This window comes from Prenolepis imparis, unplaced genomic scaffold, assembly GCF_030444845.1.
Source record: "Prenolepis imparis isolate NDT839.2.m4 unplaced genomic scaffold, iyPreImpa1.0 SCAF_9, whole genome shotgun sequence".
Taxonomy (NCBI): domain Eukaryota; kingdom Metazoa; phylum Arthropoda; class Insecta; order Hymenoptera; family Formicidae; genus Prenolepis; species Prenolepis imparis.
In genome coordinates this window covers 16,652,268-16,724,356 of record NW_028141167.1, presented here as the reverse complement: position 1 = coordinate 16,724,356, position 72,089 = coordinate 16,652,268, and the positions used below count along the sequence as shown (strand labels likewise).

The 72,089-nt window shown below is 42.3% G+C and overlaps 2 protein-coding genes and 1 pseudogene across 2 annotated transcripts; 1 reads left to right on the top strand and 2 right to left on the bottom strand.

Moving 5' to 3' along the window:
- Positions 1-31,853: 31,853 nt before the first annotated feature.
- LOC145940201 (uncharacterized) lies at positions 31,854-32,480 on the bottom strand. The gene has a single exon (XM_083045113.1). It carries the CDS (start codon positions 32,478-32,480, stop codon positions 31,854-31,856), a length of 627 nt encoding a protein of 208 aa, XP_082901239.1.
- Positions 32,481-43,199: 10,719 nt separating this feature from the next.
- On the bottom strand, positions 43,200-44,546 carry LOC145940887 (uncharacterized; annotated as a pseudogene).
- Positions 44,547-49,713: 5,167 nt separating this feature from the next.
- Positions 49,714-50,238, top strand: LOC145940200 (uncharacterized). The gene has a single exon (XM_083045112.1). The coding sequence runs from the start codon at positions 49,714-49,716 to the stop codon at positions 50,236-50,238; it is 525 nt and encodes a 174-aa protein (XP_082901238.1).
- The last annotated feature ends 21,851 nt before the right edge of the window (positions 50,239-72,089 follow it).

Sequence of the window (72,089 nt, the reverse complement as noted above, 5' to 3'; positions counted from 1 at the left end):
ATGAGTCGCCTATGGTTAAGTCATTTAATTTTCGGAAGTCTATCACTACTCGAAGCTTAGGTTTTCCGGATGCATCGGCCTTCTTGGGTACCACTAATAAGGGTGCGTTCCATTGGCTCGCACTTGTTCTTATTATCTCTGTTTTTATCATTTCATTTATTTGCCGATTTACTTCAATTTTATGTTTTTCGGGCAAGCGATATGGCCTTACATTTATCGGTGAGATGTCAGCGCGCGTATTTATTTCGTGTTCTACAGTGGCGGTGCACGTCAGCGGTTCTCCTTCTAAGTGAAACGTATCGTAATATTCCTCGCAGATCCTTCGGAGTGCCTGTCGTTCTTCCGTATTTAAATGATCGGTTCGTAAAAATTGTCAAATGCGATCTTTTCGTGGTGCGAAAAATTTTGTTTGTTTGTTATCTTTTATCGCATGTATCCCGGCTCTTGTTCTATTTTTTCGATTGAGACCGTCGGCGCTTGTATCTCGACTTCCTTGTCCGTCGTGTTCATTATGCTGACGGGGCACGTGAAGTCCATTGGCTCTACTAGTCCGTTGCCGATATATATGCCAGGTGCGGTTTCTTCCGCTTGAACTATGCCTATGCGATTTGTGTGGGTCGCGGCTCTAATAATAGTCTTGCAACGCGGTTTCAATGTTATTCTGTCGGGGGGTTGCAAAAATTTTAGTGCGACCTTCTCTATTCGGAGCCGTGCCTTCTTGAAATCGCAAATGGCTGAGTGTTTGTGTAGGAAGTCAAATCCTATGATGCCGTCGTTTTCGATAGGCATGTCATCTCTTACTACGTAGAAGGAGTGTTTGATATTGTGGCCGTCTATTTTAATTGTGGCGTGCGTCTTTCCTATTGTGTGTATCTTGTGTCCGGTTACTCCGGTGAGTGCGATTTTGTCATCGTAAATTAGTGTGTCATCGTCCAATTCCTTTAATTTTATTAATGAAATAGTCGATCCCGAATCGCACATCATATTTATTTTTCCGCTTTTTGCTTCACGTAAGGGTAGAGTTACTATCGGCAATTTCGGCTTATTTTGTGTGTGTGATGTATTTTTTATGTGTGCGACGCGGTAGTCCGATGCTTTTAACGGCGCTCTCTTTCTATCTTTACGCTCTTCTTTGCCACTACTGTTGGCGGAGTCGGTGCTCCGTTTTCGCTGACGGTGCGAATCGTATCGTTCACGTGTGTTCTCGGCGCGTGGTTTTCGGTTGTCTTCCCGATTTTTGTCCTCGCGGTCTTTCGGACGTCCGTTCAATTTCCATCATTCGTTGCGGCTGTGTCCGGATTTTTTGCAATGGTTGCAATATTTATTTATCGTGTTGATTCGCGAAAATGTTTCGGGCTTTGGGAGCGCGTGTCTATTGCTACTGCACTCGCGTCCGTAATGACCGATTTTTCCACATTTATAACATTGCGTGCTCGAGATTCGAGGTTGTCGCTAGTAACTCGACTCGGTTTTTGGTTTGTCTTGAAACCTGTTGGGCTTGATAAGTTTTTCTTCCGCACATGCGCCGGTTATTGCCTCCTGCAGTAAAGTATATCGCTGCGCTCGAATGAGGATCTGGAGGTCGTCGCGTAACCCGATTTGAAAATTAATTAGCGCTTGCTCTTTAATTGTTTGTTGAATCGCGCGTTTAAACGTAGGGGAGTGATCCTTTCCCTCAACCATTGAGTCATACAATTTTATCGCTAATAAGTCGACGCGTTGATCGAACGCGTGTACTGTTTCGCTCGTTTTTTGTGCGAATTGAATTCGATTTGCAGATGCGTTGTGCTCTGTTTCGTTTGATAGCAGTCTTCTAATTGTTGCTTGAGTTCCTCGTATGTTTGGATATTGCGCGTTTCAAAATCTTGCATGGCTTTCCCATCTAACTTTGTATATAATATCGCTTGGATTAAGGATTCTTCGTCCGCGGGATTTATGTTTTGCTTGGCGTATGTGCAAGCGTTTAAAAATTTCTGAAGTTTAGCTCGTGAAGTTCTGTCGAATTCTGGGATCATTGTCCGTGCTTCTTTTAGCGTTAAATAGTGTGAGGTGATGCTACGCCGACTCCTGACAGCATTTTCGGTTCTTCCGTACGTAAACGTCGCGTTGTGATCGTCGTTATATGTTTCGCGGTGATCCGGCTATCGGGTGTTCTCAGGTCTGTATCCGATTCGCGTTCGTCTCACTTCTGTATTCGCGGGGCGATCGTGCATTTGTGCGCATATAGTTTCTATTTCGTCCCTCATTTCCCGAAATCCTTGTACAAGTTCGATGAGTAACTCGTTGTTTGGATCCGACATCGCGTGTCCGGCGTCTGCGTAACACGCGGCGATGGTTATTGTGTATTTGGGCGCGTAAGTGTTTGATTTCCCTGTCGACATTTTCAGGGGGGGCAGTTTGTGTCGTCGGGTTTCGTCTCATCTTGTCTCCACTGTTCGCACTAAGGATGCTACCCTCGACCGATACTTTTATATTTTTAATCACTCACACACACACGGGGAATAATTTCTCCTAACCGAAATTCGGTCGCTGGATGCGCGATTCGCGGTTCGTCTTTCGTCGCTATTATTATGCATGTTTTCCGCGATCGGCTCGACTTCTGGTTCGGGTGTGCTATCGCCCGGGTAAACTCTATCTAAATTTGCGCGTACGTTATCGCGAATATCGCGGGCCGCTTCTTCGGCCATCTGTACGGGCGTTACGGAGCCGAATCTCAACGCGAGTCGTGCTGGTCCGCTCAAAAATCTTTTCTTAAATGTAACGCGTTTCTTTGGTTGCTCCGACATTAAGGCTGGTGCGCTCTTATTTCTAGTCGCCACAAAATAAGTTGGTTCCCCTTTCAATTTTACAAAATTTCTTTTTCGCACTTACAATAGGAGTATCGCTCGCATGTTTTCTCGCTTGGCTGCTGAAGTTGCGGTCCTTGGCTCGACGGTTGATCCGGCGTTTTCTAGACGCTCGGGCCCGTCGGTCGTTGCTCGGCAGTGGTGTGTTGTCCGCGGAGTTGTCCGAGGTCGTTCCTCGGCGGCTCCAATTTCCGCGGCGATGCCCGTCAGCGTATGAATGTAGTTCGGTATAAATATACCCGGTGCCTTGCGTTTATTTTTCTTCTGGCTTCTGATGTGCCTATTTCCTTGCACTTTTGTGTTGATGCAGGTTTTCCAGAGGATGGTCCTCCGGCAATCCCACCGCTGCCACCAATTTTATGTTGTGCCTCTGGTGAGACACAGGGTAGTTGGGATCGTAGCTGGATTAGAACTGAGGAGTTCGGGACTCGTCCAGTGAAATAATACCTTTTACTTTTCACAACACTTTAATATAAATTCACCAGAGATATATCGTGACGACACGTACAATATGGATTTCAGACTGGCCCTCGAGTATTATCGATGGGTCTTTTTTATAATTAATTAATGGGGTCGTCACGCGTGGACAAAGCCCAGATGCAAGCGAAGGAGGTTAATGGAATGCTTTGCTTGCATTTTGGCAATATCGAGTCATAGCGCTTAGTTGCAATAGCCTCGTTTTCGCGGTTCTTTCTGCAACTCCTTATTGCATGTGACGCTGCGTCGGCGTTTCGCGCGGGCCTATGCCCTACTTATAATTGTGTAATAACCTACCTAAAGTATAATATAATCTGATTGTGTATAGCCTATAATTTGGGGCTATAACACTAGTTAGGTGAATGGTTGCGTTCTGGAGGGATAATACTGCATGAGATTATAATTGATTTTTCGTTTGCATTGTTAAATGCTGTTGCACATGCATTTAATAATCGCATCAATATACAATATACAGATTAATATTTGTAGAAAAACGAATGTGTTAAAATACGGTAGTTCTTAATGTTAATGAATATGAAGAATCTTGTTAGAATGTCGAGCAATATCTAACTGCAGAAGGAAATTGACGTGGTTTTAATCTACAGAAAAAACACGAAAAAAAGATTCATTAAATATTAGTGAAAGAAAAAGAGAAAAGTACTTAATAGTTTATTTTGATATAAGTTTTATTTTGAAAGAACTTCTTACTTATTAACGCTTTTTGACAAAAGAGAAAACATTGTTAATTGTGCTTGTAATATCTCTAGTTTAATTAGTAAATTATTAGTTGAAGCACCAAGCTTCAAACAAAGAATCACTTATACCAAATGTCACGAAGAAATTAAAAACATTGCAATAGCAGAGATTGATTGCAAGCCAATTCTTCAGCAAGGTCTACATATTGGATTGCAAAAATCTGTAGATACTTTCCTTTCGCGTAAAGAAATCCAATGTAAAAGTTGCGATGTTAAAGTTATCAGCGAAATAAATTCATATATACATGTATTAATTGACGTCGAATATACATACCACAGTACACTCTTAGATAAGATTGGATTTCCAGAATATACCCAAGAATATATTGTTATCTGAAATACCTATAAACTTGAAAATAAAAACCGAAAATTATCGATTAATAGGAATAATATCTTATGACGGTTATGCTAAACACAAAGTGGGACATTATATTGTTACGTCCGGGGGTGCAGTTGCGGCGTAAATTTTACGAAATTTAAATCGCGACCTACGAACTCGAACTGCGGGGCGGACTACGTCGTATTTCGGAATTACTCCGGGGATACCCACGACGACAGGTATTTCCTTTATGGTCACGGTTGCGTTTTGGGAGAAAGGGAGCGTTTCGTATAGGTTCGATTACTGACGAATCAGTCCATGTATCCGCGGAATCGTTCGAGTGAATCGTTGACGGAGTGGAAAATAGTGATTACTGTATTACCATCCGAGTCGATACGGTAGGGTTCTTCACCACGGCGGTACAGAAGGTAAGCTCGTTGGCAATGATAACAAGGGTGGTCGATGTCACGTGTTTTCGACAGTCGGTAAAAATTGCAGACTGAGCAAACGACTCCGGTCGGTACGTCGCCGATAACGAGGAGATGCTTAGCGCAAGTTAACCACTCAGATTGCACGCCAATAGGTAAACGCATACGGCAATCCGTACAGAGAGCGGCACTTGTTTCCTTATTAATAAAACCGATTATCCGTTGGCAATACGGGAGGTTATTTAGGGTTTCTTCAATAGTTTCTTCCTCGGAATCATCCTCGGGGAGGAGCAAAGTGGTGGGGATGTCCAAGTGTGACGGTATTATTGGACACATAGGAGTTGATTGTTTAAACTAATGTTAGTTAAAATAAATAATTGCCATGAGGTCGATTTGAATGTTCTAACACGTTCACGAAGTTTCTAGATATTCTGGGAAGATTTAGAATTTTCCAAAGGGTTGGCTGTAGGATACCTACTGCAGTTTTATGAGGGCCATAAACTGACCCTTGATAAAAAAAAAAGGTTTCGCACGATTTCTCTTTTTGGGAGATGAGAAAATTTAAGACGCGCAGAGAATATTCTGGAAACCACGTGGTAAGCTAATATTTCTAAAATTGCAAGAGAATTTATCAGTTATTATTGTTAAGTGATTCAAAAATACGTAGACGTAGTTTCCGAAATAGATTTTTGTATTTCGCGGGTTCCTGGGCAGAAGGGAGGCTCGTGTTGTAAAGAAATATCTTGAGCACCTACCTTATTTAATTTCCAAGGAATGGACAACGACTGGATGGCGATGATCCGGGGTACCCGCGTTGTAGATGGTGTACAGGATGCCAGACCTTTCTGCAGATATCTTGTACGGCGTGGATCGTTGTCCGGGATGTCGTTCAATGGCACCTTGGAATTCTTGATTTCGATCGCGTGCAATTGCGTAGGCCACTGCCGTAATTTAACGTCCGCGTGATTATTATTATTATTATTAATGCTAAAAGGCACGGAGTCGCCGAACAATCTATCGTATTCCGCGTCGTTATGATAGTCGATTCCAATGAAATTAGAGAGATCACGTGTTGATTCAGTGCGATGTAGTCGTGCTGTTATACGCCGTAGTTGATTCTTTCTTCCTGCACGGCGTGTTTTAGGCATTATAAAATTTAAACATTCTGAACGTCGTTTCGCTTCTGCAATAACTAACGTGCGGCGGTCCTCACTGTCCGTTGTTGCTTTCGGCGAGAGATTATGAGCGGTTCGTCCTCTCTGAATAATCACTACGAGGTTCAGGAACTATTTCTATGTTATAGAATAGTAATTTGTTAGGAATGGATTATTTGACGCGTGTTTTAGGCATTGTAAAATTTAAACGTTCTGAACGTCGTTTCGCTTCTGCAATAATTAACGTGCGGCGGTCCTCACTGTTTGTTGTTGCTTTCGGCGAGAGATTATGAGCGGTTCGTCCTCTCTGAATAATCACTACGAGGTTCAGAAAATATTTCTATGTTATAGAATAATAATTTGTTAGGAATGGATTATTCGGCGTGTGCAGGCGAGAGAATTCGAGATGCGTTGTAGAAATAATATAGGCTTGGAGATACACGAGGTTGGAACTAATTTAGAATGAATTTAGAATATATATATATATAACACTTTTATTCTAGTATAACACTACGAGTAATACAAAGTATCTAAGTTAAATTTTAGAGTTAGAATCTTAGAGTTAGAGTCTTAGAATTAGAATTAGAATCTTAGAGTTAGAATTTGAATTTTAGAATTCGGAGAGAGTCTTAAAGGTGACTGCTCTGCTTGACGGCGCGATTAGAACTGAGCTCCTCTGGGCTCGCTCTGAGGTCCTTCGGTTTTCGGCAGCTCGGTTGCGGCGGCCGAGAGTGGGGGAACTCTCTAGAGTAGGGAGTTGCCGTGGTAGGGAAGTTCCCAGGTGCTGCGGAGCGCCGCGCTCAGGCACTAGGCGGAGTTAGATGTCATGGCCGGCATTGGCGCGCATTTCGAACGGTGTTATAAGAACTTAGAATTATTTTGCATAAGAGTGAAAAAATTTAAGTAGCCGGACGTGACAAATAATATCGCGAAACGAAAATTGAAATATTTAAATAACATAATGAATCAAATCAACACTATATACAAAAGACCTATAAACAAACGTCGAGGACTAATAGACGGAATAGGCTCAATAGCGAAAACATTATTTGGGACCATGGACGCAAATGACGAAAAACCATAACCAAATCTATTTCTTTAGAGGAAATACGTGACCATTTCAGGGCCATAGATACAATTCTAAGCGAATTAGTAAAGGACGCAGAAAATATAATGGAATATTTAACATATATACGAAAAGGCGAAATGCACCCTAAATTAATGCCAATTAATGACATTGAAATCCATTTAAAAGAAGCGGCAGCGCAGACTGCCTGAAGGATTATATTTTCCTTTTAAAGTCCACACAGACGACTGGTCAGCGATAGAAAAAAACACCGCGATAACAGCGTACTGTGATCCGACAACAATATATACTATTTTGCGTTTCCCTTTAATTGCGCAACCGACCTATGATATTGTAAAAGTAATAAAATTCCCCACACCATCCTATAATAATGTATACAATTATATCAAAATAGATAATCAAATAATTGTTATAGATAAAGAAAAATTAACATATGCGACAATGACGGAAAGCGAATTGCGAAATTGTAATAAAATTAATACACAATATGTATGTAAACGCAATTCACCTATACACCGCGTAGATTTAGACGCACCATGCGAAATTCAAATGTATACGCAGCGACAACATTATCAGAGCAAATGTAATGTAAGACACTATGTCTCAACCCACATGTTATGGATAGCATTACACCAAGAGCACACCTGGTTATACTCGACGGACGCCGAACAAACGATAACCATACAATGTGACGGTCAGCTCGAAAATAAAATAATAAGAAATACCGGCGAAATTACGCTAAACGGAAATTGTAAACTGACAACACCAGACACAATAATAGAAACAGAAGAAAAAACATACGAAACCGTTCTAGAAACCTTTCTACCTAGTATCAATATAACAATTCCAGGAGACGGAAATATAACAAGACATAACGAAGACACGCTAGAAAATATCTCACAACATCGTTTAGAATTAACAAACCTCAAAGCCAAATTAACAGATATAGATAACGACTTACAAAACAACGAACAAAACTTCTACGCAACGAAACAATTTATCTATCCGATGACATCTAGCGGAATAATAATAATATTAATTATAATAATCATTATAGTATTTTGGTTAATAATACGACAAAGAAATAAAAACAAAAGACGACCATCAGTTAGGATAGTCGATGACTTTGGCATACCAAGATCAATATTAAGAAGAAGCCAAAGTACTAGATTTTAGAAATAAGAAACGATTATAAAACTACATTGTAAACGGGAATTATAACTGTACGTAGCATTAGAAATAATCTTAACAAAAATAAGATAAGAAAGCGAAAAACTTCGTACCTTCTTTTTTCTTTTTTTTACGGGGGAGGAATGTTATAGCCCGAACTATAACCAGTAGTTATTAGAAATTAGAATTTACTGAATATCTTTATAGAATACTGTAAAACATTTTTGCTTATAAAAGAGCGCTCTCGACAAACGCTCGTCGCGTGAAAACGCTAACGCAGCGAGACACGCGCGAAGCACCGGAAATCGCGAGCTGCAAGCGAAGGCCAGGGACTTCGACCTGCTTCGCTTGCAATTAGACCAAAAACGCGTGAGTATTGTTAACCAATCAGGGATTTGTTTCCAAGGGCCTCGCCCGAAAGAAATCCAAGAAACAAAGAGGATATAGGACGGAGAGCCCGCCCGCGAAGGCAGTCTCGAATACAATTCCTAAACATCAAGACGTGGTCGCTAATAAGAAACCAGAACATCAGAACGAGACTCACTAACAACGACCTGAATTATTGAGAGGAATACGAATATACGCTCATCGAATGTTACGCGAATATATATTTAAAGAAAGGACGAGAAATAAAGCGAAACCATATTCAATCCGAAATAAAAATATATTTAATCAAAAGAAGAGAGAATAATCTTCCTATCTTCCTACGACGTCCCGGTCGACCCGAGGATCCTCATCCTTAATTCGGCGCAACCCCAGTGCCTTGTTCGAGGCACACAACAATAAAAAAACTAAAAGATTCTGTCATCAAAATCCAAACATTATGTTTACAAATGCTGATAAGGGGAATGCTACAGTAGCTATGAGCAGGGACATGTATATTAAAAAAGTCGAAGAATTATTAAATGATAGAGATAATTATACAAAGGTCAGCAATAATCCTTCAAAGAGGTTAGAGAGAGAACTCAACAATATTTGTAAAAAATGGTTGAAAAACGACATTATCACGAAGCAAGAATATTATTTTTTGCACTCGAGCGACTCTCACCTTCCTAAAGCATACGGTTTGCCAAAAATACATAAAGACAACGTTCCTTTCAGATTAATAGTATCTTCTGTTAATACAGCACTCTATCGTTTGGCATCTCATTTGCATAACATTTTAATAGGCAGTTTACCCAAGGCTATGAGTTATATAAATAATAGTTTTGAATTGTGCAACGCATTGTCAGATTTTTGTTTAAATGATTCTGAGACTATAATATCTTTAGATGTAATGTCGCTGTTCACAAATGTACCTATGGATCTTGTAATTGAGGGTATCAGCAGAAGATGGGAACACATAGAAAAACACACTAACATTAACAAAAATGAGTTTATCTTGACTATCAAATTCATTTTATCCTCAACGTTTTTTACATTTAATAACACAGTTTATAAGCAAATCCATGGTATGCCTATGGGATCTCCGTTATCTCCCATCTTGGCTGATATCGTCATGCAGGATTTGGAGACATCAATACTTAACACACTGAATGTCGGGGTTCCGTTTTATTACCGTTACGTTGATGATATTCTGTTGTGTATTCCGGAAGATTATGTCTCACTCATTTTAGATAGATTCAATTGTTATCACAATAGATTAAAATTTACGCTGGAGCGAGAGGATAACCGATGCATAAGTTTCTTAGATTTATCAATCAAAATAATTAATAACGTGATACATATTGATTGGTTTCAAAAAAAGACGTTTTCGGGGAGACTTCTCTCGTTTCATCCTAACCATCCTAGATGTCATAAGACAGGCATTATTTATAATTTAGTAGACCGAGCTCTGTTATTATCTCATCCGATGTTTCACAAAAAGAATTTAGAATTAGTCATAAATATTTTAATAAACAACGGCTATCCTCTCGATCTAACATTCTCAGAAATCAACCGTAGAATTAAATATATCATTGCTAATGAATCTAATACAATAGCAAAAAACAACACAGCGAGGGGTGACAACGTCTGTAATGATAGAGACCAAAAATTTATTGCTATTCCGTACGTGGAAAGAATTTCTGATCTAATAGCCTCCGAACTTAAAAAATCCAATGTAAAAGTGGGATACAGAATTTTAAAAAAATTAAACGGAATCATTAAGACGCAGAAAGACAAGGATGAAATTCAGAATAATGCTGGCGTTATTTATAAAATAAGTTGCAATAATTGTGATGCAACTTACATAGGACAGACAAAACGACAATTACACACAAGATTAAATGAACATAAGAATAACATAAAATTGGATTCTGCGAGACATTCGGTTGTCTCGGAACACATTGTGAATTTAACACATACATTCGATTGGGGCAATACCAAAATTCTAGACCATGAAAGAAATTATCATAAAAGATTAATTTCAGAAATGTTATACATTAAAGAGCAAAAGAACAGTATTAATTTAAAAAAAGACACCGAACTTCTTGACAGTTCTTATTTTGATGTTTTATCTAAATTGTCTGAGTCTTCATAACATAGAAATATATATAATAACCTTGTAATAACTAAATAAATATTAGTTGGCGTTGTCCCTTAGACTTATCATCATGCTCTATAACAGTTACGTTACACAAGAACAATTATAATGAGGAGAATAATCGCGAGTTTCTCTTGACTTGACACTCTTGTAAGTACTGTCGCTTCATGTTAAAATTAAAAAAAGATATGTCTGTAAATTGTTTTCTAGAGTTACATGTCATATTATTTCTACAGCACATGTTTAACACACTGACGAATATCGGATCATAAAATTAGACGTTGTTCAAAATGTGACATCGAGAAAAACCTGATTGTCGGTTTTATGCGTTTACCAGCGATAAAATTAGATCTATCAGCGTCCGGTTTCAGTTGAATATTTGTTACCTAATATAACCATGTACGTGTCACGTTGCGATATATTCAACATTTATAGTAATTTGTTAATTAATCTAGCAGTTAGATATAGTCTCTTTATAAACAAATTTTAATTTGTCATTTTCAAGGTAATAATATGTCTTAAGTTTTTGTATTGAAAAAGACAGTTGTACTGTCGAAACGTTTACATGTTTTTTTAATAACTTAATTTATTCCTTAATAAAGAATCTGTTTAACATCTTGATTATTCGGCTCGCAAGTTGGCCTATTATTGATTGTTTGATATTTCCTATAATTTCTCCTAATAAATTTCCTAAATAAAATATATATAATCTTATATACAGGATGTCTCATTTTAATCTCCTCAGGCAAATATCTTGAAAAATATGGAAGATACGGAAAAATGTTTCAGACAAAAGTTGTAGGACTTGAAGGGGGACAGATGATGAAAATATGGACTTGACATTGAGTGACCTATTGAAGGTCAAGTCAATGTCATCGATGTTTTCTTAAATGGAACCTCCTATTTTTTATTGCATATTCTTGTAGCCCTTGTCGAGACGTTTTCAAAACACTACATATTGATGTCTCTTACGCAAGCCGTTCCCAAGATACGAAGCTTTAAAATTGACATACCGCCGGCATTTGCATTACCCGATGTACACCGCGGGGAGGTTGTTCAGTCGAATTTGTACATCAAGTGGCCCTAAAAAGTGCAGAATTTGTGTGTATATGTGTGTGTGGGTGTGTTTCTTTAGTAAAATTTTTCTCTAATTATTTTTCTTCTGGTTATTTTAATGTAAGAGAAAGGATAAGAAAATGGTAGAGAAAGAGAGATAAAAGTTTTACTAAAAAAGCACACACACACGCACGCACGCACGCACGCATACACGTTTTGAAAACGTCTCGACAAGGGCTACAAGAATATGCAATAGAAAGTAGGGGGTTCCATTTAAGAAAACATCGATGATCTTGACCTTGCAACCGCAGGTCCGGATGGAGAGGATGGTAACAGCCGGAGCTAGCAAGGAGCCAGCCAAACAGCCGCCAAGCCCGTCTACAGAGGAGAAGACGGCCGAAGGGGTCCCGACAGACCAGATCCGGGACCTGGGAAAGAGGTCAGCCGCTGCGGACTTCTTCTGAGGAGGCGCAGGCGCAAGGAGCTCTCGATCATGCGGAGTGGGGGCTCGGCTATATAGGGAGAGCCGGGAGAGGATACCAGGCTCTTGCTCTCGCGACCACCGACGCGGAAAGACGCATGAGTCAAGTCGTGCAATTATAACCAAAGATATTTTATTTTGTATTGTGCGTGAAGAATATTTTATTTTGTTTTGGATGTGAAGGGAGAGAATTATTTTATATTAATTTTAAATAAATATTTTATATTTATAATATAAAATCGAGTGCTCGTTCATTTATCCATAAACGAAATCCTGTGCGTGGTGACGTTTTCGGTGAATCCTGGACAGGTCCTGACGCATAGACTGGAAGCTGTCACATCCTGGTGGATCCGGAAACAATAATTAATACAATTAATTATTAACAAAATGTGTGACGCGAGTGTTGCGTCATTGCATACAACGAACAAAGGTGACAGTTGGATGACGTCATCTTGTGCCTTTGTCTCTGACAAAGGAAGCTACGCAGTAGCCGCGAGCAGTGAAGCAGTAAAGGTGCTCATCTATAGAAGGGGTTCTCATCCTGGGGATCCAAAGGTCTTGTCTGTAGACAAGGTAAACTAAGTAGCAGTGGTGATCATCTGGAGAAGGGGTTCTCATCCTGGGGATCCAGAGGTCTTGTCTGTGGACCAGGTAGACTACGCAGCAGCGGTACTCATCTGGTGGAGGGGTTCTCATTCTGGGGATCCAGAGATCTTGTCCGTGGTGTAGAGAAACGGACTGGCGACCGTGTTAAAGGTAGGAAAACTACCTAAACAACATAACTTCCGAAATCTCAAGACCCATCGTCCGGTCACAACCTGACCTTCAATAGGTCACTCAAGGTCAAATCCATATTTTCATCTGTCCCTCTTCAAGTCCTACAACTTTGTCTGAAACATTTTTCCGTATCTTCATTATTTTTCGAGATATTTGCCTGAGGAGATTAAAATGGGACACCCTGTATAAGAACCTATCTCAAGAACTATATTTCCGTTGCATATCATTTTATATATATATTTATATATACACATATGTGCGTGTGTGTGTTATTTATTATACACTGTTACGTCCGGGGGTGCAGTTGCGGCGTAAATTTTACGAAATTTAAATCGCGACCTACGAACTCGAACTGCGGGGCGGACTACGTCGTATTTCGGAATTACTCCGGGGATACCCACGACGACAGGTATTTCCTTTATGGTCACGGTTGCGTTTTGGGAGAAAGGGAGCGTTTCGTATAGGTTCGATTACTGACGAATCAGTCCATGTATCCGCGGAATCGTTCGAGTGAATCGTTGACGGAGTGGAAAATAGTGATTACTGTATTACCATCCGAGTCGATACGGTAGGGTTCTTCACCACGGCGGTACAGAAGGTAAGCTCGTTGGCAATGATAACAAGGGTGGTCGATGTCACGTGTTTTCGACAGTCGGTAAAAATTGCAGACTGAGCAAACGACTCCGGTCGGTACGTCGCCGATAACGAGGAGATGCTTAGCGCAAGTTAACCACTCAGATTGCACGCCAGTAGGTAAACGCATACGGCAATCCGTACAGAGAGCGGCACTTGTTTCCTTATTAATAAAACCGATTATCCGTTGGCAATACGGGAGGTTATTTAGGGTTTCTTCAATAGTTTCTTCCTCGGAATCATCCTCGGGGAGGAGCAAAGTGGTGGGGATGTCCAAGTGTGACGGTATTATTGGACACATAGGAGTTGATTGTTTAAACTAATGTTAGTTAAAATAAATAATTGCCATGAGGTTGATTTGAATGTTCTAACACGTTCACGAAGTTTCTAGATATTCTGGAAAGATTTAGAATTTTCTAAAGGGTTGACTGTAGGATACCTACTGCAGTTTTATGAGGGCCATAAACTGACCCTTGATAAAAAAAAAGGTTTCGCACGATTTCTCTTTTTGGGAGATGAGAAAATTTAAGACGCGCAGAGAATATTCTGGAAACCACGTGGTAAGCTAATATTTCTAAAATTGCAAGAGAATTTATTAGTTATTATTGTTAAGTGATTCAAAAATGCGTAGACGTAGCTTCCGAAATAGATTCTTGTATTTCGCGGGTTCCCGGGCAGAAGGGAGGCTCGTGTTGTAAAGAAATATCTTGAGCACCTACCTTATTTAATTTCCAAGGAATGGACAACGACTGGATGGCGATGATCCGGGGTACCCGCGTTGTAGAGGGTGTACAGGATGCCAGACCTTTCTGCAGATACCTTGTACGGCGTGGATCGTTGTCCGGGATGTCATTCAATGGCACCTTGGAATTCTTGATTTCGATCGCGTGCAATTGCGTAGGCCACTCCCGTAATTTAACGTCCGCGTGATTATTATTATTATTATTAATGCTAAAAGGCACGGAGTCGCCGAACAATCTATCGTATTCCGCGTCGTTATGATAGTCGATTCCAATGAAATTAGAGAGACCACGTGTTGATTCAGTGCGATGTAGTCGTGCTGTTATACGCCGTAGTTGATTCTTTCTTCCTGCACGGCGTGTTTTAGGCATTATAAAATTTAAACATTCTGAACGTCGTTTCGCTTCTGCAATAACTAACGTGCGGCGGTCCTCACTGTTCGTTGTTGCTTTCGGCGAGAGATTATGAGCGGTTCGTCCTCTCTGAATAATCACTACGAGGTTCAGGAAATATTTCTATGTTATAGAATAGTAATTTGTTAGGAATGGATTATTTGACGCGTGTTTTAGGCATTGTAAAATTTAAACGTTCTGAACGTCGTTTCGCTTCTGCAATAATTAACGTGCGGCGGTCCTCACTGTTTGTTGTTGCTTTCGGCGAGAGATTATGAGCGGTTCGTCCTCTCTGAATAATCACTACGAGGTTCAGAAAATATTTCTATGTTATAGAATAATAATTTGTTAGGAATGGATTATTCGACGTGTGCAGGCGAGAGAATTCGAGATGCGTTGTAGAAATAATATAGGCTTGGAGATACACGAGGTTGGAACTAATTTAGAATGAATTTAGAATATATATATATATAACACTTTTATTCTAGTATAACACTACGAGTAATACAAAGTATCTAAGTTAAATTTTAGAGTTAGAATCTTAGAGTTAGAGTCTTAGAATTAGAATTAGAATCTTAGAGTTAGAATTTGAATTTTAGAATTCGGAGAGAGTCTTAAAGGTGACTGCTCTGCTTGACGGCGCGATTAGAACTGAGCTCCTCTGGGCTCGCTCTGAGGTCCTTCGGTTTTCGGCAGCTCGGTTGCGGCGGCCGAGAGTGGGGGAACTCTCTAGAGTAGGGAGTTGCCGTGGTAGGGAAGTTCCCAGGTGCTGCGGAGCGCCGCGCTCAGGCACTAGGCGGAGTTAGATGTCATGGCCGGCATTGGCGCGCATTTCAAACGGTGTTATAAGAACTTAGAATTATTTTGCATAGGAGTGAAAAATTTAAGTAGCCGGACGTGACACCTCCCCCCTTAGAAGAAAAAGTTGGACCATGTCTAACTTTTTCCAGTTCTATATCATAGTGGGTATAATTTTATTTATGCTTAATGTTAAGGTTAACACTTTCTTATTTCCTAGTGGTGAACGAGTCTATACCTCTTCGTTGAGGAGGTTGCGCAATTCTTTATAATTTACATGCGCTTCACTTTTCACTTTTTGTATTGGTGGGGAGTCTTCTTCTTGTGAGGGGGGGGCTAGGGGTGTTGATTCTTCCTGTACGGGTAGTGGTCCCAGTGGTGGTTGCTTCCTTTTGTTATTTTGTCCTCCGTCGGCCGGTCTTCCCATGTGTAATAATATGTTCGTGACTGATGTCCATACGGCTCCCAGGAGGTGTAGGCTCCATCCGTAAACGGAGTGAAGCGCGTAGCCATGGATCAGTGTGTCTATTATTAATTTGGCAAGTCGTGCGACGACAAAGATGCCCAGCACTCCGGCGCTGGCGGATCCGAAGCTTATGAAACCTTTCCATAAGCGTGCTCCCGTGTTTTCTGCTAGCTTGTCGAGTGTTTTCTCGTCTAGCAGGTTTAGCATGGATAGACTTCCTGTGGGGACTTCGTGTCCCATTGCTCCCCTGGCGATCGTGTTGAGCATTGAGGGTTTTTCCATCGGGAACATGATGTGGTCGCGCAGACGATCCAGGTCTTCGCTGGTGTAAATGCCGCTGGAGGCGAGCGAGTCAGGGCTTACGTATCTCCATGACGGTTTGGTTAACGGCTGGATTGTCGGAGGTGCGATTGACTCCACTGGTTTCGGTGTCAGTCGGTACCATATGTTGTGCACTTGGTACATCGCTGGTAGGAGTTCGTTGCAGTCCCTGAGTGTTCCAGATTTTGTGAGTATTTTTGATCTGGGTAATAGGAAAAGAGATTTATTCTGGTGGGTGACGGGAAGCTCGTTGTAGCAATTGTCGACGGGTCGTACTCGGCATTCCACAGGTACGCATTTGATGAGGTGGATAACCTCGCCAGCTGTAATGGCGGTGTACCCTGGTGATTTCATAATTCTGTGCGCCATCTCGTCTGGTGCAATGCTTGCAAGGGAGAGAGCGTTGAGCAGGATTTGTCTCTCTAGGGCGCATTTCTGTTCCATTATGTCTCTGTATAGTTGTGATAGCTGTGTTCTGAGGTGTTTTTCTACGTAAATAAACTTGGAGTTTACGTACGAGAAAATATCAAGATTGTCGATTTTGATTTTTGAACGACCTTTGAACACGCGTCCTGGCTGCGTTTCGAGGACGCAGAGCTTGGGGTGCTCAGTTCGCAGGAGTTTATATCCACAGATGTTTGTCTCGGTTGTGCGTGCCAGCGCGAACGTGGTATCTTGTGTCGTTACCGTGTAGACCGTTGGGGAGTCCTTATGCGATGATTTCGGTGATAAGCGATGTGCCAATCCTTCGTATAGGACATCGTATCGGCCGAAATGGCAATTGTCGGCAGGTAACACCGACCAGTATGTGGAGGCTCCGTCTGCGTCGTTGCATTCTCCTGTTGTCACGGGGCAGCGAACACCTGAGGGGAGTATTACCTCGTTAGTGTTGTGTTTAACGGGTAACTCCAGCTTCCGGGTAGTGATCCGTATTGAGGCTTGGACGATTGCGTTATCCCAGGTGCCGTACGGATCGCTGTATTGAGTCCCGCTACATCCTCCGTCGGTTTTTACGGAACCTGCGAATGTTACTGCGCGCAGATTGGTAGCGTTTGGTTTAATGTCGGAGAGATGTCCGTTTAATCCTAAGGAGATGGTTCCCGTTTCGTGCAGTTTTCTACAAGTATCGGCCGATGTTTCGTGAATGTACTCGCGTCTGCCGTTATGTACGGCAGATATGTGTGAGTGCATCCCACAGTAATAGACAGTTCGGTCGACTTCAATTTTGCACTGGATTCCTGATGTGTGCTCGAATTCGCTCAACTGTAGCAATTGTACGTAGACCTCTTCCTTCTTTGGCTCGATGTCGTCGACTTTGCATTCTTCTATGTCCAATAGTGAGAGCGTAGTGATATTTAAACCGCGGCCTCCGCAGTCGTACCCTATTAGTCCATTAGAGGTTAGGGCTAACAGTGCGATTGCAGTTAGTATGCTTGCGTAGGTCTTCATTCTGTCGTGGTTGGCTGGTTACTGGCCCGTCCTCCGTCGGGGTGTCCGAGATATAGTCATCTTCGGAGTGGGGGTATTCCGGGGTAGGGGCTTGATGTGGCGAGGGTTTTAGCTTATCCATATGTACAATTCTAAACCTATTATTACTTATAGCTAACTTAACATTATGGTTTTTTAGGATTTGTATAATTTTATAGGGGCCTGTATATTGGTCGGATAGTTTCCCCTTTTTGGGTTCTTTTAATAGGTATACGTTATCTCCTACCTTAAATTCCTTTACATTTAGTTTCCTGTCGTAATATTTCTTAGATCTAATCTTAGCTTCTATTAAATTTTCGCGCGCGTTATCTTGTACGTCGCGGATTCTAGAGAACAATTCTCGAAGATAATGCGAGTATGTTTCGTTTTCTTCATTCTCTAGTGGCGGATCGTTGGAGGGGACACGCGCTATTTTGCCGAATATAAGTTCGTGCGGAGTGTATCGCGTGCCTTCGTGTACACTAGTGTTATATGAGAACGTAGCTAACTTCAAAAATTGATCCCATTCGCGGTTTTTATTAACATATTGTTTAAGGTATTCCCATAGTACATGGTGGGATCTTTCAATCGAACCATTCGATTGCGGTCTATAAGCTGTAGTTTTATATTGCTTAATTCTAAACTTACGTGCTATATTGCGCAACAGAGAATTAAGGAAATGTGACCCTTGGTCAGTTAACCAAGCTATAGGAGCGCCGTATATACATATGAATTCGTTAGTGAGTGCATCGGCTACGTCGGTTGCGGATGCGTGCTTCAATGGAATGGCTAGTGAATACTTAGTTAAAAGGTCCTGTATGGTAAGAATGTATGTATTTCCTAAAGAAGTTGTAGGAAGAGGTCCCATTATATCCATTGAGATTTTATCAAATGCTGTGCCTGGCGTATCTGTAAGCACCATTGGTTGTTTAGTTTTTACTCTTACTAATTTTTTCAGTTGACAATCTTTACATTTACGAATATATTCACAGACGTCTTCCTTCATCTTTGGCCAGGAGTATCGTTCTTTTAGTCGGTTATACGTTTTGGTTACTCCTTTATGGCCTCCTATCGCTGAGCTGTGGTTATCTTTTATAATTCTTTCTCTATCTGCAGGGAGTGGAATTTCGATCTTGTTTGCGCATACGAATATCTTAAGATTAGTGTCGCTTAATGTACGCTGCAGCAATGAATATATGATATTCCAGGTAATGCTATCTACATTGTCTTGACATATCGAGATTGACTGTAGGTCCAATTCTGTAACTACGTCCTTTAGTGAGCGTAGCGTTTCTTTGATAATTTCTATTTCAGTGGCGGCTGAGACTCTTTCTTTAGCGATAAGTGATATTAAGTGTCTGTTACCGTTGCAATTAACTTTTGCTCTGCCCAACGTGGCGTCTTTAATTACGGGTAGTATGTTATTATCATGCAACATTTGAGCTCCTCGTCCCAGCGGTACGCCTTGTTGCGTAGCAAATATAACAAGATTGTCTTTTCTGGTTATAAAGTTATCTGGAATAGTTATTATTTTGAATCTCGCGTTCGGTTCTCGTAATTCAAAGGGGGTTCTAGGGTTATCGAAGATTTGATTCTCTTCGTCTGAACTGGAGCTATCGTCAGTCTCGATTTCTTTGTCGGATTCATTTTCTTTGGTACTATCAACGTTATTTCTTGTTGATGAATTTACATTTGTTGGTATGGGAGAATCGACATTTGTTGGGGCTTGTGTTTTCTTATGTTGATTAGTCGAAAATAGTGATTCGTCGGAGTCGGATGTGTTTACAAGCGGGAGAATTTGTTCGATAACAGGGTTTCTAGATAACGCGTCGGCGTTAGCATTTATTTTACCTGCTTTGTATTCTACTTTATATTCGTACTCTAGTAATTTTAGACGCCATCGGACTAAACGCGATGATGGGTCCTTTACTGAGTGTAGCCATACTAAAGGCTTATGATCGGTTACTAACTGGAATTGTCGGCCATATAGGTATGGTCTGAAATAATTTACACTATATACTATTGCTAACAGTTCTTTCTCAATGGTAGAGTAGTTTATTTCTGCTTTATTCAATAGTCTCGATGTGTAGGCTATAGGAAGATCCTTCCCTATAGTGCCCTGGCTAAGTATTCCTCCAACCGCATATCCGGATGCGTCGGTAGTTACAATGAACGGTTTAGTGAAGTCTGGGTATTGCAAAATCGGTTCGTTACAAAGCGCATTGCGGAGCTGCGTGAAAGCCGACTCTTGTTCCTCTTTCCAGACGAATGATTCCTCTTTCTTTAGCAGATTCGTGAGAGGTTGTGCTATCTTGGAGAAGTTAGGTATAAACCTTCGATAGTAGCCCGCGAGTCCTAAGAATTGTTTTATGTTTTTCGCGTGTTTGGGTCTAGGGAAATCTTCGACCGCTGTTATTTTCTTGGGATCGGGTTTCACTCCGGCTTCACTTATTACATGGCCCAGGTATGTGACTTCTTTGCGGAGGAATTCGCATTTGTCGGGCTGGAGGCGCAGTCCTGCCCTTCTGAGTCGTTCCGCTAGTTTGTGGAATTTGATTTCGTGTTCTCGCAACGAACTGGAATACAATACTATATCGTCGAGATACACGAAGAGTTCGGCACCTTGAAGTCCCGACAGTACCTGGTCCATGAGCCTTTGGAAGGTCGCGGGGGCATTTTTGAGCCCGAATGGCATTCGTTTAAATTCATAATGCCCATACGGAGTGGAAAACGCGGTTTTATGTGTGTGGGATTCGTTCATCTTTATCTGGTGAAAACCCGATGCCAAGTCAAACACACTAAAGTATTTCGCGCTCCCCAGCTGATCGAGGATCTCTACTATGTTTGGTAAGGGGTAAGCGTCCCCGACTGTTTTTTCGTTCAGTGCTCGGTAATCTATTACCATTCGCCAACGCTTGTTACCTTGTGAGTCCGGTTTTTTGGGCACGATCCACAAGGGGGAGTTATATGGTGACATAGATGGTTGGATTACATCATTCTCAATGAGTTCTTGCACTTGTTTGTTAATCTCCTCCTTGTGCATCGGCGGGTATCTGTATTGTTTTGTGTGTACCGGAAGTTCGTCGGTCGTTGGGATGGTGTGTGTGGTGACGTTAGTAGAGTGTAGTTTGTCGGTAGGAAGGCGAAACAGATCATTGTAAGTGTGTATTAGGTTATGTACGTGTTTCGTTTCTTCCGTGTTTAGATGATCGAGTCGCAGTAGTGTCTTAATCTCGTCGGGACGGGATGTGTTTTGTTTACTTAGTGTTGCGACGTACTGTGTTTTCTTAGCGAAGGTCTCCTCATGCCCTAAGGTTGGGAGAGCGGCTTCGGAGGTTTTATGACTCTTGGTCGAGGGATGAGATTTGGAGAGAGTGCTTTTACGACTCTTAGAAGGGGGCGGTGAGCCCTCATGGTCTCGAGGATAGGATGTGGAGAGTTTTTCTATCTCTTGAAGACTTATTCTAGGTAAGTTGAACTTGAGATCCTTATCGCTTGTATTGACGGCTTTTATGTAGGCTATGCCGTTGCGGTTGGTGACGATGGCGTCTCCTAAGTAGATGTCATCGTTTACGTGGATCCGTGATATATACCCTACGCTAACGTTGGTATCGCTAACACGGAGCGGTAGTGTAGTTCGCGATCTTGCTGGGATCGTGAATGTTTGTTCGGCGTTGAAAGGGATTGAGGCCCCTTGCCAAATGATGCAGCGTTTGACGTAGTCTATTTTAGACGCGTCTTGTAAGAATTCGGAACCTAAGATTCCGTCTTGCGAGATTGGAAAATCGTCGGTGACGACGTGGAGTTTGATTTGGTGACCGAGGTATTTTATGCTAATAGTCCCGAGCGTTTTGATTTTATCGTTCGTGATTCCGCTAAGGAAGATCGTCGAACTTTTATCAATGTCGTTGTTGGGGAGTATTTGTCCTTGTTTAACAAGATTAGGCGCTGCACCTGTGTCTATCATAAAGCATGTCTCGGTCGATAATCCACCTGCGGCTATGGTGACCGCGGGCGCATGTGAAAAATCGTTCGGAGTTAACATTGCGATTCGCGTGTTTCCGAATCGTGTTCCGTGCTTATCGCTCTTATCGGGCGGTTCGTTTGAGAAGAGGCCCCTTGGTGAGGTGTACCCGACCTTCCCGCGGGGCTCGGTGCGTTTCCCGACTCATTTTTTTGCACGTTATTATTATATTCACGTTTTCTGCATTCTTCTATCTCGTGCCCGTTGTTTTTGCAATAGCGGCACCATTTATTGCGACGGTCGTTGTAACGAGTAGGCGCATTAGTGGTTGTGTTAGTATTATTGTAATTTTGGCGTCTATCGCCATATGTTGGGCGTTCGTCGGAGAATCTCACCGGATCGTTACGCGTATTGTTCGGATAGCGTTCCCGAAAATAATTTTCGTTGCGCGGAGGCGTATTAGCGTATCCTCGACGCGTATGTTCGTTTCGCGGTGGTTCGGGTTCGCGGCGGTCACGTGTTTTATATCGATCGCGGTCTATTTCTTCCCGTTTTGCGAGTTCTTTCGCTCTCGCGAACGCCTCAGACGGGACGGAGTATAATCGTCTATCCATCTGCAATCTGTACTGCAGAGGGAGTCCTTCGCAGAAGGATCGTGCCGTGAGTTCGTCGATTCTTAGGGCTGTCTCATTATCTATGCGTCCCATTGCGCGGCGTTCGGCGTCTAAAATCGCGGATCGTAGATCTTTGACGCGGCTGATGTAATCTAACATGTGCTCTTGGGGTTTTAAGTATACGATACTAAGTTCTCCCCTGTATTGATCGATCGTTTTCGCGGGCCCGAATGCGTTATTTAATAGGTCGATCAGTTGTGTGATGCTTTCGCAGGGCTCCCCCTCGACGGCGCTATAGGCACGCCCGCTAAGCTTATTAAGTAAGAGTTTGGTGAGGTTGCGTTCGGATGTCGGGGGAATTATTTCTTTCGCGCGTTGGCATGCCCGTGTAAATTGCCTTAACGGTATATTATAACCGTCGAAAGTAGGCACGGTTTCGGTCGCTTCGCGAAAGGAGACCTTGGGGGACTGGGGTCGTCCGGAAGGTAACTCGGAATGCCCGGCGGAGTCGTCGAGCGATAGTAGAGGTTGGCCCGAGAGTCTGATAGACGGACTGGGCTCTCGCCGCAGCCGATTCACCTCATTGCGTAATATTTCGATTTCCGCGAGGAGATCGTTTTTGAGGGAATTCATATCCTCAGGGATGGTGCCCTGGGGTTGGCTCTTTCCCGGATTCCTTTCCATATTTTCGCGGAGCGTTTCGATTTCGCGTTCTCGTTTATCTGCTCTTTTCCGTTGCTCTTCGAGGAGTGCGGCCTCCTCTCTTAGGCTGATTTCTTTGGTTTTCGCGAGAGCTTCCCTAGTTCTAATACGATTTTGAGCTTCGATAATTTCGACTTCCTTTTGCTTTAATTTTGCTTGTATATCCGCGAGCTGTGCTTCAGTTAATTCCTTTCCCGCGAATTCCTTTTCAACCGATTCTTCCTTATCTCCCTGTCTTCCGCGCGTCCCGACCATAGCTCGGAAATTTCAGTATCCCACCGCTGTCACCAGTTTTGTTACGTCCGGGGGTGCAGTTGCGGCGTAAATTTTACGAAATTTAAATCGCGACCTACGAACTCGAACTGCGGGGCGGACTACGTCGTATTTCGGAATTACTCCGGGGATACCCACGACGACAGGTATTTCCTTTATGGTCACGGTTGCGTTTTGGGAGAAAGGGAGCGTTTCGTATAGGTTCGATTACTGACGAATCAGTCCATGTATCCGCGGAATCGTTCGAGTGAATCGTTGACGGAGTGGAAAATAGTGATTACTGTATTACCATCCGAGTCGATACGGTAGGGTTCTTCACCACGGCGGTACAGAAGGTAAGCTCGTTGGCAATGATAACAAGGGTGGTCGATGTCACGTGTTTTCGACAGTCGGTAAAAATTGCAGACTGAGCAAACGACTCCGGTCGGTACGTCGCCGATAACGAGGAGATGCTTAGCGCAAGTTAACCACTCAGATTGCACGCCAGTAGGTAAACGCATACGGCAATCCGTACAGAGAGCGGCACTTGTTTCCTTATTAATAAAACCGATTATCCGTTGGCAATACGGGAGGTTATTTAGGGTTTCTTCAATAGTTTCTTCCTCGGAATCATCCTCGGGGAGGAGCAAAGTGGTGGGGATGTCCAAGTGTGACGGTATTATTGGACACATAGGAGTTGATTGTTTAAACTAATGTTAGTTAAAATAAATAATTGCCATGAGGTTGATTTGAATGTTCTAACACGTTCACGAAGTTTCTAGATATTCTGGAAAGATTTAGAATTTTCTAAAGGGTTGACTGTAGGATACCTACTGCAGTTTTATGAGGGCCATAAACTGACCCTTGATAAAAAAAAAGGTTTCGCACGATTTCTCTTTTTGGGAGATGAGAAAATTTAAGACGCGCAGAGAATATTCTGGAAACCACGTGGTAAGCTAATATTTCTAAAATTGCAAGAGAATTTATTAGTTATTATTGTTAAGTGATTCAAAAATGCGTAGACGTAGCTTCCGAAATAGATTCTTGTATTTCGCGGGTTCCCGGGCAGAAGGGAGGCTCGTGTTGTAAAGAAATATCTTGAGCACCTACCTTATTTAATTTCCAAGGAATGGACAACGACTGGATGGCGATGATCCGGGGTACCCGCGTTGTAGAGGGTGTACAGGATGCCAGACCTTTCTGCAGATACCTTGTACGGCGTGGATCGTTGTCCGGGATGTCATTCAATGGCACCTTGGAATTCTTGATTTCGATCGCGTGCAATTGCGTAGGCCACTCCCGTAATTTAACGTCCGCGTGATTATTATTATTATTATTAATGCTAAAAGGCACGGAGTCGCCGAACAATCTATCGTATTCCGCGTCGTTATGATAGTCGATTCCAATGAAATTAGAGAGACCACGTGTTGATTCAGTGCGATGTAGTCGTGCTGTTATACGCCGTAGTTGATTCTTTCTTCCTGCACGGCGTGTTTTAGGCATTATAAAATTTAAACATTCTGAACGTCGTTTCGCTTCTGCAATAACTAACGTGCGGCGGTCCTCACTGTTCGTTGTTGCTTTCGGCGAGAGATTATGAGCGGTTCGTCCTCTCTGAATAATCACTACGAGGTTCAGGAAATATTTCTATGTTATAGAATAGTAATTTGTTAGGAATGGATTATTTGACGCGTGTTTTAGGCATTGTAAAATTTAAACGTTCTGAACGTCGTTTCGCTTCTGCAATAATTAACGTGCGGCGGTCCTCACTGTTTGTTGTTGCTTTCGGCGAGAGATTATGAGCGGTTCGTCCTCTCTGAATAATCACTACGAGGTTCAGAAAATATTTCTATGTTATAGAATAATAATTTGTTAGGAATGGATTATTCGACGTGTGCAGGCGAGAGAATTCGAGATGCGTTGTAGAAATAATATAGGCTTGGAGATACACGAGGTTGGAACTAATTTAGAATGAATTTAGAATATATATATATATAACACTTTTATTCTAGTATAACACTACGAGTAATACAAAGTATCTAAGTTAAATTTTAGAGTTAGAATCTTAGAGTTAGAGTCTTAGAATTAGAATTAGAATCTTAGAGTTAGAATTTGAATTTTAGAATTCGGAGAGAGTCTTAAAGGTGACTGCTCTGCTTGACGGCGCGATTAGAACTGAGCTCCTCTGGGCTCGCTCTGAGGTCCTTCGGTTTTCGGCAGCTCGGTTGCGGCGGCCGAGAGTGGGGGAACTCTCTAGAGTAGGGAGTTGCCGTGGTAGGGAAGTTCCCAGGTGCTGCGGAGCGCCGCGCTCAGGCACTAGGCGGAGTTAGATGTCATGGCCGGCATTGGCGCGCATTTCAAACGGTGTTATAAGAACTTAGAATTATTTTGCATAGGAGTGAAAAATTTAAGTAGCCGGACGTGACAACACATGATAAGTTTAATAATAATAAAGTAATACATAATGAATTTAAAAAAAGCACTTCAGAAACTGTTCAAATATTTCAATTAATTTATTATCTTCGTAAGGAATTACTTCGAATTTCTGTATCTCGATGTATTTAACGTCTGTATCTAAATTTATATTTGCATCGCGCTTCTTTTAGATTTCTTATTAAAGCCGTGCAACGGCTCTTCTTCGCGCCGAACGTGTTTACATTTTTTCCGCGTCTCGAGCGTCTTACCGCGCGTCTCACCGTTCCTCGCGGCTTTCAAATCAACTCGGTATCACAATACTCGAATCCTTGACACGCATATATTCGCCGAAATAATCGAGTCAGATATCGATCGTTTTCGTGAGAGCATCTCTCTCTTCGCTTCTCTGTAAATCGCGAGACTAATAATTGTACGTTAGTCTTTTCTCTTGTGAGAGAGATTAAATTAGAAATAAACACTTTGTTTAACGCAACAATGTCAGTTTCTTCACCTCAGTGCATCTCATCTAACTTTCGCGGATTAATTTCACGTTCGCTTTAACATTATTTTTGGTCCTTCGAGCCCGGATATATTTCGATAACTCTGACAATACGCAACGTTAGGCAATACTCTCGCTCACGTCTCGCATTCGCAAGACATTTTCTCGCTCAGTATTGCCAGTGCTCTCCATCTCAGTGTCAAAGTGAAGTGCTATCTCTCTTAACTGCATTCGCGGTTCTCGAACACATTCGATCTGTTTAACCGTTGAAATTTCAAATTGACAAAAGTGTTCGTGAACTTCTCGAACTTTTTCCAAGATGTCAACATTCGGAGCAGTCAACGAAAAACAAAACCATCTCTTCGGTCTCATCGCTCGCGCCTTTGACAACACGAAGAAGCTAGGAGCGGAAAAAATCAACCGTTTTTCTCTTGACGCTCGACTGCAAACTCTCAAGGCAAATTGGGAGAAATTTCAAAGACACCATGACAAAACCGTCGGCAGCCTCACAGACGAAATGCGTAAGCATGCTTATTTCGCTGACGATCTTTATTCAAAATGTGAAGAAGCTTATTATAATTCCAAGTCCTGTCTAATGCAAGCTCGCGAGCCCTTCCTCGATCAAAATAAAGACGCGAATGACTCCATTCAGCATAATAAATCGAATTCTGGAGCGTGTCGCTCGCTGCCAAAAATCAGTTTGCCAAAATTCTCCGGTGATTATCATGACTGGCCGTCATTTCGCGATCTATTTCACTCAATGGTCGGATCAAACAGAGATATATCGTGCATCGAATAGCTGAATTATCTTAAAGCTCAGGCCACCGGAGAAGCAGCTCGATATATCGCCAACATACCGATAACCGCCCTTTTCGCGCGCTTGGCAAGCGCTTACCTCTCGTTACGAGAATCGTCGCATCCTCGTCACGACATATCTCGATCGTATCTTCGACTTGAAGCCGCTGACTCAAAAATCGAGTTCCGATCTCAAGCTACTATTATCAACGGTAAAGGAATCTCTTGCCGCCTTGCAGTCTCTCGGCGCGCCTACGGAATACTGAGACATTCTCTTAGTATATATCGTCACTCAGCGTCTCGACGCGCATACCTTGGAACCCTGGGAGCTCGAACACTCCAACGAGCTAGCTTCGTTCGAGGGGCTTGAACTTTTTCTCGAAGGACGCATTCGAGCATTAGAAACTGTGCAGTCTCGTACTTCGAAATCAACAACCGTTGCATCGAAATCAAACGTTAAAGGCAAATCAGTCGCTCGTACGCATGCCGCCGTAGCAAGTAACTCGAAATGCACCTTCTGCAGCGCTGCGCATTATATCGCTCTCGGAGTTCGCCTTAAAACCTCTCAGCGATCGACAGGACTTCGATAATCGCAAGGATGTGCTTTAACTGTCTCGGAGCTCATCGTCTCAGTGAACGCTGCACCTTGAAGAGATGTCGGCACTGCAAGGGCCAACATCATACGCTGCTTCACCGCGAAGTCAGTTCTTCACCCGTCGCAACTACTTCCGCGAATACTTCGACGCCATCCAGTGCATCATCGTCGGGAGCATCCACCGCGCCAATCATTCAGTCGCATCACACTGCGGTTCCATTCGAGCGTCCGCAAGTTTTGCTTGTTACCGCTTGCATGACGCTGGTTGCTGCTCATGGCGAGACTATCAAAATTCGAGCACTGCTGGACCAAGGATCGGAACTATCGCTCATTAGAGAATCTTTGGTTCAAACGCTCCGATTTCCACGCGGTCATGCCTCAATGCCCATTCTCTTTGAGCGTCGGCGCTCAAAACATCGGCTCAACTCGAGGTGTTGTTTCCCTCCGTCTTCGATCGCGCCTCAATTCATCGATCGAGATCAACGTATCAGCATTTATCCTGTCTCGAGTCACTGGTCGAATTCCAGCGCAAGCAGTGGTAACAACATCATGGAATCACACCATGGATTTACCATTAGCTGATCCAGAATTTGCAGTGCCCGGCGCAATTGACATCATCTTGGGCGCAGATGTTTACGGATATTTTCTATGCGGTGTTACGTCCGGAGCGCAGTCGCGGCGTGAAATTCGCGAGAAATAATTATCGCGGTCCACGTGCTCGGACTATCGCGCTGAACAACGTCGTATTTCGGAAAACCTTTCCGGGGATACCCACGACGAAGGGTGTTCCGCCAAGGCTACACGTAACGGTTCAATGTCTTGCGGAGTGGAGGGTGTCGCCTTAAGATTCGTACGAGGGAGTTGCAAATGTTATTCAGGAGTATGGGGATATTATCGAATATAATCCTGAAAACGTTCGAGGGAATCATCGACGGAGTGGAAAATTGTAATCACGATGTTACCATCAGTGTCGATACGAAAGGTTTCTTCGCCGTTGATGTACCGTAGGTAAGCGATCTGACAACGGTAACAGTGGAGTTGAGGGTCGCGAGTTACCGACAGTCAATGGAAATTACACGCTGAGCAAAGTATTCCGGTTGGTAAGTTACCGATTACGAGCAAATGTTTGGCAATGTTCAACCATTCGAGCAGTACCGCGTAAGCGCATATGGCAATCTACGCAAAGGGCGGGATTTGTTTCTTTATTAATAAACCCGACTGATATTTGGCAGTAAGGGGTTCTTTGTTCAACAAGCTCTTCTTCCTCTTCGGGAAGAGGCAAGATGTACGGGGCGGTGAGGTACTGAGGCCTTATTGCGCACATGGGTGAATTATTTAAATAAATGGAATTAAATAAATGAATAAAACGTTCGCGTTATTTTATTCGGAATTCTAGAATATTCATTGAGTGTGCTACGTTAGCTTAGTTTGCAAAAGAGAAATCGTCGAGACCCCTTTTTTTTATCAAGGGTCTAAGGGTCAGTTTTATGACCCTAGGCAAAAACAGAGTTTCACTTTTATGGCCCTTGGAAAACGCAGTTTTCCAAGAGTCTTTACGAATATTCTAGAGACCACGTGTAAAGTTATATTTCAAATTTCGTAGAAAATATTAATTTTAAATATGTTTAAACAATAATTATACACGCACGTATGTGTTTGAAATTATTTTGATAATTTGGCTATTTGTGACGGCAAATAGTCTTATCCTTTAGTACTAGAATCTTAGCGTTGAATTTTATATTATTTATTTCAATTGTTTATAATAGTTGAGACTTACCTTAGTTGATCTCTAGGGGACAGTGGTTCCCCGATGCTCTGGAATGGGCGCGTCGTAATGGGTGTGCAGGATGTCCGCCCTGATTTGCAAGTACCGGGTGCGACGAGGATCGTTGTCCGGGATGTCGTCTCTCGGAATACGAGGGTTCTCGATTTCGATTGGAGTCAATTGCACTGGCCACTTTCTCAGTTTAACGTCTTTATTATTAACAGCGAACGGCGCAGTTCCGTCAAATAAATTATCGTACTCTGAGTCGTTATGATAGTAGGTGCCGATGAGATTTGAATATTCACTCGATGATGCTGGATAGTAGAGTCGCGCGGTTAAACGGCGAAGTTGGTTTTTCCTGCCTGCACGGCGTGTCTTAGGCATAATGATTTATAATATAAAACATTCTGAATATTGCGTCACTTTTACAATAAGTCGACGTGCGGCGGTCCTCACTGTCGGTTATTGTTCCAGTGCGTAACTACGAGCGGTTCGTCCTCTCAAAGTAGTCACAACAGAATTCAGAAATTATAAGGAAAGTGAAATCGTGCGGCAGCGACGAGCGGTTCGTCCTCTCTAAGTCGCAGCTAGGATTTCATTAAGAAAATTATTCATATACTAGATTTTCACTACACGTGCAGATTGGAAGAACTCGTTTTAGGAATATTTTAGAAATACCAAAATCATAATATTAGAATAGTAACAATAATGGAGCAAAATATTATATTAGAAACGCGTGGAATTGGAATTTGTTTAAAATAAATGTGGAGAATTATTATAAATGAAACACACACTTTTATTCTAAATTAACACTACACGATACAAAAATTAACTAAAGTTAAAGTTTTAATGCTAGAGTTAGGACTTAAATATTAGAGTTAGAATGTTAGAATTGAATTAGATTTAGAATTAGGAGAGCGTTCAAGGTATGACTGCTCTAGTCGGAGTCGCGATGTGATCTGCCGAATTTTGGGACCGCTCTGAGGTCCTTCGTTTTCGGCGGCTCGGCGCTGCGGTCGAATTATTGTCGTTGAAATAGACAATTATTATACTACTTCTGTCTGTGCATTCCTTTTCAAGTCGACATTCTTATTTAAAAAAAAAAATAAAAAAAAATAAAAAAAAAGACTACATCTGTATACTGCGATGGCAACTGCGATATCGTATTTGTAAGTAGATGAGGTATATGTTCCTCACACATATCGTCTGAATTTTGATAAATAAGAGTAATAACATACTTAAATCTCAGATGCAGCCACATAATATACAATACACAGCTGCCTTTGAGGACGTAAAACATAACTGTAGTTTTTCCGACACCATAATGCGTAATATTAAGAGTTTAATCCAATGATTGTAATTTTTTATTTTATACTTACTTTGCGCTTATGAAGGCTCAAAAAAAGGGCCGAAACGTACGCCAATTATACATATGTTTGTAATCGTATTACACAAGAAAATACTCATCGAATAAATATCGCACCTCATTAACTGTGCTTGAGCTCTCATAGCCAGTGTAACCATTGATCCCTTGTTTAAATTTTAGTAGAGCTAATTGATAACGATAATCATCGTAATTTTATATTTATATTTATATAATTTTGATATTGTAGTTATTTAATAATATATTTAGTTATTTTATTACTTATTTGTTCGTTCTAAAGAGAGAGAGAGAGAGGGGGGGAGAGAGAGGGAGAGAGAGGGGGAGAGAGGAGGAGAGAGTGGGGGAGAGAGAGGGGGAGAGAGAGGGGGAGAGAGGGGGAGAGAGGGGGATGGAGAGGGGATGGAGAGGGGGAGAGAGAGGGGGATGGAGAGGGGGAGAGAGAGGGGGAGAGAGGGGGAGAGAGAAGGAGGGAGGGAGGGAGGGTGGGAGGGAGGGAGGAAGGGAGGGGGAGAGAGAGAGAGAGAGAGAGAGAGAGAGAGAGAGAGAGAGAGAGAGAGAGAGAGAGAGAGAGAGAGAGAGAGAGAGAGAGAGAGAGAGAGAGAGAGATAAAGCTATATTTATTGAGCGCTCTGGGATAAATCCCCTCAAGCGCACAGACTACAATAATTGACACAGTCAATAGATGTTACATACTTGATAGTTTAGAGTATTATAATAAATGTATGATGTTGTGGAAGCATATATGTAAAGTATAGAGCATAAATAGTATAGTAGAAAGTGTAGTAGATGTAATATAGTAGAGGCATATATTAAATTTGAAGTTCATAAAGATCATAGACAGAACCAAATATTTTGGGTCAGCAAGTGCATTAGTATGTTAGCATTTCGAAAGCAGACAGTTACTCATTAAAGTCTCCATTCTATCATTGAGGCATGCTAGAGAGTGTTCGCATTTTATACATTAATTGATATATAGTTATGAAGATTGATTGAGCAAATGCGCATAGAGTTCCTGTTTAAAGACAGTTAACGATTCCCCATCCCGAACAGATAAAGGCAGACCATTCCACAGCCTAATAGACGCAACTCTGAAGGAGCGTTTGAACAACTCTGTTCTACATTGCGGCTGTACTAAAGTGCCAGTGGAAGTTAGTCGCTCCGATGCAGGAGTCCTGTAAGAGAGATTCGAGTAGAGATAGTCAGGTTGTTTTTTCCGCAATATGTTAAATAGTAGGCATCCCACGAAGTAGTTCCTACGTTGACCAACTTTAAGCCAGTGTAGCCTCTCATAATACGGTGTTATACGAACATCCGCTCTCGCATTGAAGATGAATCGTATGCAAGCATTTAGAGCCCTGTAGAGTCTCTTATCATGCTCCGCCGTCATATCAGTAAAGGCAACACATCCATAATCTAGGTGCGGTTGTATCAGGGACGTAACAAGTCTAGTTCTCAGTGTTTCAGAAAATAGATGTTTGCACAGTTTTAGCTGGTAAAGAACCGAATGAACTTTATTTGTAGTCTTGGTGACCTGCTTCTCCCACGACAGCGTGTTTGTAATGATCACTCCAAGGTACTTTACCGATGTCGAGAATTTAGTCATAGACTTATCCACCTTTACTCCAGGGAGAACACTCAAGTTGATTTTGTTGATGGAGAGAGAGAGAGAGAGAGAGAGAGAGAGAGAGAGAGAGAGAGAGAGAGAATAGAACTTTATTTAGTCATCGGCTACTTATTACAATATCTATATGATTATACACTATATGTTTACATTAGTTTATTTATTTCTTCTCTAACACGTTTTTTGAAAATATTTATGTCCCTTGATTCTTTTATTTCTTTCGGTAATCTATTATACATTTGAAATCCATTGTATGTCATTGATCTTTATCCCGCATTTGTTTTACAATAATTTATTCTTATGTTATCTTTTTGTCTTGTATTATGTTCGCGCACATCCTTAGCAAATTTTATCTCATTTTGTACTGTGGCATCATTCCACATATCATTTTATGCACAAACACGCATACATTGTACAACATTCTTTCCCTAATTGTCATAAAGCCAATCGCATCCAACATTTGTCGGACTGGTGTATATCTGTTACACTTTAATATTGCTCTCATTGCACGATTTTGAGCTTTCTGCATTATATTCATACTGTTTTCACTAAAGTTTAACATTATTGTGTTACAGTATTTGAAATGTGGGGCAATTATTGATTTATAAATAGTTACTAATGTATATGACGATATACATATATTAATTTATCCTATACAAGAAATTTACTTTTTTGCAATTTTTTTTGCCATATACTCCACTTGAGTATTAAAATTTAAGTGATTATCAATTGTAATTCCTAGATATTTTAGCTCGCGTACTTCTTCAAGGGAAAGAGCCTAGGGGGATAAGCGTGTAAAAGTTACCCCCGCACGTATCAAGTTTAGATTGACACCATAGATTGGCATCTATGTGACTAAAAAATCCTGCAAATATCAACCTTAAAATTACATTTTTGTAGGAGTTATGGAGGGAGAAAGCAAAATCAAAAAAGTGGTTTTCCTCGAAAACGGCTGAACCGATTTTTATGAACAAAATATATGTTATAAACATCAATGAGACTATTTTAAGAATAAATTTAAAAGAAAATTCTTACACAAATACGGGTCAAAAAAAATTTTTGAAAAATTCAATTTATGTTATGTTTTAGAGATACACCTCTAATTTTTTTTTAAATAAACCTTGAAATGTCTACTTTAATATATATTTTTTTCAAATTTTTCATAGAGGTACTTCATGGCGAAAAATAATGAAAATCATGTATGCGGCGCGGTACTACGCTTTCACAGCACATGGCACTCTCGCTCCAGCCGCATACATGAAACTCGATTGACTGGTGTTACGTCCGGGGGTGCAGTTGCGGCGTAAATTTTACGAAATTTAAATCGCGATCTACGAACTCGAACTGCGGGGCGGACTACGTCGTATTTCGGAATTACTCCGGGGATACCCACGACGACAGGTATTTCCTTTATGGTCACGGTTGCGTTTTGGGAGAAAGGGAGCGTTTCGTATAGGTTCGATTACTGACGAATCAGTCCATGTATCCGCGGAATCGTTCGAGTGAATCGTTGACGGAGTGGAAAATAGTGATTACTGTATTACCATCCGAGTCGATACGGTAGGGTTCTTCACCACGGCGGTACAGAAGGTAAGCTCGTTGGCAATGATAACAAGGGTGGTCGATGTCACGTGTTTTCGACAGTCGGTAAAAATTGCAGACTGAGCAAACGACTCCGGTCGGTACGTCGCCGATAACGAGGAGATGCTTAGCGCAAGTTAACCACTCAGATTGCACGCCAATAGGTAAACGCATACGGCAATCCGTACAGAGAGCGGCACTTGTTTCCTTATTAATAAAACCGATTATCCGTTGGCAATACGGGAGGTTATTTAGGGTTTCTTCAATAGTTTCTTCCTCGGAATCATCCTCGGGGAGGAGCAAAGTGGTGGGGATGTCCAAGTGTGACGGTATTATTGGACACATAGGAGTTGATTGTTTAAACTAATGTTAGTTAAAATAAATAATTGCCATGAGGTCGATTTGAATGTTCTAACACGTTCACGAAGTTTCTAGATATTCTGGGAAGATTTAGAATTTTCCAAAGGGTTGGCTGTAGGATACCTACTGCAGTTTTATGAGGGCCATAAACTGACCCTTGATAAAAAAAAGGTTTCACAGGATTTCTCTTTTTGGGAGATGAGAAAATTTAAGACGCGCAGAGAATATTCTGGAAACCACGTGGTAAGCTAATATTCTAAAATTGCAAGAGAATTTATCAGTTATTATTGTTAAGTGATTCAAAAATACGTAGACGTAGTTTCCTAAATAGATTTTTGTATTTCGCGGGTTCCTGGGCAGAAGGGAGGCTCGTGTTGTAAAGAAATATCTTGAGCACCTACCTTATTTAATTTCCAAGGAATGGACAACGACTGGATGGCGATGATCCGGGGTACCCGCGTTGTAGAGGGTGTACAGGATGCCAGACCTTTCTGCAGATACCTTGTACGGCGTGGATCGTTGTCCGGGATGTCGTTCAATGGCACCTTGGAATTCTTGATTTCGATCGCGTGCAATTGCGTAGGCCACTCCCGTAATTTAACGTCCGCGTGATTATTATTATTATTATTAATGCTAAAAGGCACGGAGTCGCCGAACAATCTATCGTATTCCGCGTCGTTATGATAGTCGATTCCAATGAAATTAGAGAGACCACGTGTTGATTCAGTGCGATGTAGTCGTGCTGTTATACGCCGTAGTTGATTCTTTCTTCCTGCACGGCGTGTTTTAGGCATTATAAAATTTAAACATTCTGAACGTCGTTTCGCTTCTGCAATAACTAACGTGCGGCGGTCCTCACTGTTCGTTGTTGCTTTCGGCGAGAGATTATGAGCGGTTCGTCCTCTCTGAATAATCACTACGAGGTTCAGGAAATATTTCTATATTATAGAATAGTAATTTGTTAGGAATGGATTATTTGACGCGTGTTTTAGGCATTGTAAAATTTAAACGTTCTGAACGTCGTTTCGCTTCTGCAATAATTAACGTGCGGCGGTCCTCACTGTTTGTTGTTGCTTTCGGCGAGAGATTATGAGCGGTTCGTCCTCTCTGAATAATCACTACGAGGTTCAGAAAATATTTCTATGTTATAGAATAATAATTTGTTAGGAATGGATTATTCGGCGTGTGCAGGCGAGAGAATTCGAGATGCGTTGTAGAAATAATATAGGCTTGGAGATACACGAGGTTGGAACTAATTTAGAATGAATTTAGAATATATATATATATAACACTTTTATTCTAGTATAACACTACGAGTAATACAAAGTATCTAAGTTAAATTTTAGAGTTAGAATCTTAGAGTTAGAGTCTTAGAATTAGAATTAGAATCTTAGAGTTAGAATTTGAATTTTAGAATTCGGAGAGAGTCTTAAAGGTGACTGCTCTGCTTGACGGCGCGATTAGAACTGAGCTCCTCTGGGCTCGCTCTGAGGTCCTTCGGTTTTCGGCAGCTCGGTTGCGGCGGCCGAGAGTGGGGGAACTCTCTAGAGTAGGGAGTTGCCGTGGTAGGGAAGTTCCTAGGTGCTGCGGAGCGCCGCGCTCAGGCACTAGGCGGAGTTAGATGTCATGGCCGGCATTGGCGCGCATTTCGAACGGTGTTATAAGAACTTAGAATTATTTTGCATAAGAGTGAAAAAATTTAAGTAGCCGGACGTGACACCTCCCCCCTTAGAAGAAAAGTTGGACCATGTCTAACTTTTCAGTTCTATATCATAGTGGGTATAATTTTATTTATGCTTAATGTTAAGGTTAACACTTTCTTATTTCTTAGTGGTGAACGAGTCTATACCTCTTCGTTGAGGAGGTTGCGCAATTCTTTATAATTTACATGCGCTTCACTTTTCACCTTTTGTATTGGTGGGGAGTCTTCTTCTTGTGAAGGGGGGGCTAGGGGTGTTGATTCTTCCTGTACGGGTAGTGGTCCCAGTGGTGGTTGCTTCCTTTTGTTATTTTGTCCTCCGTCGGCCGGTCTTCCCATGTGTAATAATATGTTCGTGACTGATGTCCATACGGCTCCCAGGAGGTGTAGGCTCCATCCGTAAACGGAGTGAAGCGCGTAGCCATGGATCAGTGTGTCTATTATTAATTTGGCAAGTCGTGCGACGACAAAGATGCCCAGCACTCCGGCACTGGCGGATCCGAAGCTTATGAAACCTTTCCATAAGCGTGCTCCCGTGTTTTCTGCTAGCTTGTCGAGTGTTTTCTCGTCTAGCAGGTTTAGCATGGATAGACTTCCTGTGGGGACTTCGTGTCCCATTGCTCCCCTGGCGATCGTGTTGAGCATTGAGGGTTTTTCCATCGGGAACATGATGTGGTCGCGCAGACGATCCAGGTCTTCGCTGGTGTAAATGCCGCTGGAGGCGAGCGAGTCAGGGCTTACGTATCTCCATGACGGCTTGGTCAACGGCTGGATTGTCGGAGGTGCGATTGACTCCACTGGTTTCGGTGTCAGTCGGTACCATATGTTGTGCACTTGGTACATCGCTGGTAGGAGTTCGTTGCAGTCCCTGAGTGTTCCAGATTTTGTGAGTATTTTTGATCTGGGTAATAGGAAAAGGGATTTATTCTGGTGGGTGACGGGAAGCTCGTTGTAGCAATTGTCGACGGGTCGTACTCGGCATTCCACAGGTACGCATTTGATGAGGTGGATAACCTCGCCAGCTGTAATGGCGGTGTACCCTGGTGATTTCATAATTCTGTGCGCCATCTCGTCTGGTGCAATGCTTGCAAGGGAGAGAGCGTTGAGCAGGATTTGTCTCTCTAGGGCGCATTTCTGTTCCATTATGTCTCTGTATAGTTGTGATAGCTGTGTTCTGAGGTGTTTTTCTACGTAAATAAACTTGGAGTTTACGTACGAGAAAATATCAAGATTGTCGATTTTGATTTTTGAACGACCTTTGAACACGCGTCCTGGCTGCGTTTCGAGGACGCAGAGCTTGGGGTGCTCAGTTCGCAGGAGTTTATATCCACAGATGTTTGTCTCGGTTGTGCGTGCCAGCGCGAACGTGGTATCTTGTGTCGTTACCGTGTAGACCGTTGGGGAGTCCTTATGCGATGATTTCGGTGATAAGCGATGTGCCAATCCTTCGTATAGGACATCGTATCGGCCGAAATGGCAATTGTCGGCAGGTAACACCGACCAGTATGTGGAGGCTCCATCTGCATCGTTGCATTCTCCTGTTGTCACGGGGCAGCGAACACCTGAGGGGAGTATTACCTCGTTAGTGTTGTGTTTAACGGGTAACTCTAGCTTCCGGGTAGTGATCCGTATTGAGGCTTGGACGATTGCGTTATCTCAGGTGCCGTACGGATCGCTGTATTGAGTCCCGCTACATCCTCCGTCGGTTTTTACGGAACCTGCGAATGTTACTGCGCGCAGATTGGTAGCGTTTGGTTTAATGTCGGAGAGATGTCCGTTTAATCCTAAGGAGATGGTTCCCGTTTCGTGCAGTTTTCTACAAGTATCGGCCGATGTTTCGTGAATGTATTCGCGTCTGCCGTTATGTACGGCAGATATGTGTGAGTGCATCCCGCAGTAATAGACAGTTCGGTCGACTTCAATTTTGCACTGGATTCCTGATGTGTGCTCGAATTCGCTCAACTGTAGCAATTGTACGTAGACCTCTTCCTTCTTTGGCTCGATGTCGTCGACTTTGCATTCTTCTATGTCCAATAGTGAGAGCGTAGTGATATTTAAACCGCGGCCTCCACAGTCGTACCCTATTAGCCCATTAGAGGTTAGGGCTAACAGTGCGATTGCAGTTAGTATGCTTACGTAGGTCTTCATTCTGTCGTGGTTGGCTGGTTACTGGCCCGTCCTCCGTCGGGGTGTCCGAGATATAGTCATCTTCGGAGTGGGGGTATTCCGGGGTAGGGGCTTGATGTGGCGAGGGTTTTAGCTTATCCATATGTACAATTCTAAACCTATTATTTCTTATAGCTAACTTAACATTATGGTTTTTTAGGATTTGTATAATTTTATAGGGGCCTGTATATTGGTCGGATAGTTTCCCCTTTTTGGGTTCTTTTAATAGGTATACGTTATCTCCTACCTTAAATTCCTTTACATTTAGTTTCCTATCGTAATAGTTCTTAGATCTAATCTTAGCTTCTATTAAATTTTCGCGCGCGTTATCTTGTACGTCGCGGATTCTAGAGAACAATTCTCGAAGATAATGTGAGTATGTTTCGTTTTCTTCATTCTCTAGTGGCGGATCGTTGGAGGGGACACGCGCTATTTTGCCGAATATAAGTTCGTGCGGAGTGTATCGCGTGCCTTCGTGTACACTAGTGTTATATGAGAACGTAGCTAACTTCAAAAATTGATCCCATTCGCGGGTTTTATTAACATATTGTTTAAGGTATTCCCATAGTACATGGTGGGATCTTTCAATCGAACCATTCGATTGCGGTCTATAAGCTGTAGTTTTATATTGCTTAATTCTAAACTTACGTGCTATATTGCGCAACAGAGAATTAAGGAAATGTGACCCTTGGTCAGTTAACCAAGCTATAGGAGCGCCGTATATACATATGAATTCGTTAGTGAGTGCATCGGCTACGTCGGTTGCGGATGCGTGCTTCAATGGAATGGCTAGTGAATACTTAGTTAAAAGGTCCTGTATGGTAAGAATGTATGTATTTCCTAAAGAAGTTGTAGGAAGAGGTCCCATTATATCCATTGAGATTTTATCAAATGCTGTGCCTGGCGTATCTGTAAGCACCATTGGTTGTTTAGTTTTTACTCTTACTAATTTTTTCAGTTGACAATCTTTACATTTACGAATATATTCACAGACGTCTTCATCTTTGGCCAGGAGTATCGTTCTTTTAGTCGGTTATACGTTTTGGTTACTCCTTTATGGCCTCCTATCGCTGAGCTGTGGTTATCTTTTATAATTCTTTCTCTATCTGCAGGGGGTGGAATTTCGATCTTGTTTGCGCATACGAATATCTTAAGATTAGTGTCGCTTAATGTACGCTGCAGCAATGAATATATGATATTCCAGGTAATGCTATCTACATTGTCTTGACATATCGAGATTGACTGTAGGTCCAATTCTGTAACTACGTCCTTTAGTGAGCGTAGCGTTTCTTTGATAATTTCTATTTCAGTGGCGGCTGAGACTCTTTCTTTAGCGATAAGTGATATTAAGTGTCTGTTACCGTTGCAATTAACTTTTGTTCTGCCCAACGTGGCGTCTTTAATTACGGGTAGTATGTTATTATCGTGTAACATTTGAGCTCCTCGTCCCAGCGGTACGCCTTGTTGCGTAGCAAATATAACAAGATTGTCTTTTCTGGTTATAAAGTTATCTGGAATAGTTATTATTTTGAATCTCGCGTTCGGTTCTCGTAATTCAAAGGGGGTTCTAGGGTTATCGAAGATTTGATTCTCTTCGTCTGAACTGGAGCTATCGTCAGTCTCGATTTCTTTGTCGGATTCATTTTCTGCGGTACCATCAACGTTATTTCTTGTTGATGAATTTACGTTTGTTGGTATGGGAGAATCAACATTTGTTGGGGCTTGTGTTTTCTCATGTAGATTAGTCGAAAATAGTGATTCGTCGGAGTCGGATGTGTTTACAAGCGGGAGAATTTGTTCGATAACAGGGTTTCTAGATAACGCGTCGGCGTTAGCATTTATTTTACCTGCTTTGTATTCTACTTTATATTCGTACTCTAGTAATTTTAGACGCCATCGGACTAAACGCGATGATGGGTCCTTTACTGAGTGTAGCCATACTAAAGGCTTATGATCGGTTACTAACTGGAATTGTCGGCCATATAGGTATGGTGTCACGTCCGGCTACTTAAATTTTTTCACTCTTATGCAAAATAATTCTAAGTTCTTATAACACCGTTCGAAATGCGCGCCAATGCCGGCCATGACATCTAACTCCGCCTAGTGCCTGAGCGCGGCGCTCCGCAGCACCTGGGAACTTCCCTACCACGGCAACTCCCTACTCTAGAGAGTTCCCCCACTCTCGGCCGCCGCAACCGAGCTGCCGAAAACCGAAGGACCTCAGAGCGAGCCCAGAGGAGCTCAGTTCTAACCGCGCCGTCAAGCAGAGCAGTCACCTTTAAGACTCTCTCTGAATTCTAAAATTCAAATTCTAACTCTAAGATTCTAATTCTAATTCTAAGACTCTAATTCTAACTTTAACTCTAAGATTCTAACTCTAAAATTTAACTTAGATACTTTGTATTACTCGTAGTGTTATACTAGAATAAAAGTGTTATATATATATATATATTCTAAATTCATTCTAAATTAGTTCCAACCTCGTGTATCTCCAAGCCTATATTATTTCTAAAACGCATCTCGAATTCTCTCGCCTGCACATGCCGAATAACCCATTCCTAACAAATTATTATTCTATAACATAGAAATATTTTCTGAACCTCGTAGTGATTATTCAGAGAGGACGAACCGCTCATAATCTCTCGCCGAAAGCAACAACAAACAGTGAGGACCGCCGCACGTTAATTATTGCAGAAGCGAAACGACGTTCAGAACGTTTAAATTTTACAATGCCTAAAACACGCGTCAAGTAATCCATTCCTAACAAATTACTATTCTATAACATAGAAATATTTTCTGAACCTCGTAGTGATTATTCAGAGAGGACGAACCGCTCATAATCTCTCGCCGAAAGCAACAACGAACAGTGAGGACCGCCGCACGTTAGTTATTGCAGAAGCGAAACGACGTTCAGAATGTTTAAATTTTATAATGCCTAAAACACGCCGTGCAGGAAGAAAGAATCAACTACGGCGTATAACAGCACGACTACATCGCACTGAATCAACACGTGGTCTCTCTAATTTCATTGGAATCGACTATCATAACGACGCGGAATACGATAGATTGTTCGGCGACTCCGTGCCTTTTAGCATTAATAATAATAATAATAATCATGCGGACGTTAAATTACGGGAGTGGCCTACGCAATTGCACGCGATCGAAATCAAGAATTCCAAGGTGCCATTGAACGACATCCCGGACAACGATCCACGCCGTACAAGGTATCTGCAGAAAGGTCTGGCATCCTGTACACCCTCTACAACGCGGGTACCCCGGATCATCGCCATCCAGTCGTTGTCCATTCCTTGGAAATTAAATAAGGTAGATGCTCAAGATATTTCTTTACAACACGAGCCTCCCTTCTGCCCAGGAACCCGCGAAATACAAAAATCTATTTTGGAAACTACGTCTACGCATTTTTGAATCACTTAACAATAATAACTGATAAATTCTCTTGCAATTTTAGAAATATTAGCTTACCACGTGGTTTCCAGAATATTCTCTGCGCGTCTTAAATTTTCTCATCTCCCAAAAAGAGAAATCGTGCGAAACCTTTTTTTTTTTTTATCAAGGGTCAGTTTATGGCCCTCATAAAACTGCAGTAGGTATCCTACAGCCAACCCTTTGGAAAATTCTAAATCTTCCCAGAATATCTAGAAACTTCGTGAACGTGTTAGAACATTCAAATCGACCTCATGGCAATTATTTATTTTAACTAACATTAGTTTAAACAATCAACTCCTATGTGTCCAATAATACCGTCACACTTGGACATCCCCACCACTTTGCTCCTCCCCGAGGATGATTCCGAGGAAGAAACTATTGAAGAAACCCTAAATAACCTCCCGTATTGCCAACGGATAATCGGTTTTATTAATAAGGAAACAAGTGCCGCTCTCTGTACGGATTGCCGTATGCGTTTACCTATTGGCGTGCAATCTGAGTGGTTAACTTGCGCTAAGCATCTCCTCGTTATCGGCGACGTACCGACCGGAGTCGTTTGCTCAGTCTGCAATTTTTTACCGACTGTCGAAAACATGTGACATCGACCACCCTTGTTATCATTGCCAACGAGCTTACCTTCTGTACCGCCGTGGTGAAGAACCCTACCGTATCGACTCGGATGGTAATACAGTAATCACTATTTTCCACTCCGTCAACGATTCACTCGAACGATTCCGCGGATACATTCGTCGGACTGATTCGTCAGTAATCGAACCTATACGAAACGCTCCCTTTCTCCCAAAATGCAACCGTGACCATAAAGGAAATACCTGTCGTCGTGGGTATCCCCGGAGTAATTCCGAAATACGACGTAGTCCGCCCCGCAGTTCGAGTTCGTAGGTCGCGATTTAAATTTCGTAAAATTTACGCCGCAACTGCACCCCCGGACGTAACAAAAGAATACATATCGAAGAAGTTACAGTAATTTTTTCGTCCAAAAATAATAAAAAATAGAGGAGATACACGCCATCTTCTGCAACTCGTTTTTTCGGAGCGTTTCGCGGTGACCACTGTAGTTTGGAGCTGGATCATCTGAAATAAAATATCCGGGAATTTTTAGTTAATATATTAAATTATCTAGGACCCAACATGACGGATTTTCGAAAAATTGATTTGCGGCAAAATGGCGGTGATCGAAAGTTGAAATATTGATTTTCGGCCAAAAATTCGCTCGTATTTGGTGTGTAAAAAAAATAAACAAAAAAAAAGAAAAATCCCACGTAGGGTCCTAGATTTTCATCTCTAAAAAAAGCCTGTATAACCTGAACTAAATCGATCAAGTAGTTTTTTAGTTATAGTAGTCACCGACTTTGCAAATGTGATTTTGAGAAAAATGCGTTTAAAGTTTTGCATGTAGTTTACACCTAAATAAAAAAAATTTTTTCAACTTACACAGAGTCGTCGATTCCTGGACCATATAGTAGTCCTTCTGCTGCAGCTGCCGCCTCTAAAACTACAATTTGTTTTTGCCTGCGACACTGTCTTGCCTCCCGGGTGTTCTGTTGCGCGCACAGATCTGCCTTCTTGATGCGGAGTTTGTCTGTTGCCGCATATAAATGTGCATTCGGTCCAATGTGCACTCCCATGGCTTCTAACATCTTTAATAAGGAAAATGAGCCTTCATTAAAGATGCATGTAGCGATGTAGGCAGCTATTTCCACTATGATTGAGCCTCCAGGTAATATTTTCGGACTTATTTTCCAGATCAGCTGGTTGAAGCTCTCGTTATTATTTTGTGTAAATCCACCGACGCATCTTTCCAGTAAATTATCGCTGCTAAGATCTTCATAAATTGGTTTAATTGCGTCCTAGACATCTTTAGGAAGAGCCTTATAATCGTGCTTGAAAGAAGCGAGTTCGCTCGTAGAAGCGCGTTGCCAGCTACACCACGAGTCAGATCCAGATGGACATTTACTATGTTGCGGATGTGTATCTGTCGAACTGTAATGGTAAAAAGTCGCCCAGATTGCATTTTCTATATTTTGTATAGAGTCACAATGCCGTCGAATAGCCAATCCATAGTACACAGTTAATTTATCTATTACTTTTCCAGTAAGTTTGCCTTTGCCACCGAGTCCTTTCGTTTTCTTCTTACACTCGCGTAATCGACTTCCCATTCTTTTTTGCATGTGACCGATGCACTCCTTTTTAATAACAGGAGTATTGTCATAAGGTGCGACATTTACGATACCTTTATAAGTCTTTGAATCTCCGTCGCCGATATAGTTAACGTATTTAACTCCGTAGTTTTCCACGGAACGTTGAAACATTTCTGTTATCGCGTCGACTTCCATTTTGCCCGGTGATCCTTCGTGATTTGCTAAGCATTGAGATCCATGCGTTTCCATCCATTCTTGATATTCGGCAGTGCCTTCCTTTTTACTCCAAAACTCACACATTTTACAATAAGAACTTTTTACAAGAACATCAATTACTTTGCCTGTGTAATATCCAATAATAGAAGAAACGCCATAGAGAGAAGTGAACCCTCGTTTTTTCCATGTCCCGTCCCCGGAGACTGTTAGTTCTGTTGTTTTTTCTATATTTCTCGCTTTACAAGTCTCTTGAACTTCTTCTTTTACAGCACTTTTTAAAAGTGATTCACAAACAGATTTTATACAGGAGTGCACGTGTTTTACAATTATATCATATGTGCTGTGATAGAAAAACTGTGGCATATCCATTAGGCCACAAAACTTTTGAGCACCTTTTATACCAAGGCCTAATACTCTCATTGTAAATATAAATCTTCTATTAATTTCATATGTTGTTCCGATGTAGGGGATACGGCGAAGGAATACATTGAGATTGACACTTGCATACTATCACATCTTGAATCCAAGTCCACGCGTATTTGTTGTTTGGAATTTCACATTACCATTACACACTTTACATTTCACGAAATCCGAAATTGCAGCAAATACTGTTATAAAATTTAAAATTCTATACTCAATAGAACTGTGTTGCGGCACAGTAATATCTTGCAATTTAATTTTTTTTGCAGATGTACTAAAACTTTCCGAATCTCTCTCCATCTCGTGTGAATTTTTAGGTCGTTGCCTTTTTGTTGATTTCGAAAGTCGAATATTTTCTGATGTTCTCAGCTCTCTTGAGCCCTTTTTACATACCATGGCACTTTATACAATAAAATATTAATATTATAAAATATATATATTATTGCGAAAGCAACCGTTCTATAGCACAGCTAACTGTTATTCTGCTTCCTAACTTTCTGGTTTCTATATAAATTAGCCTAGAAATCTTTTGTTTACTAATACAAATACATAACATCCTTCGTATTTAAACACTAAGAATATCCTTCGTATTTGCTAATACAAGTATATATACATTCTCAAAATACAAAAAGATTTTCAAAAGGAATTATCCGAGGAATTGCTCCGAGTACTGTGCAGCGCGCTTCAAAGAACATAATTTACACCTTTATAACTTCGTCAATTTTGCTCGGATTAACTTGAAACTTTCAGGAAATATTTTCAAGATGTTTTATTTTTAAAAAATATCAAAACCCAAAAATCAATTTTTTCAAAGTTTCTAGGTCGGCCTACTCCCTTAAGGCTCCCTCCGTTCCCAAAGGGAGTTAAGATTCGGCCATCAACCCGGGGGGCCGAAAGACCTCCCTCAGAAGGGTGGAGAGTCTTCCCTACGAAGACGGTGCCCTCACCTCGGTGCCCCGGAGACGTTCCGGTAAGAGAGCCCTGCACGCCGCAACCCCTCACGAGGGGAGTCCAAGTGCAATGGGGTGCCAAACAAGTTTGGCCCCCTGTGGCCCCCCCAGCCCCCGGGTTGTGTCTTATTCCGCTCTCGAAGGAGTTAGGATTCGGCCACCAACCCAGGGGTAACACGCCGAGACTTCCCCCAGAAGGGATGCCTCTGTCAGTGGAGGGAGGCTGTCCGGCAACCGGCCATGCGACAAATGGTTGAGCAGCCGATCCCCGGGCAGCCCCCCACCCCGGTCGCTCCGGCTGCGACTCCATCCACCTTCTGGCGCGGAATCGGTCATCAGCCAGAGCGGTCCTCCTCGAGGTCCAGACGGATCCAGACGAGTCCAGGTCGGACTCTGCGCCCGAGCCATCCGCTCTTATCCCTTCTGCGAGGTCGTCGGGGGAAGAGACCAGGACTAAGACGTCCTGAGTCCCCCCGCCGATCTCATCCCACTCCAGTATTATCCGGAGTGGGATGAGACCTGACCCTTCCCTGGCCTCTACCTCGGCGACTTCTTCGCCCAGGCAGCCAGGAAGGGTCGTCCCTCTCCCCCCGGGATTCGGGGGTGGGAGAAAGTCTTCCCTGTCTCCCCCGTCTCTCCCGTTCCCTTTTCGCCACCTCCTTCTGGGACATAACCGTTTCACAGAAGGAGGAGATCCCCCCATTTCTTTTCCGACTCGACCATTCCCTCCACTATTTTTGGGAGGAAAAGGTCGTCCCCCACCACAGTCCTTAGCTCTCGTCTCTCATCTTGCCATACAGCACATTCTGCGAGAGTATGCTGCGCGGTGTCCTCCCCATTACCGCAGTGTGGGCATAGTGCTATGCGCTCTTTGCCTATTCGACTCAGGTACCTACCGAAGCACCTGTGCCCGGTAAGTACCTGAGTTATTCGAAACGTAATCATTCCCTCTGGCCCTGTCTACCCATTCTTGTAGACAGGGCCGGATGGCTTCGACAGTCCTCTGGCCCGGCAGTCTCGGATCTTCGAGACTATCGGCCCAGTTACGTATCAGGGACTGTCTAGCATGGGCCCTCAATGCATGCCGGCTCCGCTCAGTGAGTGCTATTCCCTCCTGTTTCAGCTCGCACGTACGCCGGTACACATCGGCGTACATGCGAGCCAGCAGCTCTACTGGGGGCACTCCTGGGGGCATCAGCGGCCAAGCTACGAGACCTAGTGGCCTTGGCAAAAACGGTCGACATGGCCGTAACAGTCAGCAAGAAGGAAACGCCGAAGAATCGCACAGGAGAGAGTCAAGCCAACACGGCAACGGAAGAGGGGGGAGCCGAGCTATACGCGCTAGACGCTACGAGCAGACGGCAGGCGATATGCGAGCGCGGGGAACCGAATTGATCACCAAAGAAAAACACGTGGAGTAGCCAGGAGGGAACGGGGACGACAGACAGCCACAACGGAAAAAGGTGGACGATGCTTCTGCTGCGGACGGCAAAATCACCAAAAAGCACAATGTTTTCTTAAAGATAAGTACTGCAGCGAATGCGGCTAAAAAGGGCACATTTATCGAGTTTGTCACAAGGCAAAGAAAGATGCGAACGCAACGCAGCGCACACAGAATTTTGTAGGTGATGAGGCAGAGCGTGAAGTAGAGTCGGACGAAGACCGATTTGAAAGCGATTGTTTTTCGATACAGCCAAAAAAATAGATAGGATGAATGGTAATATGAATAATCTAGAATCGTCGGAGGAGGTAGTTGAGCCACAGTATGTAACAATAAACGTGAATAATGTACCCCTAAAGATGGAAGTGGATTCGGGGGCAACATACTCAGTCATTTCAGAACGTTTATACCGTAAAGTATTCTCGAAAATACCGCTTAGGGAGTCCAAAAGAGAGTTGTGTGCGTATGATAAACAACCGATTAATACCATTGGTTATGTCGAGGTAGAAATCGCGACAAACGGAATACGTGCTGACAGGATTGCTTATGTTGTTCGGGGGGGGGGGACACCCGCTGTTAGGAAGGAGATGGTTACTTGTACTTAAAATGTGGCCACTTAAATGGCAGTTAAAGGTAAGCGAAGCGATAATTAGTCAAGTACACGCGGGAACCGATCACGGAATAGTTGAAGAATTGCGCAACGAATTTCCCCAAGTATTCGCGCCGGGATTAGGCACGTTCAATAAAAATAAACTCCAGTTATTCGTGAAACCGGACGCGCAGCCGAAATTCGTGCAGCCGCGGAGGGTACCGTTAGCAATTTCAGAGCTAGTAGAAAATGAAATCAAGAGATTACAAGAATGCAAAATAATCTCGCAAGTAGAATTTTCAGAATGGGGTACGCCGATCGTACCAATTCAAAAAAATAATGGAACGGTAAGGATATGTGGCGACTTCAAAACCACGTTGAATAAATATTTACAAATTGATCACTTTCCGTTGCCGCGAATCGAAAATGTATTGGATACCTTGCGAGGGGGATTTCTGTTCACCCAGCTAGATCTAGCCGAAGCGTACCAGCAAGTACCGCTGGACGAAGCGTCGAGGAAACTGGTCGTTGTGACCACGCATATGGGTTTGTTTCAATATAATAGACTCCCCTGCGGAGTGGCTACGGGACCCGGGTCATTTCAACGGATCATGACGTCACTCCTACTCGGAATTCCGGGTGTTATGGTATTCATTGATGACATACTAATTGCGAGTCCCGACCTACCCTCACACGTACTACGATTGCGCGCGGTGCTGTCATGATTGAACGAAGCGGGACTAAGACTCCGGTATAATAAATGTAGTTTTTTACAGAAAGAAATAAAATATCTCGGGTTTAGAATTAACGCAAAAGGCATTCAGCCAACGGAAGACAAAATCGAGGCGGTACTAAAAGCACCAGCACCATGTAAAGTAACAGAGTTGAAAAGTTTCCTGGGGTCGGTGAATTATTATGCCAGATTCATAAAAAATATCACGGAAACGTTGCATCCATTATATGAATGTCTAAAGAAAGATAAATTTAAATGGTCCGACGAGAGTACGGGCCTTCGAGAGTATAAAAAAACAATTGTCGTCATGTTTAATGTTGGCACATTTCGACCCCAGGAAGCCGATAATACTAACGTGTGATGCGTCGCCATATGGCATAAGCGCGGTGCTCGCCCACCGAGACCGGAAGGGAAACGATCGACCTGTCTGCTTTGCAAGTCGTACATTAACGAATGCTGAAAAGAACTATGCCCACCATGACAAAGAAGGACTCACCGTTGTTATCGGGATATTAAAATTTTACCAATATCTGTTCGGGAATGAATTTCTGATTCAAACAGATAACAGCGCGTTATCCCGGATCTTTCATCCGGAGAAATCAATACCGGAGATCAATACAGCTAGACTGCAACGGTGGGCCATATTTCTATCAGTATTCCGATATAAAGTAAAACACATTCGCGGAGAACAAAATTACGCAGACTGGCTCAGTAGATTGCCAGTAAAAAGCGATAAGCATAAGGTCAAGACCGTTAATATATTACAAAATAGCAACCGAACATACTTGCAGAACATACAGGAATCGGATTTTGCGACACTGGATTGGAAAAACGTCCAAAGAAAAACGCGAGAGGATAAGGTGCTGTGCAAAGTCATGCGATGAAAGAGAGGCTATTGCCGTGGAAAATAAATGTTTATTATGGGGGCACCGAATCATAATACCAGAATCATTAAGACAGCTAGTACTAAAGGAATTGCATTTTAGTCACTTCGGGGTGTCGCGCATGAAAGCCTTGACAAGAGCTTACGTGTGGTGGCCCCATATGGACAAAGAAATAGAAGAAATAACGAAAGATTGCAAGCAATGTATGCAAACGCGAAAAAACCCACCAAAAGTACCACTAATACCGTGGCCTTGGCCATTAGTTCCGTGGCATAGGTTACACGCCGATTTCTTAGGCCCACTTTTTGGGAAAATGATTCTGGTGGTTATAGATAGCCATTCAAAATGGCCTGAGATGTTCAGTGTATCAAATATGGGAAAGGACATAGTCATCGCGATATTCGAAGAAATGTTTGCTCGATTCGGGTATCCGGCACACATAGTGACGGATAATTTTGCATCGTTTACAGGCGAAAAGTTTAAAGTAATGGTTACGAAAGCGAATATTCGACACTGCACCTCGGTGCAGCAGAAAATTTAGTAGATACAATAAAACGAAAAATAACAGCTATGGTCAATGGAGGCATGTCCCTTCCAAACGCGATCCGACAATTTTTATTCGACTATAGAACCTTCCCTCACGCAACAACTCAAAAGACGCCAGCAAGTTTAATGTTTAATCGGGAATTAAGAAATCGGTTCTTCCTGTTGCGACCCCCGTTAACAGATTATCGAGTAGAACGGCAACAAGAACGCGAGGTGCAAAATCATAAAGGTTCACGAATCATAAAATTTACAAGAGGTGACACAGTTGCAGCGAAAGATTATAGAGGAGGAAAGGAAAGTTGGTTTCTAGCCAAAATCGTCAGGGAGATTATACCGGGAGTCACATTTGAAATACAAATAAAGGACGGTCAAATTTGGAAGAGACATGCCAACCAGTTAGCACAACAGAAAGAAACACAAGAGGTAGGCACATGTAGCACCACGGACAAATCAAAGCCGCCGGGGGTGAAGCCGTTAGAAAAAAAACTAGGACAGCGCAGGTGGAACGTATCTGTAAGAAAAAATGGCTGCAGGAAAGTAACACGATAAAACAGTCACAAGATAAAGAATAATGAGATAAGGATTATACTAAGTTAGTTTATACATTTAGATATAAGAATGTCCGCGAAGTATGCTACCGGCCCTTTTTTTTTTTTTTTTTTTCGTGCAGAAAATGCTTTGCGCATATCCCTGTCCCTCGGGGAAGGGAGCAGAGGTTATGTAGGACTCTTCTCTTTTGCGTGCCACCGCCGAAAGCTCTTCACCTCCAATTCCCCCGAAGGAGGATTGATGGTGGGGGGCCCATGGCAGTGGAAGGCATACCCACTAAAACCTGCACGGCTACCATCTCGGGCATTGTATGGATCCTCCTGGGAAACTGGCAATTGCACTACTTACAGGGGGCGCCCGCCTCACTGCCCGCGGGAGTCGCGACAGCACAAGTCGCGACTCCCGACCAGTGTTGCCAATTTCAGGGGCGAGCCGCGAGCCGCGGCGGGTGGTGGGGGGAGCGGCGTGGTGGGGGCTCGGGGGTGCGCGCGCCGTTTCGTCACGTGACCGCGTCACGTGGCTGCGTCACGTGGTTTGGTGTGCCCCCCACCACCACCTCTGCGCAGCCGCCAAACCACGTGACGCGGTCACGTGACGCGCGCACCCCCGAGCCCCCTCCACGCCGCTCCCCCCACCACCCGCCGCGGCTCGCGGCTCGCCCCTGAAATTGGCAACACTGCTCCCGACCACCAGGTTTGGTTGCTGGGGGTTGGCCATCTTCTATCCCCTTCGTGGGTCACCACCTTGTCGTGGTGAAGGGACTCACCCATCTTGTAGAGAGATGGGTGCTAAGAGTGATCCGTACTAAGTATTTTGCTTGGTACACACCATGTGGCGTTTGCCGCTTTGAGTTCCCGCTCTGGGGTTTCCTTTGGGAGGTGTAGTCGTCGGGATTTGCTTCGGGGGATGCATCCTTCTTTGGGGCCTTCTGGGTGGGTTTCTTTGAGCCGGGGGCAGCGGGGAGGGTAAGAGAGCAATCTCCTTTCTTGGGATGGACGGCCAGCGGGGTGATACGCCCAGAGATATCTGGGCGTCCGGTAGTTTTCGGACCCGCTGTGTTGGGCCTCTCCCGGGCCACTCGGACATATTCTGAGCTCGGACCGGGGGGGCGGTGAGTCATATGCCTCGGTAGACGGGTTCGCCCGGCGTTCCGGGGCGTAGGGTGGGTCGGACCCCTTAAGGACTTCGGTCCACCGACCTAGAGGTGGGATCCCTCGATGAAAAAGCCAAATTATAATGGGATGGAAAACAAAAAGGTTACGCTTTTACCGGCCCAGGGGAGCTCGGATCCCCCAGGGCCCGGCGTGAGGGGTGGCGTCCCGGGCACCCCCTCGTCGTCATCTTGCGACGGGCCTGCGGATGAGGTGGGAACGAGCCCATCCGCAGGATGGGCCAGATCGAACGCGACGAGATAAAGGTGAAAGCCCTTAACAGGGAAGTGCCAGATAGCTGGGATAAATCTCAGTTACCAGCAAGGATGGAGGATATAATATTCCATGAGGCGTATGATTTGTTCTCTGAATGTGAATCGGAACTAATAGGTCTGACTAAAGAAGTCTTGGATGTAAGGCCCGAGTTATCTGAGGGCATAAATAATGTGAGGAATGGGATCATCCAGATCGTGGGTGGTCTCGTTGAGCTCTATTGCAGGGGACACGGGCAACCCCGAACACCAGGGAGACCCCGAAGGGAGAGAGGCACGAGCCCCCTCGTCTGTCAGTCCCCCGCGAAAGGAAGAACTCATAGAGGGAGCAGCCCCTTCCGTCTCTCGGAGCTTCTGAGCAACGGGACCGGATGGGGGAATGAGATGGTAGAGGTGGGCACAATGACCCTGCCACCTCTTGCCTCAGGAGGCATCCTTCCCTCTTCATTGGAGGGGGGAGGATGTAATAGTTCTGTGGAGTGGGGCGCCATGCTAAGAGAATTATCCTCCAACATGGCGCGAATGAACGAGAGGCTGCACCTCATTGAGAGGGCAGTCCTTCGGAGGGATAATCTCCCTCTTCCCAGTGAGGAAATGGTCTCCAAGGATAAGCAATCCCCTAAAAAGGATGGCGAACCCAAGGAGGCCATACAAGGAGATAGCAAACCGAGGGCGGTTTGCAAGAGTAAGGAGAAGAAGGGGAAGGCCTCGGTCGTCCCCTCCTCTCCTCCGAAGAAAGAGACGGCGAATAGCCGAGAGAAGGCCCTCTCAGTTCCCTATATGAAAGGGATGTGGGGAATTCATGTAAGGGTAGTGGAGGTGGTGGAGCTTCCTTGGAGGGAGAAGCAGAGATGTTATCGCTGCCTATGTCCTGGACATACATGGCGGCGATGTATCTCTGCTGTGGACCGGAGTGACCGGTGTTACCGGTGCGGCACTCCGGGCCACACAGCGAGAAGATGTTTGGACGGCCCCCGTTGCCCACTTTGCGTGGACGTGGGGCGGCCGGCTGAACACCCACTAGGAGGGACGGGGTGCGTCAGCACAGTTTTGAGGAGCGTCAGGGACCCGGGTCGTGGGGTCGGGGGAATCGACCCGACCAAAAGGCCGAGGAAGAGACCCCCGAACATCCCGACTTCGGGTACCAGCTCTTAGGGGCAGTGAGTAAACCGACCACTCGTGGGGGTTTCGTCCCCCATGAGGGTCGGCATCGGGGAGGGCCGGGTTTTCCCCGGTAGCCTCCCATTTTGCAGCCCCCCACTAAAGGGGAGGCCGCGGGGACCGCAGGCATCAGGAGCGGGGGCTCCTGAAGCCATTGCACGCAGTGCCCCATTGCGTTGGAGGGAGTAGTGTGGCCCTACTCCCCCCATGGGGCCAGAACATCGGCTCCAATCGAGGACGGGTGCGTTCGCGCACGATCGCTCGAAGGCCTCCTGGTAGCATGCGTAAAGCGATCCCGGGGGGTATTAATTTTTTGGCGAAGATGGTGGGCCACCGTGTGGTTTTTAGTGGATAGGTCTCCCATCGCCATGGGCGTTGTGCTATCAATCCGAAAGGATTGGAACCGGAACGCTTTCGGCGGTGGTGAGAAGAGCCCCACATAACCCTTGTCTCCTCCCCCGAGGAGCAAGAGTATGCGTAAAGCATTTCCCACACGATAAAAAAAATCCTCTATGGCGTTGCGACGCAGAGAGGTAGCACCCCACATCGCGCCCTCTCGGGAGAGAATTATGGATCCCTCCCGGGGGGCGGGGTGAGTGTTTGAGCCTCCCACTCGAGAACCTCCATCCCTGTCTTCCCCCTGTATGTTTAAAGGGTGGGGAGGAAGCTAGCCTCCCCTCTCTTATCTTTGGGGCCTGACCCTCCCCTGGTTTCCGCCCCGGCGAGGGGCCCTTCCTCGCCCAGGCGACCAGGTGGGGTCGTCCCTCTCTTCTCGGGATTCGGGGGTAAGAGCGCGTTTTCTCCGCCTCCCCCGTCTCTCCCGTTCTCTCTCGGCTATCTCCTTCTGTCGCATTACTCTGCCACAGAAGAGACGACCGCCTTCCAAGCTTCGTCGCCTCCAACCATCTTACCAATGATGGTCGGAAGCGACAAATCGTTTCCGACTACGTCGGAAAGGACGCGGCGCTCTTCAGTCCACGCTGGGCAGTGTTCCAACGTATGTTGCGCAGTGTCCCTGTCTTCTTCTTCGCAGTGGTGGCAATGCGCCGTCTCTTCCTTCCTTATTTTACACAGGAACTCGCCAAAGCAGCCATGCCCGGCGAGCACCTGTGTAGTGTGGAATGACACCTCACCGTGCCGCCTATCCACCCACTTCTCTAAACGAGGCAGCACGGCCCCGACAACTCTCCTGCCCGAGTTGGTCTCGGGAATTCCATCTAGGTATTCTCTCCACCGTTGAACGAGTCGTGGCTTGGAGCTTCATTATACCCTTGACTCTGGCCGTCAGGCGTATGTTCCTCCTCCGGAACTCTCGGCTTCGATCGTACGTTTCTTCGTACATTTTCGCCATGAGCTCCATTGGGGGAAGCCCTGCCAGAGTCGTGGCCGCCGCGTGGGAGATAGTCCTGTAGCCGCGCACCACCCGGATTGTAACACGGCGCTGTATGCGCCGTAATCCGTCCCGTATTTTCCGGGTGGTGCATGCAGCCTCGGTCCATATCGATGCCCCGTAAAGGGCCACCGAGTTGATCACTCCCGCGTATATCCGGCGCACTCGTCCGTCCGCTCCTCCCAAATTAGGTAGAATGCGGCTAAGTGCCGCAGCCACTCTCTCCACCCTGGGAGCCAGACGGTCAAAGTGGTCGACGAAGCTCCAAGTACCGTCCAGTGTGAGGCCCAAATATTTCATATTTAGCCCCACCCGGATGGGGGTGCCATCCACCGCAACATGGACCTCTGGTGGGTCTCCATCGTGTATGTAGATCGCCTCAGTTTTGTGAGGCGCCACTTTGAGGCCCATGTTGCGTATATTGCGGACGACGCATGCCACCGCTAACTCCTATTGCGGGCCTCCCTCCCAATCTTGTCCCTCGGCTAGCACTAATGTGTCGTCTGCTACGCAGACGACACTGCAGTCGGGGGGAAGAGCAGTGCGGAGTACCGTGTCAAAGGCAAGATCCCACAGTAGGGGGCCCAAGACAGACCCCTGTGGGATGCTACCGGCCCCGGAGAGCTAGAGTAAGGGTCTCAAAATATAGAAGGGGAGGCTGCGGTAACCGCGACCGCGAGATGCTGCCACCCGTGTGAAATGTGAGAGTGTGAGAAAATAGAGGCACGACGCTCTGATTTCTTCGGGACGAGTATTATAGAACCGACGATCCCGAGAGTCGGATGTATACAAAATAAAGACTTGTAAACTCTACGGTCGGTGTGTTTCTTTTCCCGCTACCGCTTATGGACATCGCATAAGATTCTATGTCTCGACTCAGACGAAATGGATAGCGTTACACCAACCACACACTTGGCTATACTCGACTGCTGCCGACGGTAACGATACAGTGTAACGAATAATCGGAAAACAAGATATTAATAAAAAATACAGATAAAATAACCTTAAGAAGATGCAAATTAACAACGACAGATATGACGTTACATACAAAAGAAACAGTTTATACAACGGACATAGAAACCTATCTATCTAGACTTAATATAACGTTCTCACAATATAATAACACAATGATACACGACCAAGACACGTTAGAAGACTTAACAAAACACCGCATGGAACTAACAGAATTAAAGGTCAAATTAAAAGACATTGACGACAGCCTACAAAATAACGAAAAAAATGTCTATATGCAAAAACAATTTATATACCCAATGCTATCTAGCGGAAAGTATGATAACATACTGGTACTCTCTATAATAATCGGGATAATCGTACAACAAAAAATCAAAAATAAGAAACAACCGACCGTTAGAATAATCGAGGACGACCTCGCCATATCTAGATCAGTATTAAGAAGAAACCGAAATACATAATCTTAAAAATAAGAAACGATTATAATACTATATTGTAACGGAAATTATAATTGTACGTAGCATTGAAAATAATTTTACCTAACGTAGTATAAAATAAGGAGCGAAAAACGTACCTCCGTTTTTCTTTTTCAACGGGGGGGGGCCGAATGACTATAACCAATATTAAAATAGTATTAGGAATAAGAATTTACCATAGAGTTTATTACGAAATATTTTTTACTCATAAAAGAGCGCTCTCGTTAAACGCTCGTCGCGCGAAAACGCTAACGCAACGAGACACGCGCGAAACACCGGAAACCGCGAGATGCAAGTGAAGTCGCGACTCCGACCTGCTTCGCTTGCACTTAGATTAAAAACGCGTGAATATTTTTAACCAATCAGGGGCCTGTTCCTAAGAGTCCCCTCCGAAGGAAATCCAAGAACCAAATATTATAAAAGACCGAAAGTCAGACCGTAGCGGGAGTCACTAATAAAAATCCGAACCATAAAGGAGAGTCGCAAACCAAATTCCGAAACATTAAGACGAAGAGTCGTTAAGAAAAATCTATGAAGAAGCGCTCGCTAGTTAATCAGAATTAAGGAAAATAAAGTAAATTTAATTAATTGAATTAAAAAGTGCATTTCCGAGTTAGCCAACATTCTTCTTTCCTGCGACGTCCTGCGCGATTCGAAGATCCTCATCCTTTAATTCGGCGCAGCCCCAGTGCCGTTCCGCGGCACAACATGTGATTTTATAGTAGATTTTACATACTTTATATATAGTAATTTTATTATAGAAATAATGTGAGGAAGAATGTAAATATAAATAAGTAATTTTTAAAAAATAAGTATTTATTTTAGATTAACATACAAAATATTTTACATGTAATTTTTTTCATGTATATTCTCCATTATATTTTTTTTCATATAACAGTGTATCTTAAAAATAAAATAAAACTAATTAAAAATTAAATAGAATCATACTTTGTGATTAAATTTGTCCAACATAAAGATACTTATATTATATGTATAATTAATCAAAATTATAAATCAAATCAACTATAAACAAATAAAAAGTTACGAAACTTGTTATATTTAAATTTTATACGAAAATGTTATATTTAAAACTAAATTATAATTATATTAATATTATATTATAAAGTGTGAAATATGTAGAGTGAAAAACAAAGATTTTTTTAAAATCGTAACATAAATCACTTAAAGTGTATATACTCGAAAATAAAAGAATAGAATCCAAAAGTTAATATAACAGAATACGATTTTCAATAACTAATGTAGTAGTTACCATCTGCTTTTTGAATTAAAGTATATACTTTAAAAAATTGTACAGAGTCAAAATTTATAGTATCATATTTCTCTGAAATATTTATGGCTTGATAATGATTCTCAAAGTACGTTGCAAACATATATTTGACAGTAGCATTGAAACATGACGGTGATAATAAAGATACATTTGTATTGATTTTAAAAATATCTGCAATTTCTGCAAATACACAAGGAAGTTCTCATCGTTAATTCCTATTAAGATAATTGATCTTCTTTTAAGCATTATGTTTCCAAAACTAACACTTTTCACTTGAGTACAATTTGTATAATTTTTTAATAAACATTTTTTATGACAAACTAATAAATTGCTTTTTTTATATGTAACATACGGTAAATTATCCGATTGCAATTTTATTAATAAATTGCTTAGCATTATTTGATGTTTAATGGGAATACTATAACATACGTTTTTTCTACTACTAATTGCTCGAGCATATTGTTTTAAGGGACGATGTTTAGCTTCAAATCTCATTGACCAGAGAACGGAGCGGTCCAACAATTTTCATAACTCGAGGATAATGCAACATTAGATGATGTTTAGTTTTAGGTTTATGTTTAGGTTTTAAAGTTTCTCCAAACAAATTGATGTATAACATATGGTGTTCATTAATCAAGTTTTCTAGTAAATCTGCTGTCGATTCAGTAACTCTGTATTGAAGTGTACTAGAAAGAATTTTTCGTAATAATATAAAAAGTTCCCAATGTTTGTCATTAGAATTAGTTATAAGATCACCAAATATTAAACCAGCATTTAAGACAAAATTTAGCATTTCAGAAGCAGATATTTTAATATATTTTTTTAGTAATTGTGAATTTGAAATTGTAAGAGAACGGTTTAACATCGGATCAAAATTAAAAAATTGTAAACGCCAGTTTAAAGTATCTAAAGTAAAATGCTGTTGTTCTACAATAAAATAATGCAAAATATAACTCATTTCATATAGTATACACACGCCTTCCAATAAATCATGCATAATATCAATGCTATAATTTTCAGTTGCACGAAAACTTGATAAAACATTGAATGCGCAATTTTTTTTATACCCAAAGTTACGTTATTAATTGCTACATCTTCTGCATAATTGACTTTATCGCGCAATGCATTGACATCATCACTACATAACTTTTGAGATACATCTTTCGATACTTTACAAAATCGACAGCATTTGTCCGCAGAAAAACTTTCGGTAAATCCCAAAATACTATGTAATCCTAAATTATCGCCGATAATTAATGCTTTAAAATATACTTGAATATTTTTAGATTTTATTATTGATTGAATGCCTTTTGATTCTAGAATCTTTAATTCTTTAATTAAATATGAATTAATTTTTTCTTTTGGAAACAATTTCGAATCATTTGCATGATATAATTGAGTAAGAAAGATGTTATCTAATTTTGAATACAATTCCGGTGGTAAACATGATATTGAAATGTATATTCCGTTTAATTTATATATACCAGCATGTGAACCAAGTGGATTTGCTACTTCTAAAGCATCTTTGTATAAAAATTAAGGAATTGTTATCGATGTATTATTTGAAATTTTTAATTTCCAGAAATGAGTCTATATAATATTATAAATTTCATTATTTTCATCTTTAATTAATGTGTCGATATACACTCACTCCAAAAAAAGTGGTACACTTAAAAGTTGGGAAAAATTTATCAAATTTCAAATGACAATAACTTCGTAAATAATAAAGATAGAAAGGTTTATAAAAAACGAAAATGAAGCTTGGAATCTCTACTTTAAGAATCTATTCATTTTAATGTTGCGAGATAAATTTATTGAAAATGGCGGATGACAAAACGAGAGCATGCAAAATTGAAAAATAATGATCCGAGTTTGCCACGGCACATGGCGTGAGTCAAATGTCGTAACTTAATGGGATAAAAAGCATATTATAGTACAGAGTCCACAAATGTCTATACACTACTAGATCGCTAACCTCGGCAAAATAGATGAGGCTCGTAGGATATCCGGTTTCGGCCATGACACATCGCAACAAAATGGCCGCTCGCGCTTTTTTCTATACACATTAATACTACTAAAAGTACTAAAAAGTAATTTTTGGAACATAAAATATTTATAATATACAAAAAAGTATAACAGATTACGATTAAGATTAAGGAAATCTGTTTTAGATTTAGACAGGAAGTAACAATAAAACAAATGTCATTTTTATAATATAAAACATATTTTATTAGATAAGATAAGATTGTACGATATAAAATTTATATTAATTTGTATTAATTTATATTAATATTAATTTATATTGTCATTAAAAACAAGTAACACATAAAAAAAATAAGTAAATGGAAAAAATAAAAAAATAACCTTAAAAAATTACAAAATTCGAATATTTATTACAAATAATTGCATTCTATTTACCTAAATAAGTGAAAACCATCTGTAGTTCTATTTTTGCACTTCGGAATACACCTTCTCGACATTTTTCCGTAATTTTTATATAGCTTAAATACGGATCACCACGCCGGGTCACTTTCACACACACAGAGTAGTGTATAAATATCTGTTGCTTACACATATAGGCACCGTTTATTATTAGAAATATTTACTACTTCAAGACTTGTTTTGTTCAATTTTGGCTCTGTATTATTTCAGATTCAAATTTAATTTTATCATTAAAAATATTTTCCTCTTTTTTTATATTTACTGTTGATTTTTGAGATATTTTAGACTCTAACATTGCTCCTTCAAAATGTTTGCAACTTCTTTTATGCTTATTAAGTGTTTTATTATCTGAATAGGAACGATTACTATTTTTAAATTGACAAATATATTTGATAGAATTCAAATATGCATGATGCTCAAATTGCATATGTGGTTTTAGATATTTTTTAGAAAAGACATTAGAACAAAATTGACTATTATTATTAAGGATGTATATACTGACATTAAAAAATATTAATGATATATTAAACATAAAAGTAACTTATATAAATTTTTAAAATAAAGTATTGTAACCGTAAAGTCCTGACACAATCAAGACCTAAAAACCCACAAAAGAAAACGCAGAATCAGCATTTCGAAAGATACAGCGCGCGTCTTGAAATCGAAAAACGCAACCGATTGCATACACGCGTTAAGACATCGCGACACATTCGAGATCGCAAAACGCAGACGATCCAAAACCGATTGCATACATGCGACACATTAACCGAAAAACAAAACCTACTTTCGGATAATATAAGCGCGCCTGATTAACTCCTCGGGGCCGTATTCCGAAACGAGGAAGATAAGTAATTACATCTAATCTACTGCGCGCTGCGATTCGATATACCGAAGCATTGTACACGTGAGTTTAGAATAAACTCTTCTCTTGTTACCAAAGTGTTCATTTCACCACCCTCGACACTCGGAGTCCTAACTCCTAAGACGAACGGACCCCTCAAAGTATCCTACAAATCCCGTTGTACCCTGAGAGGTACGACAAAATGGTGGCAACGGTGGGTGTTACGTCCGGGGGTGCAGTTGCGGCGTAAATTTTACGAAATTTAAATCGCGACCTACGAACTCGAACTGCGGGGCGGACTACGTCGTATTTCGGAATTACTCCGGGGATACCCACGACGACAGGTATTTCCTTTATGGTCACGGTTGCGTTTTGGGAGAAAGGGAGCGTTTCGTATAGGTTCGATTACTGACGAATCAGTCCATGTATCCGCGGAATCGTTCGAGTGAATCGTTGACGGAGTGGAAAATAGTGATTACTGTATTACCATCCGAGTCGATACGGTAGGGTTCTTCACCACGGCGGTACAGAAGGTAAGCTCGTTGGCAATGATAACAAGGGTGGTCGATGTCACGTGTTTTCGACAGTCGGTAAAAATTGCAGACTGAGCAAACGACTCCGGTCGGTACGTCGCCGATAACGAGGAGATGCTTAGCGCAAGTTAACCACTCAGATTGCACGCCAATAGGTAAACGCATATGGCAATCCGTACAGAGAGCGGCACTTGTTTCCTTATTAATAAAACCGATTATCCGTTGGCAATACGGGAGGTTATTTAGGGTTTCTTCAATAGTTTTTTTCCTCGGAATCATCCTCGGGGAGGAGCAAAGTGGTGGGGATGTCCAAGTGTGACGGTATTATTGGACACATAGGAGTTGATTGTTTAAACTAATGTTAGTTAAAATAAATAATTGCCATGAGGTCGATTTGAATGTTCTAACACGTTCACGAAGTTTCTAGATATTCTGGGAAGATTTAGAATTTTCCAAAGGGTTGGCTGTAGGATACCTACTGCAGTTTTATGAGGGCCATAAACTGACCCTTGATAAAAAAAAAAAAAAGATTTCGCACGATTTCTCTTTTTGGGAGATGAGAAAATTTAAGACGCGCAGAGAATATTCTGGAAACCACGTGGTAAGCTAATATTTCTAAAATTGCAAGAGAATTTATCAGTTATTATTGTTAAGTGATTCAAAAATGCGTAGACGTAGTTTCCGAAATAGATTTTTGTATTTCGCGGGTTCCTGGGCAGAAGGGAGGCTCGTGTTGTAAAGAAATATCTTGAGCACCTACCTTATTTAATTTCCAAGGAATGGACAACGACTGGATGGCGATGATCCGGGGTACCCGCGTTGTAGAGGGTGTACAGGATGCCAGACCTTTCTGCAGATACCTTGTACGGCGTGGATCGTTGTCCGGGATGTCGTTCAATGGCACCTTGGAATTCTTGATTTCGATCGCGTGCAATTGCGTAGGCCACTCCCGTAATTTAACGTCCGCGTGATTATTATTATTATTATTAATGCTAAAAGGCACGGAGTCGCCGAACAATCTATCGTATTCCGCGTCGTTATGATAGTCGATTCCAATGAAATTAGAGAGACCACGTGTTGATTCAGTGCGATGTAGTCGTGCTGTTATACGCCGTAGTTGATTCTTTCTTCCTGCACGGCGTGTTTTAGGCATTATAAAATTTAAACATTCTGAACGTCGTTTCGCTTCTGCAATAACTAACGTGCGGCGGTCCTCACTGTTCGTTGTTGCTTTCGGCGAGAGATTATGAGCGGTTCGTCCTCTCTGAATAATCACTACGAGGTTCAGGAAATATTTCTATGTTATAGAATAGTAATTTGTTAGGAATGGATTATTTGACGCGTGTTTTAGGCATTGTAAAATTTAAACGTTCTGAACGTCGTTTCGCTTCTGCAATAATTAACGTGCGGCGGTCCTCACTGTTTGTTGTTGCTTTCGGCGAGAGATTATGAGCGGTTCGTCCTCTCTGAATAATCACTACGAGGTTCAGAAAATATTTCTATGTTATAGAATAATAATTTGTTAGGAATGGATTATTCGGCGTGTGCAGGCGAGAGAATTCGAGATGCGTTGTAGAAATAATATAGGCTTGGAGATACACGAGGTTGGAACTAATTTAGAATGAATTTAGAATATATATATATATAACACTTTTATTCTAGTATAACACTACGAGTAATACAAAGTATCTAAGTTAAATTTTAGAGTTAGAATCTTAGAGTTAGAGTCTTAGAATTAGAATTAGAATCTTAGAGTTAGAATTTGAATTTTAGAATTCGGAGAGAGTCTTAAAGGTGACTGCTCTGCTTGACGGCGCGATTAGAACTGAGCTCCTCTGGGCTCGCTCTGAGGTCCTTCGGTTTTCGGCAGCTCGGTTGCGGCGGCCGAGAGTGGGGGAACTCTCTAGAGTAGGGAGTTGCCGTGGTAGGGAAGTTCCCAGGTGCTGCGGAGCGCCGCGCTCAGGCACTAGGCGGAGTTAGATGTCATGGCCGGCATTGGCGCGCATTTCGAACGGTGTTATAAGAACTTAGAATTATTTTGCATAAGAGTGAAAAAATTTAAGTAGCCGGACGTGACATGGGATACTGATACTGAGCAATAAAGGATATCTGACAATACACATTCCTGACAACAAGAGAGATCTGCCAAGTACGGATCTGCCAACATCGTCAGTGCTCGAGAACCTCAAACAGAAAACCGAGAGAAGCTGCAGCGGACCAGAACAGGAGTACCCAACCACAAAACAGCGCAAGGAGCCGACCACAGTAATTCAGGGACGCCGCGGAGTGCGACAGGAGACTCTCCGGCGCCGACCAACAGCTGACCGTGCGGAAACGACGAGCGAGCGAAAGAAGGATGCGTACCATCGTCATACTGTAAGTCAGCATATGGTATAATAACGCCTGAATGTTGGCACCGTCAAAAAAGAAGATCTCGTTTCAACGACTCCGTTTTTTAAGAGCACCGGCGAAATTAGCAAAGATTAGATTCGGCTTCGTAACGCCCGTGCAAGTAGTAGATGTTACGTCCGGATCGCAGTCGCGGCGTGAAATTCGCGAGAAATAATTATCGCTGTCCACGTGCTCGGACTATCGCGCTGAACAACGTCGTATTTCGGAAAACCTTTCCGGGGATACCCATGACGAAGGGTGTTCCGCCAAGGCTACACGCAACGGTTCAATGTCTTGCGGAGTGGAGGGTGTCGCCTTAAGATTCGTACGAGGGAGTTACAAATGTTACTCAGGAGTATGGGGATATTATCGAATATAATCCTGAAAACGTTCGAGGGAATCATCGACGGATTGGAAAATTGTAATCACGATGTTACTATCGGTGTCGATACGAAAGGTTTCTTCGCTGTTGATGTACCGTAGGTAAGCGATCTGACAACGGTAACAGTGGAGTTGAGGGTCGCGAGTTACCGACAGTCGATGGAAGTTACACGCTGAGCAAAGTATTCCGGTTGGTAAGTTACCGATTACGAGCAAATGTTTGGCAATGTTCAACCATTCGTTTCGAGCAGTACCGCGTAAACGCATATGGCAGTCTACACAAAGGGCGGCATTTGTTTCTTTATTAATAAACCCGACTGATATTTGGCAGTAAGGGGTTCCCTGTTCAATAGGCTCTTCTTCCTCTTCGGGAAGAGGCAAGATGTACGGGGCGGTGAGGTACTGAGGCCTTATTGGGCACATGGGTGAATTATTTAAATAAATGGAATTAAATAAATGAATAAAACGTTCGCGTTATTTTATTCGGAATTCTAGAATATTCATTGAGTGTGCTACGTTAGCTTAGTTTGCAAAAGAGAAATCGTCGAGATCCCTTTTTTTTATCAAGGGTCTAAGGGTCAGTTTTATGACCCTAGGCAAAAAACAGAGTTTCACTTTTATGGCCCTTGGAAAACGCAGTTTTCCAAGAGTCTTTACGAATATTCTAGGGACCACGTGTAAAGTTATATTTCAAATTTCGTAGAAAATATTAATTTTAAATATGTTTAAACAATAATTATACACACACGTATGTGTTTGAAATTATTTCGATAATTTGGCTATTTGTGACGGCAAATAGTCTTATCCTTTAGTACTAGAATCTTAGCGTTGAATTTTATTATTTATTTCAATTGTTTATAATAGTTGAGACTTACCTTAATTGATCTCTAGGGGGTGGACAGTGGTTCCCCGATGCTCTGGAATAGGCGCGTCGTAATGGGTGTGCAGGATGTCCGCCCTGATTTGCAAGTACCGGGTGCGACGAGGATCGTTGTCCGGGATGTCGTCTCTCGGAATACGAGGGTTCTCGATTTCGATTGGAGTCAATTGCACTGGCCACTTTCTCAGTTTAACGTCTTTATTATTAACAGCGAACGGCGCGGTTCCGTCAAATAAATTATCGTACTCTGAGTCGTTATGATAGTAGTTGCCGATGAGATTTGAATATTCACTCGATGCTGCTGGATAGTAGAGTCGCGCGGTTAAACGGCGAAGTTGGTTTTTCCTGCCTGCATGGTGTGTCTTAGGCATAATGATTTATAATATAAAACATTCTGAATATTGCGTCACTTTTACAATAAGTCGACGTGCGGCGGTCCTCACTGTCGGTTATTGTTCCAGTGCGTAACTACGAGCGGTTCGTCCTCTCAAAGTAGTCACAACAGAATTCAGAAATTATAAGAAAAGTGAAATCGTGCGGCAGCGACGAGCGGTTCGTCCTCTCTAAGTCGCAGCTTGGATTCCACTAAGAAAATTATTTATATAATAGATTTTCACTACACGTGCAGATTGGAAGAACTCGTTTTAGAATATTTTAGAAATACTAAAATCGTAATATTAGAATAGTAATAATATTAAAGCAAAATATTATATTGGAAACGCGTGAAATTGGAATTGGAATTGTTTAAAATAAATGTGGAGAATTATTATAAATGAAACACACACTTTTATTCTAAATTAACACTACACGATACAAAGTTAACTAAAGTTAAAGTTTTAATACTAGAGTTAGGACTTATAATATTAGAGTTAGAATGTTAGAGTTGAATTAGATTTAGAATTAGGAGAGCGTTCAAGGTATGACTGCTCTAGTCGGAGTAGCGATGTGATCTGCCGGATTTTGCTCTGAGGTCCTTCGTTTTCGGTGGCTTGGCGCTGCGGCGGCCCGAGAGTGGGAGACGCTCGGTGTGGCGGGGGCGTTTCCCCATAGTGGGAAGTTCCTAGACGTTACGCAGCGCCTCTCTTAGTCACTAGGCTGAGTTAGGCATCATGGCCGGCACTGGCGCGCTTTTCAAACGGCGCTTAGAGGACTTAGAATTTATTTCATGTGAAAGTAAAAATTTTATGTGACCGGACGTGACATTGAAGAAGCGGCCCGCGATATTCGCGATAGCGTACGGAAGAATCTAGAATCCGAATACCCAGGCGTAAATCCGCGCGAACCGGAAGCTCGCGAACCCGAAACCCAAGGCGTAACGGACAACCCGTCCTCGCCGCATAATAATAACGAAGCAGGACCGAGCAATATCGATCGCACAACGGTTGATCGCGTTTCGGTAAGACGAAACTACTCCCCCGTGTCGTATGTTAGTAGTATTTTTGAGATACCTGGCGGAAACACTATGACACACCCCACGATCCCGTCCGACGATAGATAGAGATATCGAGCGTATGCGAACGCAGGCATGGCGCCGCCGCCCATTACGAGGATGCCGGACGTTCTAGCGAAGATCCGAGCAACGCGGTATTAGTCGAGGTTTTGCAGAGCTTCCAAGAAATGCAAGAGAAAATGAGACACCTCCGCGACCAGATGCAGGACCTACGTACTAACCGGGAAGACTTAAATAGAACGCGAATAATACACGAAAACCCCTATGCCGAAATCTCATATGGACGAACCGTGGAGGAAAACACGAAACGGCCGAGTACCAAATCTCGCAGGTAACCACACAACTACCCACTACTACAGGGCTAGATCTAGTGACTCTCCATCCAAGAGGCAAAGTAGGGAAGGTTAAAATTACTCTTCGACACCGGCGCAACCGTTACCTTAATTAAATTAAGAAATCTAAAAGGGGAAGCCATGATCTACGAAGAGAAAAGGCATTAACCGGAGTGACGGGACACCAGATCCAGACCATAGGAAAAATCAAGGCCACAATAACCTTGAAGGACCGAAAAATACTGCATCCTATCTACACCGTGAAGGACGATTTCCCCATCGACTACGAAGGGATCTTGGGAGTAGATTTCTTGCAAAAGCACAAGGTAACGTGCGATTACGACAAAAAACAGCTACAACTAGCAGAGACAATATTAAAATTACGCCCGTACCGCGCGCTAATGCTGAAGCCGCGAAGCGAAACAATCGTCCGAGCCACCGCCGACTCGAATAAGGTAGGCGTGGTACGCGCCGAGGAAATGCTGCCCGGAGTATTCATCGGAAACTGTCTCGTAGAACCAGAAGAATTTTCATGCCCGATTAGCGTTATAAATACAACCGAAAAATACATTAAAATGTCAACTCCATGGGTAAACGTCGAGGACATTACGAATACGGTGGCTCGAATAGATAATGTCCCGTCCCCGCAGGAGGCACCTACACTCTCCCGCAGAGAGCAAATAAAAAATTTACTCCGACTACAACATTCAAGAAGAAGTGAAAACATTGCTTCAAATCTGTGAGGAATTCGGTGACGTGTTTTACCTTAAAGGAGACGCGCTGACTTGCACTCCTACTACGTCACACGAAATCGCGCTCCGAGCTGACAGTGCACCTGTAAATGTACGCCCATACCGATTGCCGGAGAAACACAAAAAAGAGATAAATAAACAAATAGAGGGCATGTTGAAGGACAAGTTAATCCGACCTAGTAACAGCCAATGGAATGCGCTTTTACTTGTGGTCCCCAAAAAGGCGGATGCGGAAGGAAACCGAACATTACGCATAGTTGTAGATTTCTAGAAACTTAATAATTTAACCATAGGCGATTCTTTTCCAATACCAAACATAACGGATATACTAGACCAACTGGGAAATGCAAAGTACTTCACCACCTTGGATCTAGCGTCGGGCTATCACCAGATACCCATGGCCGAGCCCGATAAATGCAAGACTGCATTTTCCACACCGTATGGACATTACGAGTTTAATCGAATGCCATTCGGGTTAAAGAACGCGCCAGCTACATTCCAACGGTTAATGAACTCCGTGCTGACTGGACTACAAGGGATAAAATGTCTCGTATACTTGGACGATATAGTAATATACGGTGCCAGCCTAGAGGACCACCACATGCGACTCGCCGAGTTTCTCTACAGATTACGCAAACACAACTTAAAACTCCAGCCAGACAAATGCGAGTTCCTTAGAAAGGAAGTGATATATTTAGGGCACATCGTTACAGAAAAAGAGATCATGCCTGATCCTTCCAAAATAAACGCCGTATAAAAATTCCCCACTCCCACCAAAGCTAAGAAAATCCAAGTGTTCATAGGTTTAGCAGGTTATTATAGAAAATTTATAGAAAATTTCTCAAAAATTGCTAAACCGTTGACATAATAAACAAAAAAGGAAGAAAAATTTGAGAGGAACGGCGAACAGCAAAACGCATTTGACACATTAAAAAATAAATTACCGCACCCATACTAAAATATTCGGAATTCGACCAGGAATTTCTCGTAACAACGGATGCCTCAAATTACGCCATCGGGGCCATACTGTCGCAAGGCCCGGTAGGACAAGACCGCCCGATCGCTTACGCAAGCAGAATTTTGTCGCGGGCGGAACATAACTATAATACTACTGAAAAGGAACTACTAGCCATAGTATGGGCAGTAAAACATTTCAGGCCTTATCTGTATGGTACAAAATTTAAAATTATCACCGATCACAAACCATTAGTATGGTTATTTAATGTAACGGATCCTGGATCGCGATTGATGCGTTGGCGATTAAAACTTGAAGAATATGATTATGAGATTGTACACAAGGCAGGCAAAGCTAATAAAAACGCCGACGCACTCAGCCGACATGTAGGTGAAATTAATAAAATCGATGAAGAAGAAATTAATAAAATCGATGAAGAAGAAATCGACGACACAAAAACAGAGCGGAAATACACGGAAGAGGAGAAACGCCGAATACTATATGAGTATCACGACGCACCCCTAGAAGGACATAAAGGGATAGAACGCACCATTAACAGAATCCGGTTACTACACAACTGGAAAGGACTGACTAAGGACGTAGAAAATTATCTAGCAAAATGTGAACTCTGCCAAAAAAATAAACTTTCGCGAAAAACCAAAGCACCGCTGGTAATAACAGACACCGCAAGCAAACCGTTCGAAAAATGCGCTTTAGACATCGTAGGACCCCTAACGAACTCTGGTAATGGGAATAAATATGTACTTACCTTCCAAGATAATCTAACGAAATTTAGTAAAGCGATTCCGATAACTAACCAAGAAGCCGCAACAATTGCAAGGGAATTTGTAACAAAAATTATCTTCGAACATGGTATCCCAGAAAACGTCTTAACCGACCAGGGTACAAACTTCCTTAGCGAAATGTTCAAGGACGTCTGTAAATTACTAAAAATTGAAAAAATTCAGACAACTGCCTACCATCCAGAAAGCAACGGAGCCTTGGAATGATCACACCGTACCTTAGCAGAATACCTTCGCCACTACATTAATGCTGAACAAACAGACTGGGATGAATGGACGCGATGTTTGCATATAACACCACACCTCATACAGCCACGGGGTTCACGCCGTTCGAACTATTTTACGGGCATCAAGCAACCCTACCTACGGCATTATCGCAACCCCCGAAGCCGACATATACATACGATGACTACGCGCAAGAATTGAAAGAAAAATTACGCGTCGCCCAGCAAATCGCAAAGGAACACTTAAAAACCGAAAAGGTGAAAGCGAAGGATAACTACGACAAAAAGTCGAAGAATACTACGTTCAAGGTAGGAGAAAAAGTGCTATTACACAACGAAACCGTCCGCAGAGGCCGATCCAAAAAACTAGATGCATTATGGACCGGACCATACACAATCATCGACAAAATCTTCGATGTCAATTATAATATTAAAGTAGGACGAAAGATAATAAATACACATGCGAACCGTTTAAAAGCGTTCATAGAACATTAAGAAAGAAAAATTTCGGCACATCTACTTCCATTCCAGAGCGCTAATGGCATGGAAGATGCAGCCTACTACCGCAAGAAAAGACCTAGAAGAGGAATACAAGGTAGAACAATTTAATCGAGAGCCAGGGATATACTTCGAAAAAATCGGCTATCTACATCAAGTAGAATCCAACTGGAAGTTAATAATTAATATAGACCTAGGAACCTTAACTAAAAGCTTCCACGATTTACAAAATTATATTGATCACGGACACCTCCTACACAAGATACAAAATAAAGAAAACTGCCAAATCCAAAAAACGATTATCGAAACGGAGAATGATAAATTAACACAACTCTTAAAACGAGTAAACACCATATACAGGACACCGACAAACAAACGAAGAAAACTACTCGACGGGATCGGGACACTAGCAAAAACATTCTTCGGAACCATGGATGCCAATGACGAAAAAGTCATTAAGGAACAACTACACCTCTTACAAAGTCAAGAGCAAACATTGCATCACACTATGAAAAATCAAGTAAAAATTTTAAACACAACAATTGCCCACATCGATAATCTGGAAAAAACAACACAATACAACGACCAACTACTACTCAATTTTACCACCAAAATCCAAAAACAGATGACAAGTCAAGTACAACGAGAAGAAATACACTTCTCCATAATTAATGCCATAACGGATTTGATGAGAGACGCGGAAGACGTCATCGAACACTTAATGGCAGTAAAAACAGGAAAGATACATCCGAGGTTAATTCCGTTAGATCAAATCATAGAAAGTCTCAAGGAAGCCACGTCACAAGTACCCCAAGGATTATTCTTCCCCTTCGGAATCTTCGAAGACATTGGCTCACGATTGAAAAATTCGTAAGTTAACCCATATTTTAATAACCCTTACGTACACACTATTTTGCGCTTCCTACTAATTTCGCATCCTAGATATAACATAGTGAAGGCTATCCCCATACCGAGTTATAGCCACGGGAATTTATTTACCTTCGCAGAAATAAACCAACCGATAGTAGCCATCGATAACGAAAATCAAAATTATCTAACAATAACGCAAAGTAATTTAGAAAAATGTATTAACGTAGACAATCACTATATATGCGAACAAAATAGGCCCATCTATCACATAAACACAATGCGATCTGCGAAATTCAAGCGTACACACACACCCCCCCAGGGCAAAAGTTATGCGACACGATATATACATTCCAATCATACCATATGGATTGAGCTGACTAACCAGCACTCATGGTTGTACTCCACACTTACCGAGCAGCCGATAACCATAACTGCCAACACCATGAAGAATATAGGACAACCATCGCGGGGACAGGACGAATCACACTAGGCAACACTTGTAAATTAGTAACAGCCAACATGATTGTAAAATCTTCGGGAACCATAGACGGCACATATCTCCAAGCGTACTTACCAGAATATAATATCTCAAGGTTAAAATTCGAAATACCGGTGAACCTGAATACAATACAGTTAAAGAAAATAATTCAGAACCCTACCAAACTAAAAAATTTAAGCTCGAGACTACAAGATCTAACAGAAGATCTAGACAACAGCGTCAACCCGTTTAAAAAAAAACAATTTATATATCCAATATCAGGTAGTACAGCCATTCTTATTATAAGCATAATAGCTATAATATTGTACCGAAGAAATAGAAGACAAAACCCACCACGTGAAGAATAGGGAAAAGGAAAACTCGATCCGTTTTCTTTTTTCTGCGGGGGAAGGGTGTTGTAACCGTAAAGTCCTGACACAACCACGACCTAAAAACCCACAAAAGAAAACGCAGAATCAGCATTTCGAAATATATAGCGCGCGCTTTGAAATCGAAAAACGCAACCGATTGCATACACGCGTTAAGAAATCGCGACACATTCGAGATCACAAAACGCAGACGATGCAAAACCGATTGCATACATGCGACACATTAACCGAAAAACAAAACCTACTTTCGGGTAATATAAGCGCGCCTGATTAACTCCTCGGGGCTGTATTCCGAGACGAGGACGACAACAAATAATTACGAATAAACTACTGCGAGAACGCATTGTGAACCACCGAACCGAAGTACTGTACACGTGTCAAGAATAAACTTCTCTTGTTACCAAAAGTTTTTTATTTAACCATCTTCGACACTCGGAATCCTAACTCCTAAGACGTACGGACTTTTTAAAGTATCCCGCAATCTCGTTGTACCCTGAGAAGCATAACAATTTCGAAAAATAATTTTAATATTTCTTTTAATGATTATTAATTGCCCATATACATTTTCAGTTTTTAATACATTTTTATTTTTTACATCCATAGTTACAAAGAATATTCGTTTAGGTTTAGGTTTAATATAATTTCCAAGATTAGTTAATAGTTTGTTTTGTTTATGTTCAGTATCAAGATCGCTAAAAACATTTTGCAATAGTTTGAATTTTACTGTTATATGATTCGAATTTGTTTCCATAAGAGATATACATTTTTTAAAATCATTTACATAGTTTGTGTTAAGAAATAAATGAAATATACGTGTGATTCGATCAATTTGAATTCGAAATAATGTAGCATCTGAATGTAGCGAAGAAATCATTTTCAGTGCAAGTATACGAAGTTCATTTTGTGTAGCTTTAATGTTTCT

Bases quoted from the DNA above. Each gene is read 5' to 3' on its own strand.
- LOC145940201 (XM_083045113.1), bottom strand. From the start codon at position 32,480: ATGACTAAATTCTCGACATCGGTAAAGTACCTTGGAGTGATCATTACA.
- LOC145940200 (XM_083045112.1), top strand. From the start codon at position 49,714: ATGGTCAATGGAGGCATGTCCCTTCCAAACGCGATCCGACAATTTTTA.